The sequence below is a fragment of the Sciurus carolinensis genome, chromosome 4 (genome assembly GCF_902686445.1).
Source record: "Sciurus carolinensis chromosome 4, mSciCar1.2, whole genome shotgun sequence".
Taxonomy (NCBI): Eukaryota; Metazoa; Chordata; class Mammalia; order Rodentia; family Sciuridae; genus Sciurus; species Sciurus carolinensis.
In genome coordinates, this window is record NC_062216.1 from 140,119,196 (window position 1) to 140,191,284 (window position 72,089).

Sequence of the window (72,089 nt, forward strand, 5' to 3'; positions counted from 1 at the left end):
ATAGCAGGGTTCTCAATGTCAGCATTATTGACATTTTTTTAAAATTATTTTATACATATTTTTAGTTGTTGATGAACCTTTATTTTATTCATTTATTTACATGCAGTGCTGAGAATCAAACCCAGTGCCTCACATATGCTAGGCAAATGGTCTACCAATGAGCCACCACCCCTGCCCAGTAATATTGACATCTTGAGCTAAATGATTCTTTGTTGTGTTGTGATTCTCTGTTCATTGTTGCATATTTCACAGAATCCTTGGCCTGTACCCAGTAGATTTCAGTATCATTGCCTCAGTGTGACAACCAAAAATGTCTCCAGATATTGCAAAATTATCACCTCTGGTGGGATATTTGTCCCTTCCCACATGGGGAAACATAGATGTACAGGTTAAATGCAACCAGGATTATGCATGAGTGTCAGATTTCTAGACTGCAAGAACTATAGAATGAGACTTGAAAACTTTTTTTGAGAGGGGGTTTGCTGGGGATTCAACCCAGAGCCTTGCACTTGCTGGGCAAGTGCTCTATACTGAGCTTCCTTCCCAGCCCACCTTTCATTGTTTAAGGGAAGAAACTACACCCAAAGGAGTGATGCAAGACCATGGAATGGTAATTCCCTGCCTCTCATAAAATAATTTTATATTCTATATATGTGTTCCATTTTACTCTGCAAGCACAGTTACCAGTTTTAGATAGTTCATGCACTTTCCAAGTCCCATTCTGGGTCCCAGTGATGATTTATTAGCTTGCATTTGGATTTCTATGCAAACGTGATCACTTAGATAACACCACAGACATGTCCTCAACTGACTTCTCTGCTTCCCTAACTTAATCACAAACCTGACCATCTTTGTCACTATTCCCTAGGCCAGGCCCTGGTGACATCGTTCCCTTTTATCTCCTCTTTCTCATCTGTGTTTAGGTCCATATCTCAATTGTTACCAAGATGATTTCTTTGATGTAGCCTAGATTCTATCTACTGTTTGCCCTTTTCCTCTTTTAGCCTTCTTTTGCCATTCAACAATTCTAGTCCTTTAGGAATCTGCTATCCCAAGGCAACTTCTCCCCAACATAAGAACTCCTTTTCAACTCCAAATAGGCATATCTGTTTTTCATTACTATCTCCCTCCCAAAGCCTATTCAGGTATTCATGAGTCATATTTACATCTTAAAAGACAAATAAGTTGTTTTTACTTAGAAGTTCCCAATGATCAATTCTTTTTTTTTTAATTGTAAACAGATGGGGTACAACTTGTTTCTCTGTTTGTACATGAAGTAGAGTCACACCATTTGTATAATCACACATTTACATAGGGTAATGATGTTTGATTCATTCTGTTATTTTTCCTTCCTCCCACCCCTCCCACCCCTCTTTTCCCTCTATAAAGTCCCTCCTTCCTCCATTCTTGCCTCCCTCCCACCCCACCCCCTTATGTATCATCATCTGCTTATCAGTGAGATCATTCTTCTTTGGTTTTTTGGGATTGGCTTATCTCACTTAGCATGATATTCTCCAACTTCATCCATTTGCCTGCAATGCCATAATTTTATTATTCTTTATGGCTGATTAATATTCCATTGTATATATATGCCACAGTTTCTTTATCCATTCATCAACTGAAGGGCATCTAGGTCGGTTCCACAATCTGGCTATTATGAATTGAGCAGCCATGAACATTGATGTGGCTGTATCACTGTAGTATGATAATTTTAATCCCTTTGGGTATAGGCCAAGGAGTGGAATAGCTGGGTCAAATGGTGAGTCCATTCCAAGTTTTCTAAGGAATCTCCACACTGCTTTCCAGAGTGGCTGTGCTAATCTGCAACCCCACCAGCAATGAATGAGTGTACCTTTTTCACCACATCCTCGCCAACACCTGTTGTTACTTGTATTCTTGATAATCGCCATTCAAATTGGGGTGAGATGGAATCTTAGGGTAGTTTTGATTTGCATTTCTCTTATTACTAGAGATGTTGAACATTTTTTCATATAGCTGTTGTTTGCTTGTGGATCTTCTTCTGTGAAGTGTCTGTTCATTTTCTTAGCCCATTTGTTGATGGTTATTTGTATGCTTGGTATAAAGTTTTTTGAGTTCTTTATATATTCTGGAGATTAGTGCTCTATCTGAAGTATGAGTGGCAAAGATTTTTTCCCACTCTGTAGTCTCTCTCTTCACATTGTTGATAGTTTCCTTTGCTGAGAGAAAGCTTTTTAGTTTGAATCTATCCCAATTATTGATTCTTGCTTTTATTTCTTGTGCTTTGGGGGTTCTGTTAAGGCAGTCTGATCCTAAGCCGACATGATAAAGATTTAGACCTACTTTTTCCTCTATAAGGTGCAGGGTCTCTGGTCTGATTTCAAGGTCCTCGATCCATTGTGAGTTGATTTTTGTGCTGGGTGAGAGAAAGGGGTTTAGTTTCATTCTGTTGCATATGGATTTCCAGTTTTCCCAGCACCATTTGTTGAACAGGCTATCTTTTCTCCATTGCATATTTTTGGCACCTTTGTCTAGTATGAGAATACTGTATTTATTTGAGTTTGTCTGTGTCCTCTATTCTGTACCATTGACCTACCTGTCTATTTTGGTGCCAATACCATGCCATGGATTTCCAGTTTTCCCAGCACCATTTGTTGAACAGGCTATCTTTTCTCCATTGCATATTTTTGGCACCTTTGTCTAGTATGAGAATACTGTATTTATTTGAGTTTGTCTGTGTCCTCTATTCTGTACCATTGACCTACCTGTCTATTTTGGTGCCAATACCATGCCATGGATTTCCAGTTTTCCCAGCACCATTTGTTGAACAGGCTATCTTTTCTCCATTGCATATTTTTGGCACCTTTGTCTAGTATGAGAATACTGTATTTATTTGAGTTTGTCTGTGTCCTCTATTCTGTACCATTGACCTACCTGTCTATTTTGGTGCCAATACCATGCCGTTTTTGTTAATTTTCTTTGTAGTATAGTTGAAGTTCTGGTATTGCAATACCCCCTGCTTCACTCTTCCTGCTAAGAATTGCTTTAGCTATTCTGGGTCTCTTATTCTTCCAGATGAATTTCATGATTGCTTTCTCTGTGAGGTACATTGTCGTGTCCCTCGCCCGCAAGAAAGCACGACACAGGAATCTTCCTTCAGCAATTTAATAAGGACCTTATTATTATAAAACCATGGTTTTTCTTCTTCCTTTTCTTGAGCCGAATTCATACACTTTTATACTCTTGCAATAGCCAATCTACTCCTGCCACTTGGCCTATGTTCATAGGTGCTCCCACTTGCAACAGTTGGCTTAACCAAATATGGGCTTGTTTACCTAGAAAGCACTTCAGGAAACCAGCGCCATCTTATCATGGTGGCGAGGCGGCTCGCCACAGCTCCCCCTTCTTTATTTTATGAACACAGGAAGGTAGAGGCCCTATCCTACTGTGCAAAAATGGCAGATAGTGAACGTCAGTCCCAGAGTGGTGCCTTCTCCGGGCTTTGGGGCACAGGGTTTTTATAGGGTGAAGGGGCAGGTTTCACGCGCGCGGTAAGCAACAGGTTTCTTATTGGCTATTTTGAATCCAGCACATAGGTCACCTAAAGGGTAAGGTTATTTTTCAAATTTTTGCAAATTTTTGCTTGACATCTTCATGGTTCCTGCTTATCAGTGTAACGGCCTCCGGGCAGGGCATGCTGTTGAGAGCAGGGTGGTATCTGTGCTGCTAACTGTCTCAAAGACAAACAGGACTGCTGGGCCCCTGTGCTTACCAAGGTTGTTAAGAGATATTTGTCCGAGGAATGTGGTTGCCTGGAGACCTTATCCATCAAGGACGGGAGAGGGGCCTTTCATTCCCCCCTTTTTCTTTATCATGGATAGAATTCTATATCCATTTGTCCATCCTGCCTCGGTTATGGAGAGTATTCATCAGTTTGCTTAATCATTTGGTACTGTTGAGTAAGGACCATAGTCTGGATTGTTTAAAGGGAATAATACAGACTTCTCCCGGCAGGGAGAAGGGGGCCATGGCTGATATTCTAAAAGTCCCAAGAAGTGAGCGCACCCTACATCTTTTATAGGTTAAAGTCTCTTTTGCTCTTCAGTTCTCTCCCCCCTTACCTCTCTCTCCTTCCTGCCTACGTGACTAGGCCTGGTTTTGCATTAAGTGAGAAACCATGGGCAGGGGGAGGGCTAAGGTGATTCAGGCAGGTAAGGGCCCAGGGGGCATTAATTAGCATCTCCTTGCTTGCAGTCCTTGATAAAGGCAGGTAAATTTGGTAATCAGTGGGCTCCGGAGATCCTTGACATTCCATTCTTCCAGGGGCAGTCTCCAACTTCCAAAGGCAGATGGCTTCATGGCTTCATTTCCTCGAATTGACCCGATTCCCTATTTCTACACTAACTACCTGTCCTTAATTCTGGCTTCATTCCCCCCTTTAGCTATAGGAACTCCCAACTGCTTTAAGGAAAAGGGGGCGCCGATCATTCTGGCTGCTTCGAAGCTGAAAGGGGGCAGCGAGGGGCAAGCAGTTTGGAGTTCCTTTTTTTAAAAATTGGGTCAATCGAGGGGTCCAAGGTAGAAGCCTGGTTGGGGAAGAGCAGGTTGTAAAGTCATCTGGGGATGGGTGTTTCTATGATAGAAGAACAAAAAGACATGAGTACTGAAATGAGATTAGTACAAAGTAAATGTTGCAGCATCTGGAACATGCCACTGAGTATCATGAAAATGACAGAAGTCAATCTCTCACCAGGAGGTGGAAGAACTGAGAAATTGTTCCCATAACTAGGCCTAGCAAAAGGGTGGAGAGGACAAGGCCTTTATTTGGGAACTTTAACATTGTCCAGGTTATCAGGAATGTAAACACAACATTTAACTCTTAATGTCATAGATGTCCCCAGAAAATATAGTTAAGCTACTTAATGTCATCTGATTTTGTAAAATATCCCTTTATTGGTATAACCTGTGTTTAGTAGAGAGCTCTATACTTCTGTTACTTAGGGCTAGGTAATCATACGAGCAAACATAGATTAAGTCTACCTGTGTAGCTTAGGAAGGTCTGCAGGCCTTAAACTGACTAAAAACTTCTGACTCTGGCACAAGTGTACATCTTAAGTTACATTTAACTATTATTTGTTTTAAATGCCCAAGAATGGTTATATTTTGGTTTTAACTGTTTTGCTGGGTGTCTAAGATCAAGTTGGTCAAATTGACCTGGTTCCTGTCTTGTAAAAGAGTCAGCTGAGTTCCCACAGGGGCCACTTGTAGAGAACTTAAGGGCAGCTTTTTAGCTCCACCAGTGCCATTGGTTAGGCAGGGTCTCCTTGATGAGGTGACTTCCTTTGGAAGCATTAAGGGATGTCTCCCTTTTTCCATGACCCTCCTCTGCAGCAGATGCACTGAGCGATTTTTTCATCCTCTAGTCTCAACAATCTCCTTGATCAGGAGGTTGTGTGACCCAGAGTTGCAGCGCTCCTTAGAGAAGTCCTCTTATTCCCTGGGTTCAGGCTGACTGAGGGCAAAAGATCCAAATACTGGCCTATCTTGCCTTCTGTATTTAATTCCAATCTCTAAGTTTGATCTTAATCATCCAGCAAGCCAGTTTCACCAGTCATAAAGTAAGAGTACTGGGCTTTAACTTTAATGTCCATAACTTTACAGTTATTTACCCTATTATCTAACTGGAGTCTGCATTAGTTCTGGAAGTTACCACTATCTGTTCTATAGGTGATAGCTTATTATCACAAGTTACCTAGGTTGCGTGTTCTTGAAGCAGCTACTTCTGCAAAACATTAACAGGTAACAGTTTCACAAAATGAAATTAGCAAGAGTAAAAATATATTCTGCTTGTATAATAGCTATCTTGAATTTTGACTGAGAACCACATTATATTCCCTATTTGAGATCATAGTAATTTTACAACAAAAACCAATCTTTTGATTATAACTTTAAATAAGCTAAAGTCTGACTTATTTTGGAGTCACTCTAACATGCAGTAAGGTGGGAGGCAGAGCCTTATCTCAGGTAAGGCGTGACTCTTTACAGATCTTAAGTGTTCTAATCCTACAACTAATTTTTGCCCCTTTTGCCATGACCAGCATGACCAAATTTTTAAGTTCAGTGAGGGTCAAAGGAGTATTAGAAAATAAAGGTTTATAAACACAGATTTTGAAGATTAAGCTGAGATCAGATGGAGCTCTGTTCTCTGATGGAAATGTAGATCTAAAGAGTTATGTTAGCAACATTTATACATGTCTTATTATTAAGTTAAAGACTATGTAAGCATCATTCTTTGTTTTTAGGAGAGTTACAGAGACTAGACCATCTACATAACTTTTTCTCACAACTGCAAAGTGCAATGTTAGGAACTCTGTGTAGCTCTCAAAGAAGTCCACTGTCCAAAGTTACTGTAAGGTGGGCAGGAACTAGAGAAGGGAACTGATGAAACACTGGTTATCTAGCAAAACAATTTCTTTCGGCCCAAGAGCTGTGTGCTTGATATCAATGTAAGAGCTGATAGGACTCCTGTACAGAGCCTCCCCAGGGAGGTTACTGCCACAGCAGTTAGACATCTTGTGCTCCTACACAGGAACACTTCCAGGCACCAGGCATGCTATAGTCATGAAGTCAGGGACCCCAATCTCAGTCATTGTTGTCCCATTTTTGCTATAATGCATTATACTCTTTCTTAAATGTCATTTTAAGAAGTTTATATATATTGATTTCTGAGTCCATATAAACATTAGTTAACACAGTCTAACATTATATCCAAAACAGGAATCAATCAAAGAAAGGCTGAGAGAGCTTTTAACTTTTCTTTTGTGTAGCAAAATGCTTTTACCTTCTACAATATGAACCTTTAAACAAATCAGGCTGTCACTAACTCTTAGATATATATTTACATTTAAATTTTTATCTCAGTGAAATAAGTAACCAATTTTACATATACCTTACTGATAATATGTCCCATAATAGAACATTAAATGATAGAAATAAATCCCCAATTAAAATTTACTCTTTATAAGTTTAAGATTACCATTACAGACAAGTTTAATCTGGAGAATAGCAGCTTGATAAATTCCCTGCTTTAAAAACTTGTATACCTGAAAAATATGAACACATTTAATATACAACTAGTGACCATTTTACAATTACCTTGACACTTTTATCTTACCAAATTTAGTTTTTAAAGAAAAATTTAGACTCTGTAACATAGTACAATACTCTAACAGTTGTTTAACCATAATTGTATAAACCCCAATTTTTAAGACTAATTGTTCTAAAGAATAAAACTTAATAGACACAAAGTTAAGAGTAAATTAGTGTTTCTAAGAAATCCTTGCCATTTTACCATGTCATTTTACCATGTAGATTAAACTTTGGTTTATATCAGAACATTAGTATTTCACCTTAGGAAAAACCTTAAATAGCTTTGGCTGTTTCACATACATACAACCAACTTAGTTTCACACAAACATGTTGAAACTTGCCCTTTACTTACATAGACTTTCTTAGCACTTACTTAGACCCTCATGTATTTCATCACACAAGCACTTTCTTACCCAGAAACATTTCCTTTTCCCTTTTACTAAATATATTTCCATACCCAGACCCTTTTATTTTCTCTTTCCTATCTGTTGACCCCTTTTTGTTCACATTCTGAAACGACTCTTATGAAATTTCTGAATTTAGATAAATTGCTCTATTTTAATAAGATTAAATATTTTGTTGTTTATAGTACTCTAATTGAAACACAGTTGAAACCTTTAGAACCCTTTGTATATAGAATTGTACTTGTTAAGACATAACTCTTAGTAACCTTGTTTTTAGTTTAGTGATGACACAAAGCAAGTTTAAACCCTTTTTATTTACCAACCTATGAAAACACCAATAATGTTTAAGTATGATACTCCATGGAATTTAAGGAGTTAAGAGTACTTGATGTTATTTAACAATTAGCATTTTAACTTTGCAAATTAATCAGATGTCTCTACAAACACATTTGAGTAATCCCATATATGTTAACTCTAATTCACTTATTTTGTAAAAACCAAGAAAGCAGGCAGGTGTCCTGAACAGTATTTGCTGTCTCTTTCCTGTTGAAGAAAAGTCCTAGAAACAATTGATATTAGACATTGTTTAACATCAACATTCCATTAGTTTGACCACCTAGAGACTTGCAAGTTATTTTTAAAGACATTTTACTTTTATTAGTTTACTCAATTTAAATTGAACCCTTTTAAATCACGTGAATAAAAGTATTTGGATCCATTTTTAAATTTTAATTTTAGGAGCGCTCAGTTTTGATACAGACAAAACATGACACCAGACAGCACGACATACAAATAACACAAAATCAAAGGCCTTGTAACTTTATAGGTGAATCTCCATTGCAATGTAACAGATGTTCAAAAACTTTAGTTGAATAAAAAATAGAACTGATCAAAAAGAAAAAAAAAAAATCATTAACCTAGGTATGCAGGATGAAAATTATGAGCTCAAAAATACAGCATTAAAGAAAAACAAAACAAAACAAGAATCCTGGAAAATGGGTTAGTTCAGTGTAGCAACCCAGAAGTTTAAAACAGACACCCTTTTGTTTTCTTATCTTCAGGTTACCCCCCTTTCCCGCTGAGACTGTTGCAGTTTACATTCCAATGCAGGCTTCAGCAAGGCCAGGCAGGGGGGAGGGAGGATCACCCAGGACCTTTTAACCCTTTTTCTTCCTGGTTGAGAAATCAGGTTAGGTTTGAATGCAGAAAATCACAAAACATTATTTCTTACTACTTTTGAGGAATGGAGCTGCTGAGCTCTCTGCCTAGGGGGAGGACTGCTTCAAGGACACGGGTGTTCCCTCCCTAGGTGGCCATGGAGCTGCATGGAAGGGATCAGGAGGGGGGGCCTTTTTCTGTCTCTTGTGATAGTTTCTCTTGATCCAACAATCCCTTATCTAAAAACCAAGGGGCTTTGTCTTCTACAGTTTTTAAAAACTTCCTAGCTGAGGAAACCTTTAAAGGTGCTCCATTAGCCTTTAATAAAGCCTTTAATAGTCCTTCCATGCGAAGGAAGGCAGCGGCTAAGCCTGCATTTGTTAACGGGCCGCCTATTTCTCTACAAGCTTTCATCCATGCCTCTATGCCTTTGCTTTTAAATGGATTAATAGCATTTCTGCATTCTCTTGTACATTGTTCATATACTAATTGTTTAATTAAAGGCATAGCTACATCAGCATCCCCGAAGATCTTCCCTGCTGCATCTACCATTCTAGCCACGAAATCTGAAAAAAGCTTCTGTGGGGCCTTGGACAATTTTTGTTAAGTTACCTCGCACTTCTCCTTTATTAGGGAGTGCTTTCCAGGCAGCAATGCAGATCTTATTAATTTGTTCATAAACCTCTAATGGAAAGCCTGTTTGTTGATTGGCAAATCTACCCTGCCCCAGAAGCATATCCACATCCCAGGCAGGTTTGCCCATAGCTTGGTTGCGTGCAGCCTGTTCATTGGCCCCCTCTAACACGAAGGCTCTCCAGTCTAAATATTTACCTGGGGAAACACAAGCTTTCACTAAACTGACCCAGTCCGAGGGGGTCATGCAGAATCTATTGAGCCCCTCTATTTGGGCGATAGTAAAAGCAGCATCCACACCATAAGTGCGGACAGATTCTGCTATATTCTTTATCATTTTAAATTCTATGGGTTCCTGATGTCTTCCCCCATCATTATCCTGGAATACAGGACAGGCAAACCCCAACTCTACATGGGCAGCCCTCCAAGCTGCAGAGTTAAAAGTTCTACCCGTGCCTGGAACCCCTCCCACATATGGGGGAGGATCATAGGCTAGAGCTGGCTTCTGTTCTTCCTCATAGTCCTTTTGTCTAAAATCTTTTTGCCTCTTAGTTCCCCCTTCTTTTATCTTCACCTTCCGTAAGTGCTGCGTTAGCTCTTTCACTTCCTCATCACCGTCTGATTCTGACTCCCCTGTATCTTCTGGTGTTCTAAGGGCTTTTAAATCTGGGTATAGTCTCCTCTTTGGAATAGCTCCATAAACCTGCTCTCCTGCACTATGTTTACTGGAAGTACTCATAGAATCCTCGGACTTCTCCTCATGTAGTTGTTCAAGAACTTCCTGTCCTTTATGAATAGCTTCCTGACATCTACCATCAAGAATACATCCTTTTATTAATTTCCATAGTGGTATCACCCCTTTCTCCAATTGTCCCTGCTCCTGAAGGAAATCCAAATCTTTTTCCAACTTATCCCAGCTGGCAGGAGTCAAGCTTTCAGAGACAGCAAACTAAGGGGCTGCTTTATCAATTCTTACAAGGAATGTTTCTAAAGTACTGCGTTTGACCTTGAGCTCTTTGGAGCGCAACAAAAAATCTAAAGGCTGTACTAATGAATTAGATGGAGAATTGCCCATAATGAAAGCAGCATTCAGAGCAAGCAGAATGAAAGCGAAAACAAGATATTTCTCTTTGTTGACCGACCACGCAAAGTCGGTTATATTTATCTTTGTTGACCGACTACGCAAAGTCGGTTATATTTATCTTTGCTGACCGACTATGCAAAGTCGGTTGTATTTATCTTTGCTGACCGACTATGCAAAGTCGGTTGTATTTATCTTTGCTGACCGACTATGCAAAGTCGGTTGTATTTATCTTTGCTGACCGACTATGCAAAGTCGGTTGTATTTATCTTTGCTGACCGACTATGCAAAGTCGGTTGTATTTATCTTTGTTGACCGACTATACAAAGTCGGTTACCGCTCTCTCTTATCTATAGAGGAGCGCCACACTTACCTGTGGTATTCACCGGTGCACCCCCTGACCACTGAAAGTTCTGACTCCCGGGTTTCGGCACCACTTGTCGTGTCCCTCGCCCGCAAGGAAGCACGACACAGGAATCTTCCTTCAGCAATTTAATAAGGACCTTATTATTATAAAACCATGGTTTTTCTTCTTCTTTTTCTTGAGCCGAATTCATACACTTTTATACTCTTGCAATAGCCAATCTACTCCTGCCACTTGGCCTATGTTCATAGGTGCTCCCACTTGCAACAGTTGGCTTAACCAAATATGGGCTTGTTTACCTAGAAAGCACTTCAGGAAACCAGCGCCATCTTATCATGGTGGCGAGGCGGCTCGCCACAGTACATCATTGGGATTTTAATTGGAATTGCATTGAATCTGTATAGCACTTTTGGTAGTATGGCCATTTTGACAATATTAGTTCTGCCTATCCAAGAACATGGGAGATCTTTCCATCTTCTAAGGTTTTCTTTAATTTCTTTCTTTAGTGTTCTGTAGTTCTCATTGTAGAGATCTTTCACCTCTTTTGTTAGATTGATTCCCAAGTATTTTATTTTTTTGGAGGCTATTGTGAATGGGGTAGTTTCCCTAAATTCTCTTTCTGAAGATTCATCACCTATGAATAAAAATGCATTAGATTTATGAGTATTGATCTTATATCCTGTTACTTTTCTGAATTCATTTATGAGTTTTAGAAATTTTCTGGTGGAATTTTCTGGTTCCTCTAAATATATAATCATGTCATCAGTGAATAGGGATAGTTCGGGTTCTTCTTTTCCTATTCGTATCCCTTTAATTTCTTTGGTCTGTCTAATTGCTCTGGCTAGAGTTTCAAGGACAATGTTGAATAGAAGTGTTGAAAGAGTCACTTCTTAGAGGTAAATGAGAACAAAGATACAACATATCAAAATCTCTGGGACACTATGAAAGTAGTACTTAGAGAAAAATTTGTTTCATGGAGCGCATTCAATAAAAGAAGAAAAAATCAACAAATAAATGACCTAACACTACAACTCAAAGCCCTAGAAAAAGAAGAGCAGACCAACACCAAAAGTAGTAGAAGACAGGAAATAGTTAAAAATCAGAGCTGAATCAATGAAATAGAAACAAAATAAACAATCAAAAAAAATTGACAAAATAAAAAGTTGGTTCTTTGAAAAAATAAATAAAATTGATAAACCCTTAGCTACACTAACAAAGAGAAGGAGAGAGAAAAGTCAAATTACTAAAATTCGGAATGAACAAGGAAATATCACGACAGACACGACTGAAATACAAAACATAATTAGAAGCTATTTTGAAAATCTATACTCCAACAAAATAGAAAATCTCGAAGAAGATATCAACAGGTTTCTAGAGACATATGATTCACCCAAACCGAATCAGGAGGACATACACAACTTAAATAAATCAATTTCAAGCAATGAAATAGAAGAGGTCATCAAAAGCCTACCAACAAAGAAAAGTCCGGGACCAGATGGGTTCTCAGCCGAGTTCTACAAAACCTTTAAAGAAGAGCTCATTCCAATACTCCTCAAAGTATTCCATGAAATAGAAGAGGAGGGAACCCTCCCAAACTCATTCTATGAAGCCAATATCACCCTGATACCTAAACCAGACAGAGACACATCGAGGAAAGAAAATTTCAGATCAATATCCTTAATGAACATTGATGAAAAAATTCTCAACAAATTTTAGCAAATCGCATACAAAAATATATTAAAAAGATAGTGCACCATGATCAAGTGGGTTTTATCCCAGGGATGCAAGTTTGGTTCAACATCCAGAAATCAATAAATGTAATTCACCATATCAACAGACTTAAAGTCAAGAATCACATGATTAATGGATAAAGAAACTGTGGCATATATATACAATGGAATATTACTCCGCCATGAAGAATGATAAAATTATGGCATTTGCAGGCAAATGGATGAAATTGGAGAATATCATGTTAAGTGAGATAAGCCAATCTCAAAAAACTAAAGGATGAATGATCTCACTGATAAGTGGATGAGGACATATAATGGGGGGTGGGAGGGGTTAGCGTTAGGGTTAGGGTTAGGGATAAGGAGGGTGGTAAGAATGGAGGAAGGAAGGACTGTATAGAGGAAAAAGAGGGGTGGGAGAGGTGGGGGGAGAAGGGAAAAATAGCAGAATGAATCAAACAACATTTCCCTATGTAAATTTATGATTACACAAATGGTATGCCTTGACTCCATGTACAAATATAAAATACAGCACCCTTCCTGCTCAAAACACTACAAAAATAGGGATAGTAGGAATATTCCTTAACATTGTAAAGGCTATCTATGCTAAGCCCATGGCCAATATCATTCTAAATGGTAAAAAACTGAAAGCATTCCCCCTAAAAACTGGAACAATTCTTAAAATAGATAAATGTATTTCAGCACACCAGCTGTTTAACCACACTCTACCTAGGTGAGCTCCTCAATTCATCACTGTTTGCTAGCCCAGGGTATATTCTGCAGTCACATTTCCTTCTTTGAAATGTATAAATAAACAAAACAAAATAGCTGCCTATCAAAATAAGGATTAATAAATTCAGTCCTTTAGGAATGTTGTTTTATGAAATTGGTAGAAAATAATTACTTGATAAGGGTTCCTAAATACAATGAAAAGTCCTAATTACAAAGCTTGCTATCATAGTATTCAAAGGGAAAAAAATATTATCTTTTGTGTTCAGGAAATTGATTCTACAACCTATCAAGAATGTAATCCACTTTCAAATGATTATGTATTAGCCTATTAAATGTAATTATCATTCTTTAGAGTAAAGAGAGTAAAATAAAAAGAAAAATAGAATTCCAGAGAATGCCAGAAACTATGCTTTTCACTTACTTGAGGAGTGGTTATCCATTTGTTTTAAAAAAGTATTTTGGTTCAGCAGTAGTAAGGCCCTTGCCTAGCAGATACAAGACCCTGTGTTCAATCCCTACACTGAAAAAAAAAATTCACTTTGAATTATTTAAGAAAAGATGGAGAGAGAAAGACAAGGTTTGGGAAGGGAAAAGATTCAAAACCTCCATTGATGTAAATAAAACCAGAAAAGAATTATAAATAAGGATGAAACTTGATTTTGCTATAGATACAGGTGTTAAACAATCTCTATTCTAGAAGATAATCTCTGAAGGAAAGCAAATCCAGGAACTATAACAATGAAGCATAAATATAGAGAGACATTGTATAGTTCTGAATGTCCCATTAACATGCAATATATGCATAAATATCACCTGGAAATTTTATAGCGTTGATTCTCATCCCTGCTTTCAAGTCATTCACTTCATATCCTTACCTAATTTCAGTAAAATAATTTCTAAGTTTAAGAAGATACTTTTGGCTTGTGCATGAGTTAAAAAGGAACCATTTTATACTTAGCATATAGGGAAATTATTTTTAATGAAGGCATCTTATAAAGAATTTGCTTATAGCTGTATGTTTTTAAGATACCTAGTAAATTGTTTTTTAAATGGAAGTAAATAGTATATGAATGAGATTTCTAAATACATTTATTAAAGTTCAATTTCACACATAATGTTAGAATGTACGTACTGAAAGCATGTACTAGATCTGTATATTATTCAAATGCCTATAAAATGCCACAACAAAGTTCTAAGTGTGATAGATTTTTGTTTTTAAAAAAGACCACTGTTATCTGTATAGTACTGTTTTACAGCTGCCAAATGTAATCCAGTAAGAGTGTGGGGTGCCTGGTCATTTACCAAGTTAGAATTCAGACTCTTTTAGAAAATATCCCTGTCCCCTTTGATTTAGAGAGGGAAAACAATCTTCCCTGACATGCTACCAGATTTTATTTTTACTGATTTTATTCTCTTGCTTGGAAAGCCTGATAGCATCGTGCGATTACAGTTGCTTGTTAGTGCAGCCTTTTACAAAGAACTAAAGTGTGCCACTGAGTGTCATTTAGACTCAGTCAAGCTGATTTATATAAAGTAGAATGAGTTGGAGATAAGAATGGAGTAATAATTTTAGATCTTTTTAAATTTAAAAAGCTTTATGCTACCATTAGCATGTTCATTAAAGTAGTATTCAATTATGAGATGGGGTTTTATGCATATATAATATATCAAGTTAGGCAGAAAAAAATAACTTTAAGCCTTCTTATTTTAACTGTTTTTGACTTTCATAGTTATTGGAAAAGTAATTCTTAATTTTTTAATTAATTTTTTATTACAGTCTCCCAATGGGAATGTCAGTTCACTGAATACTTTGAGAAAGAAAGAGATTAGTCTAAAGTAGTATTGTCACCTCTAGGGATGGTCGTTTCCTTATTCTACATTGAAACAAGCCTAGACACTCTTCTTTGTCCCCATTATCTATTGTGTTGCATTTGGGTATCAGAAACTTAAATGCTGGGAGAAACCAGACAGGAAAATAGAGGGGCATGTGCTGGGGTAAGGTAATAGAGATATAGGAACAGTGGACAACTGGAGCCAGTATGACTCATGTCAATACAGAAGGACTATTGAGTTCCAGCTAACTATGGAACTGTAGTCCGATTTTTGACAAATAGTCATATTTAAGGAAATTCTTTAAATTCCTAGATGTTGGAAAGTAATTCACATTCAAGGGGAAGATGTGTTGTGAAAAATCTAATCTCGTATGAGCCAAAAAGGAAGCAGCTAAGAGCCAGAATCAGCCCAGAGCCTGTCCAGGTACAACATCTGATCAAGAATGAAGTACAATTAGAAGACAGAACTGTCAGAAAGATCAAAAGATAATATACAGAAAAGATAGGTCAGGAGTCCTTTGGTTGCCAAGGATAGAAATTCAACTACTGTTTAAAAATGGGGAGAGAGAGCATGGCGAGCTCCGGCCCACAAGCAGCTTCAGGGACCAGGACAGGGCAGCCCAAGGACTTCCCCAAGCAGCCCGGCCCCATCTGACGGGAGGCGCCTTTCAAGGCTAGCTTCTCGGAGCAGACCGCCCAGTGAGAGCCTTTCTACACAGAGCCAGCCACAAGTCCCTGAGCCAACGGAGAGCTCTGACCCGCAAGCAGCCTCTGGGATCAGGGCAGGGCAGCCAGAGACTTCTCCAGGCAGCCCTGCCCCCTCCGGCCGCAGGCTCTTTCCACGGGGCGATCCAAGATGGAGGACTAGAGGGTGACTGCATCTCCAGTCGCTCCAGAACCCAGGACTCAAGAAGGGGAGGCATTGAGAGACTTGGACTAAAATAGAACCACGGGGTGAGTCTCCCCCCAACGGGTGAAGCTCAGCCTGGGCGGCAGGCACGGATAGGGGCGGCTTATCGGAGCAGGGCAGGGCAGGTAGAGTCTTCCCCAGGTAGCCCTGCACACTCCGGTGATGGGCTCCTCCCACACGGCCAGCTTCTCAGAGCAGGCCCCCCAGTGAGAGCCTTTCCGCACAGAGCCAGCTCCAAGTCCTAGAACCAGTAGCAGGCTAGGGGCAGCTTTCTTTGGAAGCACTGCATTAAGTTCCTCCAAGACTTCAGGCTACTGAAGGCTGGGAGGTGATACACTGGAAATCTACAGGGACAATATAAGCCAATAGAGGAAATCTGCAATATCTCAGAGTCCCAATGATATCTGACCAATATGAGAAAACAAGGGAAGAAAATGTCCCAAACAAACCTAGATACTATATCAATAAAACCCAATGACAACACAGCAGAAGAAATATCAGAAAGGGAGTTCAGAATGTACATAATTAAAACAATCAGGGAAGCAAACAAGGAGATGAAAGAGCAAATGCAGGCATTGAAGGAGGAGATGAAAGAGCAAATGCAGGCATTAAATGATCGCACCAATCAACAGTTAAAAGAGCAAATACGGGAAGCAAGAGATCATTTCAATAAAGAGTTAGAGATACTGAAAAAAAAACAAACAGAAATTCTTGAAATGAAGGAAACAATAAACCAAGTTAAAAACTCCATAGAAAGCATAACCAATAGGATAGAAAACCTGGAAGACAGAACCTCAGACATTGAAGACAAATTATTTAATCTTGAAAACAAAGTTGGACAAACAGAGAAGATGGTAAGAAATCATGAACAGAATCTACAAGAATTATGCAATATCATGAAAAGGCCAAATTTAAGAATTATTGGCTTAGAGAAACAAAACAAAGGAATGAACAATCTATTCAATGAAATAATATCAGAAAATTTCCCAAATCTGAAGAATGAAATGGAAAACCAAGTACAAGAGGCTTATAGGACTCCAAATATACAAAATTACAACAGACCCACACCAAGGCACATTATTATGAAAATACCTAACATACAAAATAAAGAGAATTTTAAAGGCCACGAGAGAAAAGAATCAAATTACATTCAGAGGGAAACCAATAAGAATATCAGCAGATTTTTCAATCTAGACCCTAAAAGCTAGAAGGGCCTGGAACAACATTTACCAAGCCCTGAAAGAAAACGGATGCCAACCAAGAATCTTATACCCAGCAAAACTTACTTTCAGATTTGACGATGAAATAAGATCCTTCCATGATAAACAAAAGCTAAAGGAATTTACAAAAAGAAAGCCGGCATTACAGAACATTCTCAGCAAAATATTCCATGAGGAAGAGATGAAAAACAACGATGCAAATCAGCAACGGGAGGAACTAGCCTAAAGGAATAGCCAAATAAAGGAGAAACCAAATCATGTCAAAAAACAAAAATGAGTCAAATGACTGGGAATACAAATCATATCACAATAATAGCCCTGAATGTTAATGGCCTGAACTCATCAATCAAAAGACATAGACTGGCAGATTGGATTAAAAAGAAAAATCCAACAATATGCTGCCTGCAAGAGACTCATCTCATAGAAAGAGATACCCATAGACTAAAGGTGAAAGGATGGGAAAAAACATACCATGCACATGGACACAGCAAAAAAGCTGGAGTATCCATCCTCATTTCAGATAATGTGGACTTCAAGCCAAAACTAGTCAGAAGGGATAAAGATGGACATTACATACTGCCTAAGGGAAGCATAAATCACCAAGACATAACAATCATAAATATCTATGCCCCGAACATTGGCTCATCCATGTACATCAAACAAATCCTTCTCAATTCCAGAAATCAAATAGACTACAACACAATAATACTAGGCGATTTTAACACACCTCTCTCACCACTGGATAGATCGTCCAAACAAAAATTGAATAAAGAAACCATAGATCTCAACAACACAATCAACAATTTAGACTTAACCAACATATATAGAACATACCATCCAACAAAGAATGAATACACTTTCTTCTCAGCAGCACATCGATCCTTCTCTAAAATAGACCATATTTTATGCCACAAAGCTACTCTTAACAAATACAAGAAGATAGAGATAGTACCTTGTACTTTATCAGAAAATAATGGATTGAAATTAGACATAAATGACAGAATAAAAAACAGAAACTTCTCCAATACCTGGAGACTAAATAATACACTATTATATGATGAATGGATAACAGAAAACATCAGGAGGGAATTAAAAAAATTCTTAGAAGTAAACGAGAACAAAGACACATCATATCAAAATCTCTGGGACACTATGAAAGTAGTACTTAGAGGAAGATTTATTTCATGGGGCGCATTCAAAAAAAGAAGTAGAAATCAACAAATAAACGACTTAACACTACAGCTCAAAGCCCTAGAAAAAGAAGAGCAGACCAACACCAAAAGTAGTAGAAGACAGGAAATAGTTAAAATCAGAGCCGAAATCAATGAAATTGAAACAAAAGAAACAATTGGAAAAATTAACAAAATAAACAGTTGGTTCTTTGAAAAAATAAACAAAATTGATAAACCCTTAGCCACACTAACAGAGAAAGAGGGAGAAAACTCAAATTACTAAAATTCGGAATGAACAAGGAAACATCACAACAGACACGACTGAAATACAAAACATAATTAGAAGCTATTTTGAAAATCTATACTCCAACAAAATAGAAAATCTCGAAGAAGATATCAACAGGTTTCTAGAGACATATGATTCACCCAAACCGAATCAGGAGGACATACACAACTTAAATAAATCAATTTCAAGCAATGAAATAGAAGAGGTCATCAAAAGCCTACCAACAAAGAAAAGTCCAGGACCAGATGGGTTCTCAGCCGAGTTCTACAAAACCTTTAAAGAAGAGCTCATTCCAATACTCCTCAAAGTATTCCATGAAATAGAAGAGGAGGGAACCCTCCCAAACTCATTCTATGAAGCCAATATCACCCTGATACCTAAACCAGACAGAGACACATCGAGGAAAGAAAATTTCAGACCAATATCCTTAATGAACATCGACGCAAAAATCCTCAACAAAATTTTAGCAAATCGCATACAAAAATATATTAAAAAGATAGTGCACCATGATCAAGTGGGTTTTATCCCAGGGATGCAAGATTGGTTCAACATCCGGAAATCAATAAATGTAATTCACCATATCAACAGACTTAAAGTTAAGAATCACATGATTATTTCAATAGATGCAGAAAAAGCATTCGATAAAATACAGCATCCCTTCATGCTCAAAACACTAGAAAAAATTGGGGTAGTGGGAACATTCCTTAACATTATAAAGGCCATCTACGTTAAGCCCATGGCCAATATCATTCTAAATGGTGAAAAACTGAAAGCATTTCCCCTAAAAACTGGAACAAGGCAGGGATGCCCTCTTTCACCACTTCTATTCAACATCGTCCTTGAGACTCGAGCCAGAGCAATTAGACAAACCAAAGAAATTAAAGGATACGCATTGGAAAAGAAGAACTCAAACTATCCCTGTTCGCTGATGACATAATTATATATTTAGAGGAACCTGGAAATTCCACCAGAAAACTTTTAGAACTCATAAGTGAATTCAGTAAAGTAGCAGGTTACAAGATCAATGCTCATAAATCCAATGCATTTTTATACATATGTGATGAATCTTCAGAAAGAGAAATTAGGAAAACTACCCCATTCACAATAGCATCGAAAAAAATAAAATACTTGGGAATCAATCTCACAAAAGAGGTGAAAGACCTCTACAATGAGAACTACAGAACACTAAAGAAAGAAATTCAAGAAAACCTTAGAAGATGGAAAGATCTCCCATGTTCCTGGATAGGCAGAATTAATATTGTCAAAATGGCCATACTACCTAAAGTGCTATACAGATTCAATGCAATTCCAATTAAAATCCCAATGATGTACCTTACAGAAATAGAGCAAGTAATTATGAAATTCATCTGGAAGAATAAAAAACCCAGAATAGCTAAAGCAATCCTCAGTAGAAAGAGCGAAGCAGGGAGTATCGCAATACTAGATCTTCAACTCTACTACAAAGCCATAGTAACAAAAACAGCATGATATTGGTACCAAAATAGACAGGTAGATCAATGGTACAGAATAGAGGACATGGACACAAACCCAAATAAATACAATTTTCTCATACTAGACAAAGGTACCAAAAATATGCATTGGAGAAAAGATAGCCTCTTCAACAAATGGTGCTGGGAAAACTGGAAAACCATATGCAACAGAATGAAATTAAACCCCTATCTCTCACCCTGCACAAAACTCAACTCAGAATGGATCAAGGACCTCAGAATCAGACCAGAGAACCTGCATCTTATAGAAGAAAAAGTAGGTCCAAACCTTCAACTTGTTGGCTTAGGATCAGACTTCCTTAACAAGACTCCTATAGCACAAGAAATAAAAGCAAGAATCAACAACTGGGATAGATTCAAACTAAAAAGCTTTCTCTCAGCAAAGGAAACTATCAGTAATGTGAAGAGAGCCTATAGAGTTGGAGAATATCTTTGCCACTCATACTTCAGATAGAGCGCTAATTTCCAGAATCTATAAAGAACTCAAAAAACTCTACACCAAGAATACAAATAATCCAATCAACAAATGGGCTAAGGAAATGAACAGACACTTCACAGAAGAAAATATACAAGCAATCAACAGATATATGAAAAAATGTTCAACATCTCTAGTAATAAGAGAAATGCAAATCAAAACTACCCTAAGATTCCATCTCACCCCAATAGAATGGTGATTATCAAGAACACAAGCAACAATAGGTGTTGGAGAGGATGTGGGGAAAAAGGTACACTCATACATTGCTGGTGGGGTTGCAAATTAGTGCAGCCACTCTGGAAAGCAGTATGGAGATTCCTCAGAAAGCTTGGAATGGAACCACCATTTGACCCGGCTATCCCACTCTTGGCCTATACCCAAAGGACTTAAAATCAGCATACTACAGAGATAGAGGCACATCAATGTTCCTTGTTGCTCAATTCACCATAGCCAGATTGTGGAACCAACCTTGATGCCCTTCAGTTGATGAATGGATAAAGAAACTGTGGCATATATATACAATGGAATATTACTCTGCCATGAAGAATGATAAAATTATGGCATTTGCAGGCAAATGGATGAAATTGGAGAATATCATGCTAAGTGAGATAAGCCAATCTCAAAAAACTAAAGGACATATGATCTCCCTGATAAGCGGATGAGGACATATAATGGGGGATGGGAGGGGTTAGCGTTAGGGTTAGGGTTAGGTTTAGGGTTAGGGATAAGGAGGGTGGTAAGAATGGAGGAAGGAAGGACTGTATAGAGGGAAAAGAGGGGTTGGAGGGGTGGGAGGGGTGGGAGGGGTGGGGGGGAAGGGAAAAAATATAACAGAATTTTTTTTAAAAATGGGGAGAGATTTACCATTTCTACCATCTCAATTAAGTGAAAAATTAAGATAGGTTTAGATTTAGGAAGGGCTGAATCTAGCAATTCAAATGATGTCAGAATCATTTCTCTCTGTTCCTTCCCTCAACCTTTAAGATAGCTATTTAGTTCTCAGGTTCCATATACTAACACTCAGTAGATTCAGGCTTTTTCATAACACTCGAAAAGTAGCCATTATGACTTCATGAGTTCACCCTACACCTACTAAGAGAAGGATGATGTTTAAGTCCCTTAGAATAGAGATAAGTTTTCTCTTTCCAAAAAGGGCAAGAAATTGTTTCCTTGAAAATAACTAATTCTTATGAATTTATATATACTACCCTGCACTGCTATGACCAGGGGATGAAATTATCATTTAATTTAAGTCATTATCAGGGGATCCCCTGGAACAATACCACTCAATAATATACCATGAGAGAGAGTAAGTTCACAATATTATTAGGGATTACCATTGTTGAGAAAGGAAAATGGACTCAGCTACAACAATAGTTGTGTATCAGATTGGTGGAAAACAACTAAGAAAACTAAAAAGAGAATAATGAATTAGAAGGAAAAGTTAAAGAAAAATAGTGCCAATAAATGTGAAAATTTTAATGAGGAAGGCAGTCATTTCAAGTAAATAACATACATGAACAGAAAATATCCACTGTAAAAGGACTGGAAGAAAACGTAAGAGATTTTTAACTCTTATGATTTTAAAGTGATTGAATCTTTCTGGTTAAAACATAAAACTTGGAAGCCATAAAGGAGAAGCTAGATAAATTTGGAAACATAAGACTTAAAAATTCCAGATGTCTACAATAACTTAATTTTGTTAAAAATATATGTGGTAATATATTTGCAAGATACATGACACACAAAAATAATTTCCTTAATATTTAAAGAGCTCTTTACTAATCATTTTCATGCATCGCTAATGGAATTTGACATCAAGGACTGTGTCTGTCAAAGGGTACCAGGAACACATCTATAGTGAACTAACTGAATTTAATATTTGTTGTAGCAAGGGAGAATGAATAATACAGAATTGTGGTATGTCTCAGTAAGAGGGTATGGTTCCTAACTTCCTGATATGGAATTTTTATTTTGATTGGATTATTTGGGAGAGAGTTAAAGGAAGGGGACTTTGCTCCGAATTGGATGTGATCCTGTTGTGGGGTGCAGCTTAAGAACAGATCGATCCCCACTGAGAAATCCAAATTTGAGAGTCTTTATTAGTCAGCCAGTTGACTATCTCACAAAATACCCCAAAAATGGCTATTGGGAGAACAGCCCAGATCATAGGGTTACAGGGGTTTTTATACCATTAAGTCAGTACATCGGTCATAAGTGTCTGTTGCTATGATTCAAAACTACAGACTAACATCATGAGATCTAAAATCATAAGCAGAAGGGGTAGTGGGTCAAAATGACCTTAGTTGGGTATAAGTTAAAGAATAGTCACTAACATCTAGACAATCACTGTTGACAGGGTACATTGTCTAAGAAAAATAAGAATCGAAAAGAGAACAATTTTACATTATATAAGAATTGCCATTTTGTGTTGCCAAACATGCTATACTAAGCAACTATTGATGGGTGCAGAGGTGGGGTGTTCCCACGGAAGAAGCCTTTCCTACATAACATGGAGTCTCAGGGTAAAATGGAGTCTGTTTAGTCATTGCCCAAATAACCTGGCCTATAACATTTCCACAGAGTCAAATATGTCAACCTGTCACAATTCCATTTGGGAATCTCAATCTTATCTAGGGGGAGGACTGAATACAAGGAGGCTAAAATTGCAATGAGTAAGGAAACAGCAACGTACTATGTGGGAAAAGAAGATGTTTGGTATTTTGTGGTATATGTACAGTGTTCTTGTTTTTGTTTGTGCTCAGACAAAATTATGAGGTGGTCTGTTTTGACTAATTTTCTCATAATCTCAGAATGACCATGTGTGATGTTGGTGTTCTATTAGATTATTTATGTCCATTCTTTTCTTTCTCATATCTTAAAGATACATTCCTACTTATGCAAACAGATTGATGCATGAAGATGTTTAATATAGTAATATTTAGGGTAAATTCTTTCTAAATATTCACCAGTGGAAGACTGGCTAAAGAATTTATAATGGAACCTATACAGTGGATTACTCTATGACGATGAAAAATGCTGTAAACTTGTGCTGATAGGAAGAATTCTAAAATATTATTAGGTGATAAAAGCAAGATATAAAAGAGCATTTGTTCCTATTTGAATTGAAAGTCATTAGTGCCTTTTGATAAATACTTCTGTTCCATCCCCTCTCCAAGCCCATAATAGCAAAACATTTCTTCACCCTTTCTTTTTAGGCCACTTTGCTAGTTACTATGAATGAGTTATTGTGAGTTACTTCCGAATTGTAACACTTCATTGTTGGTCTGAGGCCTTCTGGAACTTTCCCTTTGTCAACCCTATTGGCAATGATCCAGATGGAAGTCTGGGTCTTCAAACAAGAACATTTCGAATCACAGCCTCCAACTAACCTTCAGTAGAGACACAGCATGAGAAAAAAGCCTCCTTCTTTAACAAGCTGAGATTATGGGATTTTAGTAAACTCAGTGTAACTAGTCTATCCTGACTAGTAGTCTTATTACCATGCAGTAAGGAATATGTGGCATTGACTTAGAAGTAGGTGATAGTCCTTGAACAAACCTTTATCTGAGACTCTAAGGATACAAATTCACAGGAAACATAATGTCACCAGAAAGAAATTGGAAGGCAGTTCATATACACATTAGAACTGAAGCCTTTTGGAGATGAGTTGAAAGACAAAATGTTAGTAACTGCATTTGACAAGTTTTTATGAGAAAGAGAGAGACAACTCAAAATAGAATTAACTATTTCATAAGCAGGAATACAGCATGCCCTTTCAACATGTGGTTTCCAGCCATTTTTTGTTTCAGTAAAGTCCCTTGATGTATATGCTCCAGTATTTTTCTCCTCTGTTACATTAGTCTTTGTTCTCTACATCTCCTTTTACCTGTATGTTGGATCTTCTTGGTATGTCGGATCTTCTTTGTATGTCATCTGGAATTGACGCTGTCTCTCAAATATCTTTTAACTTGTTATTTCTTTTTGTTTTTTACTTTATATTCCTGTTTCTCTTAGGACAGTCATTATTTGTTTATTGACTCCCTCTTTTGTTCTTCCTTGTTTGTTTTCAGTTCTGAAATTTCTTTTTATATGAACAACTTTATAATTTTGTGAGCTCAAATTTTGAATGTTCCTACTATTTTCTCTCTTCTCCAATTATCTCGTGAGTTTTTGCAATTATGATTTATGTTGTTTCATACCTATTGATGTTGCCTTAAATTGTTCTGCCTCTGAGATTTTTGGTTATAGTTTTCATCTTTATTGTGTATAGATTATCCTGTCATGCCTTTATTGTTGACAGAAATGTTGTTTTATTTTTTATTATAAAAACTTTAGTGGGATCTGGTCAAAATTCTTTCCTGCTGTAATTTTCATTTTACTCATTTTTCTGCATTGAAAGGGTTGGTAAAATCAGGATATTCTTCCTAGCTTCATGGCTCTAGATCCCCTTTTAGTTATTTTCAAATGTGTTCAAAAACAAAAAATGAACGTCTTCCTGACATCTGGTGACAGTTTCCTTTTCCCCTTTATTTTCTAAAACTTTTATTTTCTCTGCTCATATTAAGGTTCTACTCTTAGTATTTTCTGCACAGTACAGGATTTGATACTGAAAGGGACTTTTAGTTTGTTACTAACAAGAGATTTGAATACCAGACCTTTCCAGCACAGTCATGCTTTCCATGATCCCTATTTCCATGACTCCTAGTACACATGCTCTCATACTCTTTCACTCTCTTACAGACGCCAACTTGAAAACGTGCTCCTGAGTGTCACAATGAGTACCTGCTTCTCGTGTAGTGTTCTTTAGCTCTCAGGCACATTAGAACCTTCTTTGCTCTCCTCCCCTTTCTCTCACGTCATTGTAGATACCATGTGGTCTTTTTTGGTGGAGATGCTTGGTTCTCATCTGCTCATATTTGAGAGATTATAATTGAGTACTTGCCTAGCATGCACAAGGCCCTGGATTCAATCCCCTGTACTAAAAAAAGAAAAAATTAAAATTAAAACTCTGCCACCAATGTCCTTGATGTTCTCTCTCCTCTATGTCTGAATGTTTAAAAATCTACCATTTTATTTTATTGTTAGATATATATTATTCTTTATATGGTTATTTATAAGGTCGTATAGATTCATATGGAATGTGTGTGTGTATGGGTACAAGCATATGTCACAGTTAGTGAAAAAACAAAGTAAATGCATGACATTCATCCTATATTTATAACAATCATAAGTGATCAAATCTCATAATCAACTAGCATCCATGTTTTGGTGTCCAGTCTTCACACACAGATGCACACATACCCATGCACACACAATGAGTGCCCCGTGAGAGGCAAATGAGTGTAAATTTTAGGGCAGAAAAAAAAAATCACTGTGGGTGAGAAACATCTACTTGTTGCTCCTTATTTTATAAATGAAGAAGTTGAATTCCAAAAGTGACTGTTGTTAAATGCAAGAATGCTTTTGTCTTTTTTTTAGGATGTCAGCGAAAGTGCTAAAATAAAACAAATTACTAAGGCCTTTATTAAACAAATGTATACAATTTGAGCATTAAATAAATGATGATGGAACTGGGATTATAACTTAGTGGTAGAATGTAGCTTAGCGTGTGCAAAGCTATAAGATTGATCCCCAGTAGTACCTAAATAAGTAAATAAATAAAGATTGGCATAATATTTATAATGTTTAGCTAAATAAGTTGTATCTAAGAAAGTCTATAACTTTCTAATAATTCTCAAACAGGAAAAGTTTATATAAGTTTAGAAAAACTATTATAATCCATGATAAGAATAAATATAACATTTTGCTTAATATTTTATTTGAATACCTGTCTATGAAGTTTAAGTATGTCCTTTCTTTAATCACCACAGAGTCCATAAAGAAGCCATCTTATCCCAGCAAAAGTAAATTCAGTAACAAGAAAAGGAAGATTTAATTAGCACATCTAATTAATCAGATTCCAAGGGTATCCATAGCTAATCAGCTTCAGTGATCACACACAATAACCAAGTAAAAGGAGGGTTCAGAGAGTGTTCTAAAATGACAAATTAACCAAATTGCACCAAAGAGGAGAGCTGACTCACAGACACAATCACTCATCTCCTAGGAGTTGACAATTCTTGATGTTCCAACTAATTATAATAAAATACTAATAAGAAATATATTAGATTTTAATAGTACTAACAGACCACACTAATACATCAAAATGATGAGCCTATGAATAGGTAAAACTTAAAAGATTCCTTCATTTCTTGGAATGCTTCCAAATCTCAAAATATTAAAATCTTTATAAAAGAAAAAAAATAAAAGTTCCATTATGAAATGATTAGACTCTTATTATAAGAAGTAATTTAGCAGCTTAGAAATCACCTTAGGTTCCTTAGCCAAGGCCATCTCCAAGCAAAGACTTTAATCTTTGTAACCCATCTAGTTAGCCTGAAATGATGCAATTTTCTTTTTTTCTTTTTAATTTTTAAAATTCTTCTTTTTAATTATACATGACAGTAGAATGTATTTTGACATATCATATATATATATGGAGTATAACTTCCCATGCAATTTTCTTAAAGATGGCAGATTATCAAAGCCCCAGGTAGGGGTTTAAATGAAAATCTAGGAAGACAAACTGAAAAATAATAAAAATAAGAATAAGAATAGTACAGGGCATATTTATCCCTAGTTTTAGAGTAAATGCATTCAATAATTTTATAATTCTTATAACAATGTATTCACTTTTCTTGAAGATATTTAAAACATTGGAAGTAACCTAAAATATAAAATGTTTATAAGATTTTTTAATAAGTAATATTCAAATGTTTGGGAAAATTTACTTTGCTACATTCATAAATTTATAAAATCCTACCACATAATTGAAAGTTATTAATAAAATTGTAGGGAAAGTATACATTATAAAGGAAACAGATAAGCAAGGGAATTTTCAGTATTCGGAGAGACACAAAGTAGATTGGTAAGATAGGGCTGAAGAGAGTCTTAGACCTAGATAACAGGAAAGCATCAGTTGTATAAAGATCTGGTCAAATGGTGCTGACCAATAGGCAAGATGGATAGGAGAAAAGACCAGTCAAGTTCAGCCTTGTGAGTAACAAAACAGATGGGAATTTTATTCCAAATACAGAGTTATCAGAGAATTGGACACAAAGAAGTCAGAAACCTAATAACTTAGCCATTGTTCCTGTTGGAGGTATAGATTGGTGGCAAGCGAAAGCATAAGACAGGAGACCACTTAAACCTGTTTAAATGTTTCTTGTTTCATGAAGCCTTCTCTGTTCACATAAATGGACCATTTCTCTTATCTTTATCTTTGGCAACACTGTGCTGCTATTGTCTTATGATATTCATTATATTCAGCCTTATATTTTAGAACCTGTTATGTTTTATCTATCCTCACAAATCCTGGGGCATAAGATCCTACCGGCTAGAAATTACACTTTACATATGTTTGAATTTTTAACGGAGTTTAATCCAGTGTCTAATACAAAATGACTATTATATGAATATAAGGAAATAAGAACTTACTTTTTGGGTGACAATATATAGAATTGATTCAGGTTCAGCTCAGATGAGTATTGAATGAATTAAGAAATAAATGACTGTTGGTCTCTACGTTAATGGAATGTGGACAAGATGGGAGAAGAGGATGTTCCCACTTTTTACTTAGGACCAATCCATTGTCTCTTCTGCATGGATAGAGAACTTAGAACTGTTAAATTTTTTAAGGGATTAATTAATCTGAGTGGGAAAACAAGGTTGAAAATGTTACGGCAGTTGGACAAAGTTCCCTAGCAAAAAAAGAAGAAAGAAGCTTATAGTTTATTGTTTATTGGTAAGAAAGCAAGAAAACACCTCATGGACAGATCACTATCAGAAGAGAATAAACAAAGGCCGTCCAGGAATAGCGAGATGTATTGAAGTTATCGTAGAAAGGAGAGCAGTAATGAGAGGGAATAATGCTGTAGGGGTGTCCAACACTAAGTCTGTTAATCCATTTAATCCATTAACAGTGTTTCTAAAAAGAAGCAGGAAATGAATAAGGTCTATAAAGCCATTAAGGAATATACAGGTTGACATGGACTTATTTACCTAGGGAAAATTCTGTGAAGTTAGAACAACCCCATTTGGGGAGGTGAAAAAAGTACACAAGAGGTGTATTAGTTATCCTCTACTGAACTCTTTCTTAAGTAGATGAGGAAGTTGATATAGAAATATGAAATTGCATTGCTGCGTTCCCACCATTAAATAATGGAAGAAGTGAGATTTGAGCCCTGGTTTCTCAATTTTAGTTCATCACTCTTGCCAATATTCTCTGCAAATTGGAGGATTACAATACATTTCCCCTCATTTTTGACATAGCATTCCACATCCTTTTAGAGGAATTCATTCCTGCCAGTTGTCCTCAGTCCTGGGGGACTGGTGGTCAGGGTCTTCCCCAGTGAGAGATGAAGTACATGACAAATCAGATTCAAATGCCAGACAAATCAGATTCACTCTCTGGGACATTGAATCCCCAGCACATTGATTCTAGGACAGGAAAACTGATGGGATGGAATCATTGCAGCAGCAGCATGTTGACAAGCCTGTCAGTTAAATTCAACTACTTGGATCCCTGGAGCCACCTCATTTTGGCTCCTAGTGAACCTAGTTCTTTTGCTTTTCCTTCTGTTCTGGAATTATCCCACATTATTCACATTCACTTACTTTGTTATATTTTTTATCTTTTTTCTTAGCACAGCAGAGTCTATTTCTTTTACTTACAACAAAAAAACCCTAATTGTTGCTATGCTTCTAAGAATGCAAACACATCAGAACATGAGATGAGAAATTAAAGAAACAGTAAAAGGGAAAGGAAATGACAGATCTGAAGTTTTATAAGCAAGACTGAAGGAGAACTCTAGATTAGGAGTATCCTAATCATTAGAACCACTCATGACTGAGCCAGACAGTTAATTTCCTTGGGTCTCAATTTCTCTTCTGTACAATGAAGAAACACTACCACTCTGTTTACCTCTTGAGTCTCAGGAAACATGAGAAAATGATTGCAATAGCTTGGTAAATTGAGAAAAAGGATCAAGACGAAAATGTTACTTTCCCTTTAGCATCATTTTCAGTCTTTGTTATGAACAGGCATTTCTCAACCATGGCAGAGAGAGGAGTTAAAAAAAAAATAGTGAACTAAAGAAAAGGAGATTGTGACAATGTAGCCGGCTTTGAGTTATGAAGCCCCTAGAAATAAGAACAGAACATAAGCTATGGGAAGAATTTTGACAGAAATTAAAGCACAAAAGTATACTGCAACTGAGAAATTACCAGAGTATTTATTAAAAAATACAGTTATTTCCATTAAAAATGGTTTCTTTGGGGATGAGAATGTATCTTTTACTTCTGAATTCCTTGTATCTAGCATAGATATATTACTATGAATAAATGAATGAATGAAAATTACTCTTGTCTTGGTCCAAATACATATACTTGTTTTAATCCTTGTGCAGTGTGATACTCATGTCTTCTAAAGTTGTGCCTTGACATGATGTTCAGGACGGCAAAGTAGTTACAGAGGTTTGTCTATGATCCCTCTGGACTCCTATAATTTTACATCACTGAGATAACATTATAGAAATGTAAAACAATTTTTCAGTTCTTGGCTTCAGGGAGATCTTCAGAGAGGTCATATGAACTACTATGTCCCAGAACAACCCATTTTGGGGAAGAAAGATTGTTCTTCTAGTTTCTTTCTAGTCCGTATCTCCCACTGTTGAAATACATTCCATATCTCAGATTGTGTTACCCTTTACCTACCTTTCTGGGTAGTTCTAGAAAACCTGCAAATCCAGTAAAGTCATGGCACAGGCCCTTGGTCAGGTCCTTCTTGATGCTGGCACCATGGTTGGGCCACCTCGAATGTAGTGTGGTAGCAAACTGGTATGGCTGTAGGAATGGTATTAGCCACTGCTGAGGTTACTATGAGCAAGAAGTAAGAAGAGTAGGGGCTGGGCTGTAGCTCAGTGACAGAGCATTTGCCTAGCATGTGTGAGGCACTGGGTTTGATCCATAGCATCACATAAAAATAAATAAAGTAAAGGCATTGTGTCCATATACAACTAAAAAATATATTGAAAAAAAAAAAAAAGAAGTAAAGAGAGTAATTGAAGCACACAGGATCTGGAGTACCACTTAAATTGCATCTAGTAAACATCCTTTTTCAGGAATTTCCTTTAGCCCAGCAAAAAGGAGAGAATAAATGTGAGTTCCAAGAAGTAGAAAAACAAAGCTGAGGATGAACGAAGGAAAGAATAACAGCTATGGTTAAGACTGAAGAGCAACCAATGAATAATAGAGAAGAAAAATGGAAGCTTCTGTGTGAAGAGTTGAGCCAAGTATGGTAGTGCAGACCTCTAATTCCATCAACTTGGAAGGCCAAAGTACAAGGATCACATTAGAAGCAATCCTGGAAAACTTAGCTAGACAATGTCTCAAAATTTGAAAAAATAGGTTTGGGGATGTAGCTCAGCAGTAGAATGCCCCTGGGTTCCATCCCCAATACCACCAAATTAAAAGAAAAGAAAAGAAAAGAAAAAGAAAAAAGAAAAATAAAAGAAAGAAAGAAAGAAAAAGGGATACAATGATATGCTTAAAAACAGTTTAAGATATGATAAAGTCATTGTTCAAGAAAAAAAGAAAGGCAATTAGAAACTCCAGGAAACAAAACCACCCAAACAAAAAAATGCTATGGGAAAGTTATGACAAAACATAAAGTAAATTAATTGTGAAATGATCTTAAGTGATACATAGGTAGTATAAGAAAATAAATTCAACTTTCATTCTGGAAACATTATATTTTGATCAACCCAGAAAAGTAATGATAAGAGTGCAAATTTGGACCAGATTCAAATAATATTTACATTGCTATCATAACATAAATGCTGCTTGGTGATTTCCAATATTTATAGTCAACCTATGAACAAAGCAAAAATGGTTAGTGGTTGTAGAGCCAATTATACATGATAATAACTTGAAAATCTCAATGTGAAAGTGTAGTGGTTAGAAATTAGACTAAGATAAAGACTTGAATACATAAAATAAAAGCTGGAGACATTCATATATTCAACTTACATAATGCAGAACTGAGATATTGATCAAAAATAAATATGAATTATTTCAAATGTCTTTAAAACATAGTTATTAGTACATTCCTAGCAAGATTTATCCTAAGAATGAAAGCATTAAAAAAAATTAAACAATATTTACTAATATTTTTATAACATTGTTATATTGAAAATTATACATTAGAGAATATAGCAAATTAACAACTGTGCTAATGTCTTATTGTTTTATAATAAGAAAAAGAAATAAGATAAAAGAAATTTAATAAAAGTCATGTAAGTTCTTTGTGAAATATCAGGCAACTTACTTATTTTATCCTGCTAAAATAACTAAAACAAAAACAATTTCCTTCCTGACAATATTGCAAAGATCTAGAATCAATGATAATCTGTCAGTGAGTAATCCCAGTGGTCATATTTTAGTCTCTAAATCTAATTTTCAACTAAAAAGATATAGGGGTTCTTCTAAAACTAACTTCAGATCTGTAATAGGAAATACACAATGTATACTGAGGTATCCTGTTGAGTTAAAAGCTACTACTAGTGTCATGGCAAAATGTCCCAGGAACCAAAGCGAAGAAGTTTTAACTTCCTTAAAAAAAAAAAAAAAAAAAAAAATTGAGAGTCAAAGAATAATGACTTCACTGTATAAAAATATGTAGAAATCCATAATGCTGGGGAGTAGGAAGATAACTTCATTAGTTTGGCAGGACAATAACCCTTTATTCTAAAAATTTATAAATAAGGAAAATGCCAAGCATTTACCATGTCTCTCTTATGCAAATTGTATTTCAAGGTAACAGTTAATCTGAAACACTTCCTTATAGTAGAATATATCATTCCAAGACATAGTAAAATTGGAAAGTAAATATTTTGCAATCCTTAGTGAAATAAGAAGTCTGGTCAAAGACCATCAGTGAATTCTCTAAAAACATTAGGTAAATTGTTGGTGGAAAACTTTATGATAAATGTATTGAACTGACCATTTTTGTACCCACTGATTAATTTTCATGACTAAAAGTAGTGCAACCAGACCTGTGTCCTCTTCCAAGTGACACAATAGGATGTATACAGCACCATCCTTGAAATATTTCTGCAAACAGAATATTTAATTTTATCAGCATGAATTTACTTAACACTAGAGGCCTAAAGAATCACTCATTAAACAACAACATAACATGCCAAATCAAATTCAGCTATCGGTAGTTCCATTTTCTCTTTCTTCATGTGAAGAAAATCTGAGTTTGAACCACCATGAAAAAAATTATGTCATTGAAGTCTAAAGGCAGGAGGATCACAAGTTCAAGGGCAAGTCTGGCAACTTAGTGAGCCCCTGTCTCAAAAAATTAAAAATAAAAAGGGCTGGGGATGTAGCTCAGTAGTAAAGCACCCCTGGGTTCAATCCTCAGTACCAAAAATAATTGACCAATTAATTTAAATGATCTCAAAAAGATGGTTTGACATTTATTCGGTGACTTATTCCACCACGTTTTTGTTTTGTTTGGCCATTTGTTGTAGCTCTGGCACTGTGTTAAGTACTGTGGATTCCTAAATGCACATTAGAGAGTCTTCTGGATTTGATTAAAGTTCTCTCAAAAACTGGACTCCATTCTGTTAGATAAATTAACTGTTTAGAGATCTTCGAAAGGGAATAAGGGAAGAGAGCTCTGGCCTAGTTATCTAAATACTTTGTAGCTGATAAAGTAGATATGATCCAGGGCTGTATTAATGTAAATGGCAGTTTTAATTTTAGAAATTAAAATGTAAATTTTTGTACTGATCACATGTTCAATCATAAATGTTCATGGTTTCTCTGATTTGAAACCAAGAGAATTCAGGAATTTTGTGCTCTGGTTATAAAACACAGCTATTATTAAAAATGAAATTATATAAACTTACAATTAAGTGAATCATGTTATTTAGGTTATAAATATTCAAGTCTCATCATTTCCTAATTATTTTCCTGTTATCTATTTTAATATTATCTTATATTTTACTACAATCTATTCTCTGGAAACTAATTACTTTTAATGTGTTTGTATGTTAGTAATAATATATAATGATATGTTACTGGGAATCTATTCTCAATTCTGCAAACAGAAAAATTACTTCATGGATGGTGCTGTGTACTTTCTGTTACATCACTTTGGAGATGACACAGTTCTGGTTGCTCCTCTTTTTGTCATTTTTAGATTAAATCAGGGGTTCAAACCATGTCAGTCCAATCCATTTATCATATTTATCCCACCATCAAAAGCATATCATTATATAGTATAGTCCACATACAAATGTAACAAATGTAATTGTTTAAAGAGCATAGATAATAGTAAAATATAAAGTAGATAATATTAAAATAGATAAAAGGAAAATTGAGAAATGAAAAGGCTTGATTATTTAATACCTAAGTAATATGATTTACTTAATTGTATTATTTTTGTTGGAATAAGAAGAAAAATCAGAAAATTCTTCACATTTGAAGATGAAGTTTTATGAGTTAGTCAGCAGATTTTTCCATTACAGATTATGTTTTTTAAAAATGCAGAAAAATACTTTTAGGATAAAAATCAACCAGTGGTGCTATATACATTTTGTGTCATCAGTAAACAATGGATTTCTAGGAGAGTTAGCTGATTTTAAAATTTACAAAAAAAGAATAATGGAAGCTGTGGAATTTTATTCTCATGGCAGAATCCAACAAGGAATCCCTGCAGTGGTGACTTTATCCCTGTCAAGCAGATAGTGTATCCAGCTTTGTCGTGTAATTGGAATAATACATCACTTGTGTAGTGGGACTAGTTGCATCGTTCTGTACTGTAAGCATTTTTCTATCATCTTGCCTGGGAAGAAAGCTCAGGAGAGCCTCTAGTCTTCATATTAATTTTGAAAAAGAACCCTTCATATTTTATAAAATCCATTTTTCAACAAATTATCCAGAGTTATGAGAGTTTGGAAAAATAGTTCTTCTTGAACTTCCTGAGGTTAGTGAGAGTTTAACTTTCTTTCTGTTTCCAGAAAGAATCTCTCTGTTTTACCTGCTCTCTCAGGGCAACCTGAAAGACTGCTTCTGCACTTAAGTTTATGCCAATGTCCCATTTCGGAGGGAGAGACCAAGCTTGCTACTCATGTTTGGTAAAAACAAAACAACAACAAAACTGCTTAAGAACAGTGGCCAGAAGCAAGGATGAAGAGAGAATTATGATACCAAGAGAGGAACTGATTGGGACACTCCAAGCATCTTCATGGGAGAAAGCTTCAGGAGAAAGCTCTGAATAGGGGATGTGACTTTGGTAATATAGTGGGTAATTTGGGTTTTATCTATGCAACATCCTTGTTCTGGAAACTTCCTTGTCTCTCAGTTCATCAACAAAGCTGTCTTGATAGTTGAGTCTTTGAATGCCTTTGTGAAATCTATGAATCTTAAAACCTCAGTCTGTGTTTCTTGCCAGATACAACTGGCTGATAGGAGGGAATGTAATGTATAAAGCTGCTCCCCCGCCCTTTCCATTGCAGCCATTTTCCCGCCTCCCAACCACTTGTCAGTCTGTGAACATCCTAGCTAGCTATTGGTTCATCAGTCAGTTTGCAAGTATCCTTCTCCGTTATTGGTCCCCTGTTAGCCCCACGGAATTCAACCGCCATCTTTTCTCTTTTGCTTTTCTCTCCCCCGACTTGCTTTCTTTCTCCTCCTTGCTTTCCACTCTCTCTAGCATGCGCCCTTTCTCTTTCCCTTTCTTTTCCTCTCATTTTCTCTCTTACCCTGCAGGGAGACACTCTGTTTGCTTAATAAACCTCTTATGTGATTTCCTGTGTCCGGCGTGGTTTCCGTGGGATCCCTTACAGGAACAATGAAACAGACAGAAAAGGACAGGAAAATAGACCATTCTTTTGGGTAATAGTAAGAGTCCTGAATGGTGGAATGCTTGAAATTATTTAGCAAGCAGTTCTCTTGTTTGTTCATTTAAAAAAGAGAAAAAGTCCTGATTGTAGCATTTACCAGTTTCTGTAGTGTAAATGCACTGAACCATGGCTGTTTTCAAACTACTAATATTATGTAATTGAATATGAGTTGAAAATAAATTCCCAATAGCATATTATTATATATTATTACCACCATACAACTACAGAAAATGTAATTCATTTAGGAGTAAAATATAAAATAGATAACAGAAAAATAATTAAGAAATGATGAGACTTGATTATTGAGTACCTAAATAATATGATTTACTTAATTGTAAGTGTGTGTAACTTAATTTCTAATAATAGCTATGTTTTACAACCAGCTCACAAAATACCTGAATTTAATCATTGACTCTGATGAACTGGTAGGGCTGGTCCTGGTGATACCACTGTGACGAAAATCAATCAGAGTCAAGTTCCGTGTCCCTAGATATGAAGATTGAACACCTGAGAAATGCCAAGGCAAGCGTAGAAAGCAAGTTTTGTTTAAAGGATATGAACAGAGATAGACTTCTCTGCAGAGAAGGGGCCCAGAGCTGGATATCCAAAGAAGTGAGGGTGTCCTGCCCCTTTTATGCATTTTAAATTTCCTTTGTTCTCATGTTTTCCTTCTCCCCTTATCTTGCCTCTCTCCTCTCCCCATCCTGAGCACAGTGACCACTGTCCAAGAAATAAGCCAAAAGGTAAGAAGGAAGCCCTCCAGGGGTGCTTCTCCATGTCTGCCCAAACCAGCAGAGGAAGGGTTGCCCAGGAAGCGCTTCATTAACAACCTTTTGGGAGGACAGTTCCCTGTACGCAGGAAACCTTGGTAATGGGTGGAGGAGGAGGGGGAAGGGCTCTGAAGGTATTAGCATTTCAATATCCCAGAGGCAGCCTCCATCTTCCCAGATCCAAATCAGCTTCCATCTCCCCAATCTGACCTGACCATCTATCTACACTAATTGCCTGTCCTTTGTTCCTGCTCCACTGGCATACCAATGTCCTGATGGCACATACCTGCTAGTCTCAGTTGCCTCTGAAGTCCAGCAACTCTATTCTTGTCCTTGGATTACCCAAGATAGCTCAGTGTCTTTATAAGTCCCCCTCCCTTTCTCTTCCTCCTCCCTCTCTCTCTCTCTCATAAATAAGCTAATTCATGTTGGATTTCAGTCATGTGTAGTGCTTTTTTAAATTTTTTTTTTTAAATTAGGGCTTGACTCTTCTTTAGACATATGAAGAATATATAAAAGAAGTCATTGATAGAACTTACTTTTTTTGAGGGGCAGTACAGGGGATAAGAACTCAAGGACATTCCCAGCCCTATTTTGTATTTTATTTAGAGACAGGATCTCACCGAGTTACTCAGCCCATTACTGAGGCTGGCTTTGAACTCAGGATCCTCCTGCCTCAGCCTCCCAAGCTGCTGGGATTACAGGTGTGAGCCACTGTGCCTGACTTAGAACATTTTTTTTTTTTTTTTTTTACTGATACCTCTTATAAATATTGTGTTTATTATTTGATATAAGCTAACTTCAGTTTATTTTCCTCATGATTGCCTGTACTGATGATCCTTATCCTACCATCTAGGCAGCCAAAATAGCTATGCATATGAATGCCCTCAGGGATAGAGAGAATATGACAGAGAATAATACTTAGCTTATCTTCTAGATTCAAATTAAACTTTTTCTTAAGTTCATGGCCTAAGAATAGTCTTAAAAACAAGACTCTCTATTATAGAATCCGGGCTTTTATGAATGATAAAATGGTTTTGTTGTTGTTTATTTGTTTTTGTTGTTGTCACAGTGTTGGGATATGAACTCAGTTTGACTTAGGCTAAGCAAGCACTTTGCCACTGATCTACATCCTCAGCTCTTGAATGATAAAATGTTCTGATGATCTCCAAACCTTGAGTTCTCAGACTGATACCGCCGTTTACTGGTGACGAGTTCTGCTCCTTCTAATGTTGAAGATTGAACACTAGAGAAGCACGCCAAGGCAAGCATATTAAGCAGGTTCATTTAAAGGGAATAATACAGACTTCTCCCGGCAGGAAGAAAGGGGCCATGGCTGATGTCCTAAAGTCCCAAGAAGTGAGCGCACCCTACATCTTTTATAGGTTAAAGTCTCTTTTGTTCTCCAGTTTTCTCCCCCCTTATCTCTCCTTCCTTCCTGCCTACATGACTAGGCCTGGTTTTGCATTAAGTGAGAAACCATGGGCAGGGGGAGGGCCAAGGTGATTCAGGCAGGCAAGGGCCCAGGAGGCATTAATTAGCAGCTCCTTGCTTGCAGTCCTTGATAAAGGCAGGTAAATTTGGTAATCAATGGGCTCAGGAGATCCTTGACATTCCATTCTTCCAGGGGCAGTCTCCAACTTCCAGTGGCAGATGGCTTCATGGCTTCATTTCCTCGAATTGACCCAATTTCCTGTTTCTACACTAACTACCTGTCCTTAATTCTGGCTTCAAGACCACAATGTTTATTCGTAAATTAAAGAGTAGGAAAGAATATAAGATGATGTAAGGGCAATTTTCCATCTCTAAAAGATGGGAAAGTTCAACAGTGATAATAAGGAAAAATTGTTACAGACATGACTAGAACTTAGATTGGGAACACTGAGGGATGCTGAAGGGTTCTTCTACATTTCAGGAGTGAGGGTTAAGTGGGTAGCAGCATAATAAAAACTGTGATAGAAACTCAACACATATTTGGCAGTCTCCCAGAATATAAAAGACCATAAAATTCTGCAGGATATTACTGCAAGCATCCAACACAATCCTGAGTCATAAAGCAGAATGACCAAGGAGAGTACACCAGTGGCTGGTTCTGAGAGCAGTCTCATAGATTTCTGAGCTGCAAGGAGAAATGCCAATGCTAACAGACTAGAAGAAGCCTAGTAATAGGGAAAATATGCATGATCTACATTCATATTAACCAGAGACTGTCGCAGTGCTGGCAGTGTGGCGGTGAATTCAGTAAAGACCCACTGCCCATTTCCCGACTCATTGACTTACAACAAGCAGAGCCCAGAAAGAACAGAAGAGGGACATGGACCAGAGACACCACATTGGAGTATGGGAGTATGGGCATTGCTCTTATAAATATGCTCCCAGAAATTCAACTGTCTCCTCACAGATCAAGAGAAAGACAATGCAGTTGAGAAACAAAGTCTGAATTGACTGAGTAATATAGAGGTAGCTACACTTCTCAACGGAAGTGACAGAGTTCATCTAAATTGATTTTATTTTCTACCTTTAAAAGATGCAGGAACTGAAATATTGTGGTTAATATTTTGATGTAAACTAGCTTCAAATCATTTTCCTCATGATTGCCTATATTGATTCTGAGCAAAGATGTATTGTGTTATATGTTAGGGGCAGTTATGGTTCGTCGATAACTCCCAGAAAAACGCTCCGCAGATACAGGTCTCATGCGAGGAACTTTTATTTTATGCGGACAATTCACATCCGCTCAGGGAAAAGGGAAGAAGAAGAGAAGAAGAAAGATGGCGCAGGGTTTTCTCCTCAGATATTGGAATTTCGCGGACTGGGAGGAACCAATCATGGAGGAGAATTATTACAGACTGACTGATGGACCAATGACATATTAGAACATAATGTGGGAGACAGGAAGATTACGGCAACGTAAGCCGGAAATTCCTGTAACGGGAGAGGCGGGCGGAATGCAGATTGACAGGTGGTTGGGAGGCCAGATTCCTTACATTATATGTATATGCAGAAATTTTAAGTTTCTTTATCCCGCCTGATTTTTTTTCCAAAATAATTTTACAGGTACTTTGCATTGGAAATTTTTGGTTCATTTTAGCATCAGAAACAGATCATAGAGTTTGAGATTTATGGCCAAAGTATTCCTAACTCCTACTTTCTTGACTGAAATCTACTTAAAAGTAAAGGTGGACTCCGAGGACCACCAGAGTGCCTATGGAATTTGTTGATTGCTCTGAGGTGTATTCTTTTCATAATAAACATATAAACCCATGAATACATGTCCTGATGATAGTTTTCTCCCTCCAGTTTTGACATTTCCATCAGCATTTGAATATTGGAGTAAGAGTCCAAAGTGAATATTAGGCTTTTTCCATTTTGAGCATTTTAGTCTGAATCCACAGTAAATGTTGTTTGATAATAAATACAGAAATTATCAGTTATTTTCAAAAGAAATAAAGGAGAAAAGAATCACCAGTGGAGTTTATAAAGATGCAGGTTTCTGGGACTCATCTTCAAAGATTCTGATTAGATGAGTTTAGGATGACCCTCTGGAATGCTCACGTAAAAAGTAGCAGTCTCAGGAAGTAATTTTGCAAAGAATCAATTCTACTGATCTAAGCACAAAAATAGTCTCAGACAGTTTTGAGGTAGTTCTTTTTTTGTTTTAAACTGAAAAACCAACTGGGTGTGATGGTGCATTCCAGCAACTTGGGAGCCTAAGGCAGGAGGATCACAAGTTTGAGTAAGAGAGGCCCTAAGAAATTTAGCAAGACCTTGTCTCAAAATAAAGTAAAATAAATAGTTGGGATGTGTCTGAGTGGTTTAGTGCCCCTGGGTTCAACCTGTTGTACTAAAACAAACAAACAAACAAAACCTGGAAAACCAAAGTAACAGAAATTAGTACAAAAAGTTCTCTACAGTATTCCTCTCCAAAACAATGAATTATACTCTTGTTCATTCATTCTCTGCTTCAGTTATGAAGTCAAGCTTCAGAAAGAGAGCATATCATAGGCTAAGTTATGTTCTTCATTTGACCGGGGGAAGCCAAGACAAGATCACTAGCAGTCCCATCAAAGGGGAAAGTAGGTCCCCAAACTATAAGGCATATTACTAGGAAACTAAAAGTTTGGTGATGGGACAACAAAACCACTGTTATCCAGGTAACTCAGAGGCTGTAATGAAAACTACACATAGGAAGATTTACAGTGAAGATTTGATGACCATGTCTATATTGATTTCTAAGGGCTGCACTAACAAATAATCACAAAGTGGATGACTAGAATTCTGGAGGCTAGGATTCCAAAATCAAGATGTTGATAGGGCTGAGTTTACTCTAAAAGCTTTGGAAAAGAATCCTTCTTGCCTCTTCCAACACCTAGTAGCTACAGACGTTGCTTAGGGCTGTATAATGTGAATCTTTGACTCTGCTTTTACATGGCCATGTCCTCTGTTTCTCTGTGTCTCTTGTCTCAAGTTTCCCTGTTTTTCTTCTACAAGGACCCTTTTTATTGGACTTGAGTGAAACACAATCCAAGTTCATCTCATCTCAAAATCCTTAATTACATCAGAAAGGCCCTTTTGTCCAAATGTTACATTGGCACTTTCTAGAGACTAAGACATTGATTCATCTTTTGGGGTCCACCATTCAATATATTACGATGTCCTGAAAACTTTAAAAATTATATAATAGATTGCAAGGATGAAATAACATAACTTTTAACTATAAATCAAGGTACATCATGGGAAGTACCAAGCAATATTAAAAAGTTAAAAAAAAAAGAAAAGAAAATGGAGCTGAGAAATGATTGCAAAGGAAGTTCACTTTTTGAGAAAAATGAGAGAAGATGTTATGGAGAATGGCATTTGTAAGAGGTAGATTTGATAAAGAGTGCATTCTAGGCAAGGAAGGAAGGGAAAGAGGAAAGGAAAGGAAGAAGGAATTTTGGAACCTGGAAAGTGAAAAATGTATTCCACCAATTAGGTTAGTATAGTCTTTTTAATTGAAAGCAATACAAACACTGTATAATTTAATCCAAAAAACATCTGTTAAAGGTATTGAGTAAATCATAAAATCACCAGTAGGACTAAAGAACTATCTTTGAAAGCCAGGACCAACATCATAACACTGATCTTGTGAGGAAACCATGCTTCGCACCTCCATCCTACAACTGGGCCACACCTTCTCCTGTTATTTTCCAGTGATACCACAGCTGCTAGACCTGGTGCTGTTGCTGGAAATTCTGCTACAGCTGACTCTGAAAGTGAGATGGAGTTTATACATTTTTGCCACTATGACAGTCAATTCTATGCAATCCCAGAGATTTAAAAACATATCTAGCATTGGTACATCTAGATACTAACCTAGGTACTAACCACAAGGAAAGCTGAGAAATTAAGTTATCTGTCAATTCCAGTTCTAAGGATGGTCGTGGTTTCCATCTTCCATCAAAATTCAAAAGCTGGGAGTCTCTCCAGATAAAGGCAGGACAACAGGAAGAAGAGCAATTCTCTGCTTCAGCTAGAGTGTGTGTATACATATGGGTACAATAAGAAAAGTAGTTGGAAAGATAAACTAGATTCAAATTATAAAGTAACTTTTTTTTTTCTTCTTCTTCCAATTCTCCTCTTGAATTATTGTCAAGGACTGGCCCATTTTGTAGGTAGAAATCTGTGACAGTACTCATGATGTTCTACTCTGATTTCCAGAATTGTGAATATGATGAGATATCGTGACTGTGATTCTGTTAAAATAACAGCCAAATAACCTGGCCAAAAAAAAAAAAAAAAAAAAAAAAGGATCTATAGATGTATTTAAGGTTACTGATCCATTGATGCTGGGCAGATTATCTGACTGGGCTAATCTAATCTATCTATTTTAAACATATTTTTCTAATTTAATGACAAAAGGGAAAATCAGAGAAGTAAAGCATAGGAAGGATTTGATACGCTATGGAGGCTATGTATGAAGAGAGTGGTCTCTAGGAGCTAGGGTTGACCTCTAGCTAGCTGCTAGCAAGGGCAAGGAGCTGAATTCTGCCAATACTCTAAATGAGACGGGAAGCATAGTCTTTCTTCCCCAGAGCCTCCAGATAAGAACTCACCTAGATTCACACCTTGGTTTTGACCGTTAGCTACCCTGAGCAAAGAACCAGATAATCCCACCCTGACTTCTGCTCTGTAGCGTGGGATCTGTCTCCTGTAAGGAGGCCTATGTGACATTCTGTCGGGAGACAGACACGCCAAACAGGTCACTGGGGACTAGGGCTCTGCCCTGCCCCCTGGAAGGAGGCCAACATAGTGTGTGCCTTTCAGGCCACTTGGGAACTAGGGTTCCATACCCCTTTTCCTGTGCTTTGTGAACAAGATGTTCTTCTGCGATCGGTAAAACAGTTCTGCTGTGGTCTGTGAATCTGTCACCTGTGTTCACAGAATTGCTTGTTACTTTCTGTTACCAACAGAAGTAGACTGGTAACTGCTTATGCAAGGCTTAACCTTTGAGATATATGGCTAGCTTCATTGTAAGCATATAAAAGATGGTGTTATATGCAATAAAGACAGAAGCAATTTTCTTTGTGACAAGTGCTCCATCTCCCCTGAATAAAGCTCTTCTTGGATTTTGGTGTGTGGTCTGAGTTCCTACCTCCCTGAAAGGTTGCTCCGGTGTTGCAGCCCCATGCGATACTACAGAACTGTGAGCTAATATGTGGGCATCGTTGTAAGCCTATATGTTTGTGGTAATTTATTACAGCAGCAATCAGAAACATAGCCAGCTTCAAGAACACTTTATTAGATCGCAGAGCCAAGATCAGAATCTTTCAACACTCCATTTTGTTGGAGTCTTACAGACTGTGCAGTAAGGTTATCCCTGCTACAAGAAGAGCAGGTCTCTTTTCTACTCCACTTTGGATCTCTTGCTTCAGCTCTCTCTGACTGTGTCTCTCCCATGTGCCTAACCAAATTTAAATAGGAAGATAGAAAACTCCATCCTAAGAGATCCTGGAATGACCTGCACAGACCTTGGTGGTGTTAGGCATTTGGGTGTACTAGCTTGCCCTTCTCTTCCAGATGGCTAGAAGGTACAGAGGTATGTGTGCTCACTTTTCAACTCAGATTTTAAACCTCTTAAGAAATGAGAAAAATAATTGACAGAGAAATGTAAATGTCCACTTTCTTCAGCCTGGGCAACATAATGAGACTCTGTCTCCAAACAAAAGATACATTTTTTTCCCCTTAAACAACAGCAATAAAATTGGAAGTGTTGTTTTAGCTGTTGCTATTTCTAGATTTACAAGTGCAACTAAAGCCTTAAACTATGTTTTAAATCATAAACATCAGGTTTTATGTAAATTATTAAAACATTGCTTATGTGAAACTGTTGAAATTTCATTGATAATTTCAAATTTTTGAAACTTAATTGCCCTAACATAAAGTTTTTGAAAAGTATAGAATAATATTTTGCACCCAGAGGGACCAGAATCCAGATTGCAATCTTATGTTCATTTTGCAATTATCCTTTTCTTGAAATTCACTTAAGTAGAAAATGGTTACTTTTATTTTAACTCTCTAGTACATAATGATAAAAATTGTTATAGCACTTTCTAAGATTTTTCATTTACTTTTTTCACATTCTGTGATTCAGAGTCTTGGTTTTCAGTTTGTAAATGTTTTATTGTGTGAAACTGATGTACTTTTCAATTTTGTCATTATTGGTAATTTTAAGTTCTCATTACTTGAATCATGAGCTTTAACCAAACATGAGAAAGATTCTGAAGGAATGTAGTATGGAATGCTTTTAGCTGGAATGCTGGAATAATGCAAACTTGGGCACTATTTCCATCAAAATTTTTATTACTAACTGTAAAATTTTTTTTTTAAATTTCATTCACATTATTTAATTTTTATGGCTTCTCACTTATTATTGAAGACATTCTTGGGTGTTCTGATTTTTGTGATTTCAGATTGTGGTTTGATATTAATATCATTTCTTTTCAATTATCCTAAATATTTGGAGTAATTATGTTTACAAAATGTGAAATGTGCATTAAGAAGTTTAAACATTATCTGGGCATGGTGACACACATCTGCAGTTCCAGCTATTTGAGAGGTCAAGGCAGGGGGTGGGTCACAGATTCAAGGATAGCCTCAGAAATAGAGAAATCAGTTTCAAAAAAAAAAAGTATAGAAATTTAGAAGGTTAAAGGATAGAATCTCTTAAATTTAGATATTAAAGTATTTTATTATAAACTCTTGAATTTCAATACAGCTGCTCCTCAATTTATGGTGGGATTATGTCCCAATAAATTGAAAATATCATATTTTTAAAATTCATTTAATACATTTAACCTAACAATCATAATAGCTCAACCATACAGTATACTTCAAAATATTAGTTGTTTATCCCCCAAACCATGTGACTATCTGGGAGTTGCCACTGATGACCATTGAGAGAGAGAGAGAGGGAGAGAGAGAGAGAGAGAAAAAGAGAGAGAGAGAGAGAGAGAGAGAGAGAATTAGATTGCATATCACTAGTTCAGGAAATTATCAAAATTGAAATATGGTTCCTATTCAATGTATATCACTTTCCCACCCTCTTAAAGTTGAAAAATTATGTCTAAAAATTGTAAGTCAGAGACATCTGTATAACAAATTGCAACCCAGTAACAATAAAACCAGTCAAAATTAGACTACTTTGAGGCAGTATCAACTAATGTGAAGAGAGTGAAAACTGACAAGGAACATTTGGTTAAGATTTTGCAACATACCTGCAATACCTATTCTGATTTGGGCTGAACAGCCTGCAATGGATTTTCAGATAGCCCCATGAAAACAACATGACTTAATAGCTTTAATTATTTAGTTTATAATTATACTATTAATATCCCAACTTATTTTAATTATAACCATGCCTCTTATAAAACACATAGAGAAGGATTTTGTTATTTTAACAACTCTGACAGTCATACCGGTGTGTAGGGGGTTTTCCATGTCTCGAGTGGGTAAGGGGAAGAGCTTCAGTCAGAGGACGATGGTGCCAATGATCAATTAAATATTAATAAACTTATCTAATCGATAAACACAAGAGCCAATACTCTTTTCAAATCCAAGGGGGTATGGTGGATCGGGCCATACCAGATCTGGCCTCCAACAAGATGGAGAAGCCCCACCTTCACCTTTCTTTATAGTCTCATGGATAAAGGGGCCCAGACTGGGAGGGGCTTCTTCTGTGAGGAACAGGATGGGGTGAAGTTAGGGAAGCCATTTGCTTAGAGTTAGTGTTCCTTCAGGCAGTAAGCCACCTGCACGGGGTCATCTACCCCAGGCTGTCTGAAATAGTCTCTCATGACTGCCAGTTTCTGGGAGTCAAACCTCTGTATCCCATGGCTCAGCCAAGCCTGACTCTGCTAAACATGGATGGCTCCCCACACCAGTGTATTCCTGCTGAATACCTACCCATATTTTCTTTTTTGTTTCTCTTTTTGGTCCATGTCATTCTTTATTATGTTTTAAAACATATGTTCTTCTTTTCATATTTTGTTTATTTGTATTATAATGCCATTTTATCTAGGAGGCAGAGAATATTTAATAGTACACCCATATTTTCTGATAAAGGTGACATTGGAAAATATGGCATAGGTGTGTTACAACAATGGACTTTTGTTTTGTCTGCAGTAAGAAGGATTGAACCCAGGGTCTTGCACAGGGAATGCAAGCACTCTACCTTTGAGTTACAACCTCAGCCCTTTATAAATTTTTATTTTGAGACAGTCTTGCTAATACCCAGGCTGGACTTGAACTTTCAATCCTCCTTCCTTGGCCTCCTGATTAGCTGGGATTATAGGCATGTACTACTATAGCCAGTCAATGATGGTGTCTTTTTCCCCATTTTTAAAATTGATTCATTATAGTTGTATATATTGGCAGGATGTATTGTTACATATTTATACATGCACACAATATGACAATTTGATTTGGCCAATATCATTCCCAGTATTTCCCCTCACATTCCTCTTCCTGGTTCCTTTCCTCTATTCTACTGATTTTCCTTCAACTTTCATGAGATGCCCCCACCAAACTTTCTTTTCCTTTTTCCTCTCTAGCTTTCACATATGAAAAAAAAAATATAATGCCCCTGACTTTCAAAGTTTGTCTTACTTTGTTTAATATAATATTCTCAACATTCATTGATTTTCCTGCAAATGACATAATTTCATTCTTCCTCATGGCTGAATAAAATTATATTTGTGTGTGTGTGTGTGTGTGTGTGTGTGTGTGTGTGTGTATAAATTTTCTGTATTCATTTATCCATTGAAGGATAACTAGGTTGGCTCCATATTTGGGCTATTGTGATTTGTGTTGCTATATACATGGGTGTGCATGTATCTCTGAAGTATAATGACTAAATTCTTCAGGATAAATACTGAGGAGTGGAATAGCTGGGTCATGTGATGGTTCCATGCCTACTCTTTTGAGGAAACTCCATAATGATTTCTCTAGTGGTGTACTAATTTACAATCCCACCAAAAGTGTAAAAGTGTGCATTTTTTGCCACAGCTTCTCCAGCATTTGTTATTATATGAATTCTTAATGACTGCCATTTTGACTGGTGTGAGATGAAATCTTCAGTATAATTTTGATGTATTTCTCTAATTGCTAATGATGTTGAACATTTTTTCACATATTTGTTGGTTCTTTTTTGAGTCTGTTTATTTCATTTGTCTGTTATTAATTGAATTGTTTTTTTTGGTCTTAAGTTTTTTGAGTTTTTTAAAATATTCTGGATATTAATCCTCTGTCAGGAGAGTAGATAGCAAAGATTTTCTCCCATTCTGTATCTGCTCTTTCCACATTCCTAATTGTTTCCTTTGCTGTGCAGAAGCTTTTTTAATTTGATGCTATTCCATTCATTAACTCTTGGCATTTTTTCCTGAGTTTTAGGGGTACCATTGAGAAAGTCCTTGCCTGTGCCTATCTGTTGGAGTGTTGACCCTACATTTTCTTGTAGGAGTTTCATAGTTTGTGGTCTAATTCTCAGATCTTTGGTCCATTTCGAGTTGATTTTTGTGCACAGTGAGAAATAAGGGTCTAGTCTCATTCTTCCACAAATGGATAGTGGTTTTCCCATCATCACTTTTAAAAAGACTCTCTTTTCTCCAATGTATGGTTTGGCACCTTTGTCAAGGATCAGATGACTGTATCTGTGTAGGTTTGTCTCTGTGTCTTCTATTCTCTACCATCTAACCATGGTCTTTCTTATATCAAACAACATACTTAGACAAATTTGGCCACCCTACTCCCTGGCAGTATTGGAACACTACAAGCCACCTGTGGGAACACTGTGGAAGTTGCAGTGGTTTTGTAGTGGGTAACTGACCCCAGGCCTGGATATAAAGTAAACTGAGGACCCTGCCCAGGGAAGAGTGAGAGTTCCCCTCCCTCTGTTCCCGCCAGCTGGGTTTCAGGAAAACTAATTAGCACCATTTACTCCTTCCTTTTAGAATGTAAAGGACTTTCCCTGAGACCTAACCATACCCTTTGAAGTGTAAACACTCCTGTGTGTGAAAACTCTGGGCTCAACCTAGAGATACAGAAGGCCTTGCAAGCCAGCTTCCCTAATCACAGTCTGCTTTTGTAAACAGTTCCCACTTGAAGACCCTAATATACAATCATGTTGTTTTGTAAAAACTTGTGTCCAATTATGTACTGTTTTAGACTAGAAAATTTATGACACTAGATAGCCTATAAATGTTATGAAAAATTGGTCAGAGGCGCTCAGAATTTTGAAGTGCTAATCTCCTCTCGGTCCGCTGGTGTAAAATAAAGTTTGGTTTCTCCCACCCTTTGAGTGCTGCTTGCTATTTCCCACATTTTGAGATACCTAATATGTGTTGGAGCAAGTCTAAAAGCATTTAGATCCTGTGAGGAAGAGACTCGGGAAAAGGGTGCGCTACAAAAATGATCCAAATTACCAAGTCATTCTAAATCCATTGTGGAAAAGTTAGCAACAGAGTGGAGATCCACTGCGTGTGTTACATTAGCGGATGTCTCTCCTCATAGATGGATTCATGGGTAAAGGAACAGAAGTGTTTCCCTTGGAATATTGCTATTTGGTTTGAGCTAAAGTGTGGCTATTTCTTTCAAAGGAGGAATTTGTCCAGAAAGTCCTGTTATCAACTCAAATGACAATTTTCTCAAGTGCACTTCTGCCTTATTGAGTGACCACCAGCAATGCTGGTATCCAGTATGTGTTTGACCCTTCCGTGTTCCAAAATTTTTCAGAATAAATTAATTCAACAACTCAAGAACATTCTCCCATCAGGGAAGAAAATTTGGTTTCAAATTATGTTAAACTGTGTTTTTCAATCAACTAATCAAAGATTCAACAATGAAAGAAGAAGATGGCATAAAATAGAATTGCTAACAACAAAAAAGATAACCTAAATTTTAGTATAAACCTCTCCTACTATGAACTTCCTGGGGAAAATTAAATTTCAAAGATTAAATCTTGCTAAAATCTTTAGACATAAATTCAGAAATCTAATTGTCTATTCTCATTAGCTAAATTTCCAAAGAATTGAAGTTACAAAGTCTGCAAGATAAAGTCCAAAGAAACTAAAATTTAAAATCAAATACATCTGTCCCTATGAATTGTAATTCAAACGAAAGTCCAGAATTCATCACACACATGCACGCGCGCGCACATACACACACACACACACACATACACACATCCCAGTTTCTTTTCATGCTCACTTTTGGTCAGAAAATTTGTTAAGGTGACTACAATGTGAATACATTTTCTCACTGTAGCTGATAAAGTTACTTAGGGTTCATTAGAAGGGAGAATTCAAACAATTAGTGAGACAAAGAAAATTTCAACAACAGCTCTGGACTCACAAAATTTAGAAAATGAACCTATTATTCTAGGTTTCACGTAGTTTCCCCAAATTTCAATCTTCAGTATTATCAAAAACCATAGCACAAACTCAGTCACATATGAGGTAAGGGGAAGACAGAGAATGACTGGATTCCTGCCTCACTGGGCTACCTAAGTTATGGTTAGCTGTCCAAGATCAATGATCCAGCTTTTTTATTTTCAATAATCACTTTATCATTTTATTCACAGCATCTCCTTCCTATTGAGACTTTTCTCTCCCAATGATTTTATGTGGAGGGTTTTTTATATATCAATTATAAAAGATGTTGAGATGAAAATATTTTTAAAATTTACCAATACAGACCTGTACTTTATACAAAGTTTGTTAATCAATGTAAAAAGTATTTTGTTTGAACTGAATATAAGGCATGTTCAGTTTATATTACTCTATAGAATCATTTTTGACTCATTGGAGATATTTCTCTTCGCCAGTCCTATTTTTCTTTGATTCTCAGGAATGTTCAGAGTATCTGCCAAATGTTTCCCATCATCTCTCAGCACCATTCTGATACCTATCCTCATCAGTTTTAGAGTCCGAATGTTTTCTATTCTTTTATGACCCAGCTTTTAAAAATTTATTTGGAAAGAAAATTCATGGAAAGGTTAATTCTGGTACTGATTGTAGTACAAGTGATGGGCAGATTTATCCGTACATATGGTTTTCTCTTTCAGAGAGTGACATTTTTGACATCACTGCCTTTTGTAAAGTTTTGAAATTTCCAGTGATGAAAACTCAGTTGTCAGATTTTAAATTAGGGTGTCATTTCTGTATATGAAATACATCATAATTTACATTTCCTCCCTGATCTTGTGCTTCTGACCTACCAATGTTGAATTGAGTGTAAGCTGTACCAAGTGACATAGTCTCGATTATATGTTATGTCCCCATACTTTGTTTTGCTACAGAAACCTTTGACAATCCCTCTTGCTGTGGAATTACTTCATTCAAAGAAACCTTCCTCCTAGGAACTCCTTCGTTTTCACATTTGTTTCAGCTAAAAAGTTTCCCTCAACAGATGGAAAACCTGATACTTCTCTTTAGTCCTCTGTAGTTTATACTTGTGGAGGGGGCAGTTTATGGTAGACACATAACTTTGCTATGTGTCCCAAAGATATGGAACTTTCTCACATTTTTAATGTCCTGCTACAAACAATCCTCTAATTCTGCCTCAGCCATCTCTTAGTTCTTTTCAGGAAGCTGAATCTGCCTCTTAAATGGATACTGTCCCTCTTTAACCAATAAAAAAATTTTTGCCCCCAGTTATAAGATTTCAAGATTTTATTTTATTTTTACTTTTCTTTCTGAACAGACATTTATTTTCTAACAATTCTTCACACATTTGGTGCAGGTGGGATCTTTCATAATGAGAAATAGGAAAAGAATGATATCTAGACCTGGTAACACAACTAGTTTTCTAATAAATCTTGTCTATCTCCATTTCTAGGAACTGGATATTTTCATCCTGGAAGAATTCTCCCAGAAGACCAACATCAGTCTAAGGTTTGGCCTTCATCTGTTATTCTCCTGCCCAGCTTCCTTTTAGTTCATTTGTTGCAACTTCTCTTGGAACCTGAATTCCATAAATCTCTTAATCAGTTTCCCCCAGGACAAAAGCAATAGTGATTGCTTCCCCTACACAGTTTAGAGTTTCATTTCACTTTGATCCTCAGTAATTCTTTGAATATTTTATGATGATCCTCTGGCTTTCCTCTTGAAGACCAGTCCAATTTGTTTTATCACTTGGAACAGTTGTCATAATCATTAAGGGGTGATTCCCAGAAAAGTCTTATATGCACAACTGTTATTACCATAACAGGGTTTCCTGCAATGCTGAATTTTCCTGGGATATATCTATTCCTTCCAGGGACATTTATTCTAGAAAACTTTTTGAGTCTATCTCTTTTTATCTGCTAGTTTCCACTAAAAACCTGCACAACTTTCATTTTGACAATAAGTAAAATATCAGCCCCATCTCAAAAACACATTTTAATGTTTTTATTCATGCATTATAATTACACATAATAGTGGAGTTTATTTTGACATAATCATACATGCATGGGATGTAATCTACTTCTTTTCAGTTCCTAGTACTTTCTCTTTCCCTCCTCTCCTCCCTTTCTCTGTTCCACTTCCTCTATACTCTAACTGGTCTTTCTTCTCTTCTTTTTATTTATTGTTTTTTCATGGGCAAAAGAACTGAATAGACACTTCTCAAAAGAAGAAATACAAATGGTAAATGAATGAATAAAAAATGTTCAACATCCCTAGCAATCAGAAAAATGCAAACCAAAACTACATTGAGATTTCAGCTCACTCCAGTTAGAATGGCAGTGATCAAGAATACAAATAAATGCTGGTGAGTATGTAGAAGAAAAGGTATACTCATACATTGTTGGTGGGACTGCAAATTAGTACAGTCACTTTGGAAAACTACAGAGAGATTCCGCAAAAGGTTTGGAATGGAGCCACCACATGACCCAGCTATCCCACTCTTTGGTATTTTTCCAAAAGACTAAAATCAGCATACTATAGTGTTACAGGCTCATCAGTGTTTACAAGAGTGCAATTCAAAATATCCAAGTTATGGAACCAGCTCATGTGTCTGAATAGATGAATGGATAAATAAATTATGATTTTTATACAACATAGAGTTTCACTCAACCATAAGGAAAAATGAAATTATGGCATTTGCTGATAAATGGATGGAACTGGAGAATATCTTGCTAAGTGAAATTATCCTGACTTAGAAAGCCAAGGGTTGAATGTTTTCTTTCCTATGTGGAAGCTAGAGCAAAATAAGAGATAAAAAGGGAATATCACATAAAAATTGAAGGGAGATCAGTGGAGTAGAGGAAGGGAAATGAGGGAGAGGGAGGAAGGATGGAAAAAGGAATTGCTGAATGAAAATGACCAAATTATGCTATGCACATACATGAATATACCACAGTGAAATCCACCTTTGTGTGTATCTATAAAGCATCAATTCAAAAATCAAAAACACATTTTTTTAACTTTTTTTTCTTTTTTTTATTGTAAACAAATGGGATACATGTTGTTTCTCTGTTTGTACATAGAGTAAAGGCATTCCATTTGTGTAATCATAAATTTACATAGGGTGATGTTGGTTGATTCATTCTGTTATTTTTCCCCTTCCCCCCACCCCTCCCATCCCTCTTTTCCCTCTATACAGTCCTTCCTTCCCCCATTCTTGCCCCCTCCCTAACCCTCACTCTAACCCTAAAACACATTTTAAGAACAGTTCGAACTAAGAACTTTGTCCTTTGTACTTACTCTATCTCTATCTGTTCCTTCATGGTTTCCTTTTTCCATCCATCCCTCTCTAGTCTCCTCCATGTTGATTTTTTATCTTCTTCTGATAGTAAAACTGGACAATATTTTCAAACTACTCTACTTTCTCCTTGATTTCTGAGCAAAACAAACTCTTACAACCAGAAAATGCTAGAACCAAGACCCTTAGTAATATTAGTCATTTCTTTGAGCTGTTTCTCTCCTTTACCATGAGAAGATGACATATGTCTTTTTAAGAGAAATCTTTTTTCCCTTTTATTTTATCAGTCAACTTGGGGCATAAATAAGTTTTTATGGTTTGGATATATGATAGCTCATGTGTAAGACAATGTAAGAATGTTCAGAGGTGAAATAATTGGGTTATGAGACCATTAACCTAATTAGTGGAATAACCCACTGATATGGATTAACTGGGAGGTAACTGTAGGCAGGTCGCGTCTGTCTGGCCTCTGGGAGCATAATTTTGAGGTTTATATTTTGTCCCTGGTAAAGAGAACTCTCTGACTTCTGATTGTCATGTCCTGAACTTCTTTCCTCTACATACCCTTCTGCCAGGGTGTTCTGCCTCACCTTGGGCCCAGAACAATGGAATTGGCCATCTATGGACTGAGGTTTTTGAAATGTGAGCCCAAATAAACTTTTCCTCCTTTACGTAGTTCTTGTCAGGTCTTTGGGTCACAGCATCACAAAAGTTGGCCAAAACAAAGCTTGTATGGTTTTATGAATCCCTTTAAAAAAAAAAAAAATTCAAGGAGGCTGGGACTATAACTCGGGAAGAGCACTTGACTAACATGTTCTCATACCTGATCCAGCTAGGATTTTTAGGACCAACTGCAAGTTAAAGCATTTCCCTACCAAATTCAGTATGTAAAATCAGGAAGAAGTGACAGCATTTTCAAATGCTTAAAGGGCAATGAAAGACCTACAAGGAACATGAAATATTAAGGAAAATTCATGCTACCAAAGGAACATCATAAATTTCTAGCAAACAATTCTAAAGTAGTTATCTATGAATTCCCAGGCAAAGAATTAAAAGTAGTTGCTTTACAAAGTCTCAATGAAGACCATCATTGGAATTTTGATGGTAATTGCATTGAATCTGTATAGTGCTTTTGGTACTATGACCATTTTGACAATATTAATTCTGCCTATTCAAGAACATGAGGTCTTTCCATCTTCTAAGATTTTCCTCAATTTTTCATTAGTGTTCTGTAGTTTTCACTGTAAAGGTCCTTTACCTCTTTTGTTGCTTTGATTTCCTTCACCTCTTTTGTTCATTGATTCCCAAGGTTTTTTGGTTGTTATTTTGGTGGTTGTTTGTTTTTGTTGTTTGGAGGTTATTCTGAATGGGATTGTTTTCCTAATGTCACCTTCAGCTTATTTGTGGATGGGGAGGGATGGAGGAGAATAGAAGTTCAATAGAGTAGACAAAGGGGAATGAAGGGAAGGGGGAGAGATAGGAAAAGGAAAGACAGTAGAATGAAGCTGACATAATTTTTCTCTTTTTTTTTTTTGCGGTGCTGGGGATTGAACCCAGGGCCTTGTGCATGTAAGGCAGGCACTCTACCAACTGAGCTATATCCCCAGCCCTAATTTTTCTATGTTCAAATATGAATATAGTGAATCTCACCATCATGTACATCCACAAGAATGGGATCCTAGTTAGAGTAAGATATATTCTGTGCTTGTGTAATTGTATCAAAGTAGATTCTACTGGCATGTATAACTAAAAAGAACAATTTTTAAAAAACTGTGTTACAGTTTTTAAAAAAATGTACCAATGGACTACAAGAGAATACAGATAAACCACTCAGTGAAATTGGAAACAAGAAAGGAACAAAATCAGAAGTTCAACAATGTTAAGGCAAGATTGCAATAAATCAGTCAATCTCAAAGTAGGAGATGGAATTTTATTCACCAGCTGGTGGGCCAAAGGGCAGGATGCAAGTCTGGACTCTTCAACCCCCTCCAGGGGTTAGAGCACATCTTTTATAGTTCAAAACCACAAGTAAAGCATGTTAGTACATTAATCATAAGTGGCTGTTGCTATGATTCAAAACCCACAAACAAAAATCTTGAGATCTAAAATCATAAGCAGAAAAGGAAGTGGGCCAAAATAACCCTAGTTGAGTACAATTTAAAGAATTGTTACTAATGTCTAGACAAACATTGATATTCTATGCATTTAAGGCACATTGCACAAGTACAGTGTATAAGAATAAAAGGAACAACTTTGCCATTTTGCATTGCCAAATATGCTATGCTAAGCAACTGTTGGTGGGTACGGAGGTGTGGTTTTCCCATGGGAGAAGCATTTCTTACATGACATGGAGTCTCAGGATGAAATGGAGTCTGTTTGTTCAATTGCCCAAATCGCTTGGCCCATAATAGCAAAATGATAGAAATAAGAAAAATAATCAAATCAATTTGTAGGTGAATAATGCAATGAAAAAAAATAAAGACCTTCTAAAGCAGATTCAATCAAGCAGAGAATCAGTAAACTTGAGAATTAGTTATTTGAAATTTTTCAGTCAGAGGAGAAAAAAAGACAAATAAATAAAAAGGGTGAAGAAAATCTATGAGGCACCATCAAGTGAATCAATAATAGAATATTCAGAAAAAGAATCAAAGAAAGGAGAACATAGCTTATTTATATATACTATGACTAAAATATCCCAAATTTGGGGGAAGAATCCCAAAGAGCCTCAAATAAGTTGAAGATAAAGAGATCTACACAAAGATACATTATAACTAGTAAAAGTCAAAGACCAAGAGAAGATTTTTGAAAGAATTAAGAGAAAAACAACTTGTTATTACATAAAGGAACACTCATAATACTATCAATATATTTCTTTCCAGAAAACTTAACAGGATAGGAGAAGATAGAATGACACATTCAAAGCACTAAAAGGAAGAAGAAAAGGAATAGGAGAATGAAAAGAGGAAGGAAAAGGAGGAGAAGGAAGGAAGCTTTCAAATAAGAATACCATACTCAGAAAAATTGTCCTTTAAAAAGTAAATAGGAAAATTGTAAACACTGAGGAATTCATCATTACTAGACCTGCCTTACAAAATATGCTTAATGCAGATTGAACCAAAAGTACACAAAAAAGCACTGTGAAAACATATGAGCATAAATCTTACCATGAAAAGTAAATATATGACAAATATACATTATGTGTTATGTATATTATTTTTAACCCAAATATAGTTCAGAGATAAACATTTGCTAATGGATATAAGATATAAAAAGGAGCCAATAGTCTACAAGAATACATAGCATGTTCTGGGAAAAGTAAAAATATAGACTTCTTATATGTGTGTGATTGAAATAAGTTGAAATCAATTAAAAACAGATGGTTAATCTCCAGGATATTTTAAGCAATCCTCAAGGTATCTACAAAGAAAAATCATAGTTGATTCACAAAAGATAAGGAAAAATCAAAACAAATCATTCTAAAAATAATCATCAAATAATAAAGATGATAAGAAAGAAGAAAGGAACAAAATAACTCCAAAACTGTCATAAAATAACCAACAAAATGGCATAAGTAGCTCCTCATCTATGAATAATTTAAATAATGTAAATGAGTTAAATTCTGAATCAAAAGACATAGAGTGGTTGAGTGAAAAAGAAAGAATAACATCCGTCAATATGCTGTATATAAAAGACTCACATTATATTTAAGGACACACATAGGATGAAAATGAAGGAATAGAAAAAAAATTTTCCAAGCAAACGACATCCAAAAAAAAAAAAAAAAAAAAAAAAAAATACCATAAAAAATACCAGGAGTGACCATAACTTAAACTATAGACTTTAAGTAAAAAATTCCCTCTAGGGAAAAAGAAGGTCATAATATAATGGTAAATGAGTCAATTCAACTGGAAGATAAAACAATTATAAATGCATCCAACATCAGAGTACTAAGTATACAAAGAAAATGTTTATAGACCTGGAGGGAGAAATCAATAATAATAATAAAAGGATAATTTAATGCCTCAACGATTGATAGGACATCCAGGCAGAAAATGATAAACAGCTGACTTGAATAATGTTATAGACCTAACAGTCATATACAAAACTTCTCCCTTGGTATCAGAAGAATGCACATTATTCCCAGGTGTGCATGAAACATTCTCCAAGATAGACCACATGTTATTTCACAAAACAAGCTTTAATAAACTTAAGATGATCAAAATCATTCCGAGTATTTTTTCTGAACAGTGAGATGAAACTAGAAATCAATAGCAGAAAAAGAGAAAATTCACAAGCACCCAGAAACTAAATAGCACATTTCTGAACGATCAAAGAAGAAACCAAAAGAGAATTTTTAAAATATATTAACCAAAAGAAAAATGAAAACACAACATATCCAAACTTATATGAAGCTGAAAAAAAAGCAGTAGTAAGAAAAAAAAATCATAGCAATAAATGCCTACACTGAAAAAGAAAGATATTTTTTAAACCTAAATTCACACCTGAAAGAATTAGGAAAAGAGGAAGAGAGCTAAATCCAAAGTTAGAAGAAAGAAGAAAATCATAAAGATTAAAGAGAAGTAAATTAAATGGAATAGAAGTCCTTATCTAAACCAAGAAAATAAATCAAATGGAAGAGGAGATATTGCAACAGATATTTCAGAAAAAAGAGGAATTATACAGGACTGTTAAGAACAACAAATTGGATTACCTAGGAGAAAATGGATAAATTCCTAGAAACAGACAATCTACCAAAATTGAATCAAGAAGGAACAAAAAAACCTGTAGAGATCATTATTGAATAAGAAGATTGAATTAGAATAGGAAACTTCCCAACAAAGAAAAGCCCAGGAGTGAGGACTTCACAGGAGAATTCTACCAGAATTCAAAGAAGAATTAAAGCCAAACCTTATTAAAATCTTCCAAAAAAATAGAAAAGGGAATGCTTCCTTTCTCATTTCATGAAATTAGCATAACCACAACAACGAAGCCAGACAAAGACACAAGAAAACTACAAGCCAATATCTCTGATGAACACAAATGCAAAAATACTCAGCATACTAACAATAGGACATTAAAATAATCATACTCTGTGAGCAACTGGGATTTATCCCTAGGATGAAAGTATTGTTTAATAAACGCGAATCAGTCAACGTGATACACCACATTAACAGAATGAAAAATAAAAACTCACTTCAATAGATAGAGAAGAAACATAACAGATGCTAGGCAAGTCCTCTACCACTGAGCCACAACCCAGTCCTCACTATTCTTCTTAACACAGTACTGAATGAAACTCCTGACTGGAACAATAAAAAAAAAAGAAATCAAAAGCATTCTAATTGGAAAAGAATAAGTGAAATTATGTCTGTTACATACGACGTAAACATATATGTAGAAAATCCTAAAGATTCTAGGGACAAAATCTGCTAAAACTAATACAGAAGTCCATTAAGTTAGCAGGATAGGAAACTACATGCAAAAACCAGATGTGATTTAAAATACTAATGATAAATAATCCAAGAAGTAAATTAAGGAAATAAGCCCATTTACAATAATAAAAACAAGAATAAATTTGGAATAAACTCAACCAAAGAAAAGAAAGACTTGTACACTGTTAATTCCAAAACACTAAAGAAATTTTAAAAAGACAAATGGAAAGTCATCTCATGTTCATGGACCAAAATAATGAATATTGTTAAAATATTTATACTGCCCAAAAGAATATAGAGATTCAGTGCAATCCCTATCAAAATCCCAATGGCATTCTTTACATAAATAGAAAAAGCACTATCCTAAAATTAATATGGGACCACAAAAGACACCCAGAGCAACTTTGAGCCTTCCACTGGAAACTGCCCCTACAAATCTCATGGCATGGAGAAACAGAGGAGAATATATGTTTCCTGCATGTAGTTGGTCCCCAAAAGGAAGAGTGGGAGACAGGAATTGAATGATCTATCCATGCTCAGTTATTTGTCCCAAAGACCCCAGGAGGAAAAAGGAGTTTAAGGCATTGCAAGGAGCAGGAGGGTTCTGCTAATAGAACTTTCTTCAGGAGTCAGAAAGCATTTCCTTTCAGTAGAATAATATACTTGTTTAGAACTTTTCCCATAATGTGGTTAGTACCAAAGGAAAGACAAGATTCACATAGATGTTAGGAGGGAAAAAAAAGCAAAGGAAGCATTAAGTTTGCCTGTGGAATATGAAAAGAACCTATGTATTTCAATTATGTTCACCATGAGATTGCTGCGTTATGGCTTAGGGTTAGTTTCAGGGTGGTAAAACATATGCATTAGCATGGTCTTGTCTTCTTTTGACTTAGTGGGATGACTTGTGGAAAGGGAGGAAGCGATGTTCTGGGTCTTGCATTCATCTCATCTCCTTCTCTGTCACCATCTCTAAAATAAATTACATTTGACAGTCATGAGTGGGTGAAACTTCTGGATTAAGGGAATAAATGTAGAATCATACTTTAGAGAGAAAACATTTATACACCCTATTCTAATATGTTTCAAGAATAATACTACTTCAAAATATTTATCCTTTAATTTTTATAATAAAACTGTGAAGGGAGAATTGTCAACTTAATTTTACAAATGGGGAAACATACTTAGAGATATTTGGAAATAATAAGAGATAGGACCAAAAATGGAACTAAAATTAATATTGTTCAACTCTAAAACTTCCATTTTCAAAACATTTTATATCTTATGTAAGATTGAACAAGTATTGTATGAACTTTCTGTTAAAATTTTTTTTCCAAAATGGATTAATTACAAAGGAAAATATCTTTTCCTTTCTCTATGGTCAAATTCAATATCTAATGAGTTTTTTCAAAGCTGGGATTCCCATTTCAGGGGGATATTTTCATATTCAAGAGTCTGTCTAGACTTAACATTCTTATGTTTACAGTCAGGCCTAGAAGTAAAATCTCCTTTCAGTTAATCATATTGAAAAGTTTTTGGTCTTTAGCATAAGCTAAAGAGCCTGTGTATATAAATGACATCTTTTAATATTTACAGACAACTAAAATGTTAGTTTATACAGTTTCTAACTGTCAAGATTTCATATTGCTATTAAAAAGAGGCACTAAATACAAGCTACTTTTATGAAAATACTTTCATATGTTAAGAATTACTCAAGATTTAATGTCACAGAGTAACCTTATGCCTTTCCTGAAACAGAAGGAGAAAACAAAATTGAATTTTTACAGTAATTTAGCTATCTTTAGGTAAATTATAAGCTCATTTACCCTGAAATATTTTCATTCTACGTGACATTTTTCCAATTCATTTTGCTGAATTGTTCAAATAAAATCAAGAATATTTGAGATAAAACATTTAATTTTATTAATATTATTTTTCTTTCCACTTTTTTATTGGTGCTTTGTAGTTGTACATAATGATGTGATTTTTGTTCCATTTTCATACATAAATGCAATATAAAAATATAATTTGGCCACTATCACTCTGGGAGGTCTTACACTTCTTGGTCCCACTCTACATTATATCTAACACTAAAATATATTACATTCTGAAAATATGACACAATTAATACTAGCTAAATTTTTGTATCACTTACTGACAGGCATGATCAAAACATTTTATACATATGTAACTGTCACAACCATGTTAGTGGTGTTATCCACATTGGACCAACAGGAAAAATGACTAAATTACATACCCAAGGACACATAACTAGTATAAGAGGACCAGTAATTAAACTTGGAACAGAATTATTCACAACACCACAAACTTGTATCAATTAGTGGTATTGACAGTGGAATGTTACCTAAATATTTATTTAAAAGTGATTTTTCATATGTTGGAGATAATGCATTTTTTCGAGCTTCCAAGTATTTCATATTCCCTTCTAAAAAGTATATGGTCCCTTTGTTCTGTTCCCAGAGTGCCTAGTCAGTAAAACAACTTTACCTCCCCTCTCACATCATGCTATTCTTACATACCTGTGTCCCTTTATAGATTATCAGCTCCATATTTCTGGAATTAATTAAATGCCATACATAAACACTCCACAAGTGTTTAACAGAGTCAATTTGAAGAATGTCTATGCAGAGAGAACTTCAACTGAGTTGTTTGCTAAGACAATGGTACAGTTTTTCTGAGGATGACCATATTAGGGTCTATTATTTGAAGGAGGGAAGTACACTAGGGAAATGGTCAATTAGTTAATCATGCAATAATTGGGCAGGAGTGGGTATGTTATAGAAGGATAACAAGGACATCATGCTCCAAAATCATACTTGCAAATCCAATGGAAGGTTTTATTTAACATTTTCATAAAGAATTTTTAAAAAGGAACATATAATATCAAATATTACCAACAAGCAGATGATTATCTGACATCTTTCAAGGGGTCATATATCTCTAACATTTTATTTTTATATACCTTGAAATTTATATTATGTATAAAATTTTACTCTATAATTTTATTATATCCATTATTGAATATTTCACTAAACCTATATTTTATAATAATTATAGCACATCATTATCAAATAAATGTATTTGAAGTCAATCCTTTAACTTTCTGAATTCAAGATAATATTGGACATGCACAACCACAAAAACATAAAGTTATACTCCATGTATGTGTGATATGTCAAAATACATTCTACTGTCATGTATAACTAAAAAGAACAAATTAAAATATTTTTAAAAGGAGTTGGTCACCAGGCAGGGTGGCACATGCCCCCGGTACCAACAAATAAAAAATAATACAATTTTAAAAAAGATAATATTGGAAATAATTTGCTTACTTCCATAAGGGAGCCCATGAAATTAAATCATTAAGTTTTGACTACATGCTTATCATTGGCAAAGAGGCAGGGAAATTTGCCTCTTATTATCTAAGTGACTGAAAATACATGTGCATGCCACTTAGTGAAATAACAATGTTAAGCAACATACCAACACTACTTGTATGAATAATAAGGAAAATAAGTGCCACAAATGAATGAATATCAATGTAGGTTGAAATCATCGAGGATGATTTTCCTGGGCAGGGCAACATTAGAGAGTTTTTACACATGGGAGTATGAGTTTTAAAGTCAAAGTTACCTGAATTCTTATCAATATTTATTTTCTTTATCATTTAGGACAGTTATTTATTATCTCATGTCTCACCTAAGAAACAGAAATAATAGTCACTCATTGAATTGTGGTGAAGATTCCAATGAGACAATCATTGTAAAGTGCTCAATACAGGGTCAGGCACATCCTAACCCACCTCACTATTGAATAGTGTAGAGATAAGAGTAAAAGATGGAGATGTTGGCTGATCATAATCTTAGTGGTGTCAATGGTATGTCTAACAGCAACTGCCTGAGTTGAGGGATGTGTATCAGCCAAGAGTAGAGAGAATATTCCAATGGTGGCAACAGGGTGAACAGAGAAGGAAATGATGATGAGTGCTTTGTTTTTAGATCAATGAGATTATCTCTTTAAAATATTTAAAGGGGGAGAAATAGAAAATAAAACTGCATAAATAAATTAAAGATGAATTGCAAATTATCAAGGCCAGTAACTTTTTTTCTTTATCAAAGGTGAGAGTGGGTGAGACATCACCAAATAGCTCTAACAATTTTTAGTTGTCACTGAGATGCATATACCTGGCTGAATAGAATGGAAAGTAAGCTATTATCTTAAACTAAAGAAAAAGAATATTTGGGTACATTTTTATTCTCTGTCATTTAGCAATCAAAAGAATAAGAAAAAGCCTAAAGTAATTTAGGCTTAGGATGCAAGGACACTATCAACTATTTGAAAAGGCCACTGGCAGGTATTCCTATTATTTGTGTAATATCTGCCAATCCATTTTAATCATAAAAGTTTCTGAGGGGAAAAAGTAAGAAAACAAGGTTTCCAGGGAGCTAGAAGTTTCTAGCCCAGTTAACAAGTAATCTCATGCAAAATAACTTTCAAACTAAAAAGGAGTTTCAAAAGCAGCCAGCACTGGTTGCCATGACACCAAGAGTAAGCTCTATGCCTGCCTTCAGATACGACTGCTTGAGGGGATATTTTGTGCCATTTGTGCCCCAAGGAAGAACCAGGCAGTTAATCTGGGCTGGGATGTTTGGTCCCCTGGGAAAAGAAGAAAAGACTGATCATGGCTCAAGGGAATAGGGCTCATTCAGAGACAACGCTGGCAGGTGTTTTCTCTCTGAATTGACTAGTAGCTAGAGAAAAACTTAGCTGTGGTGGATTTCCAATACATAAAAGCTAGTAGTGCAAGGAAAAGGAGAAGTAGACAGAAGGGATCCACCAATAGTGATCAGCCATCCCTTTTTGTTTACAACCAGTTTCTTTGGATGTAGGTTTTTCAGTTTTAAAACTGGAACAGTCCTGGAAAAATTGGAATGGTTGGTCACAGCTTTATCTGTGCACGCTGTACACTTCTGTACTGAACACAGAAGGATAAGCAGAACACAGGTATAGAGCACCAATCGGTGGTTAAACCATGAGCCAACATGTGCAAAACCATAAATAGTTCATCCAAAGTCCCCATCAGCAAATGAATAGGGAGACATAATATTTTAAAACTACAATATTGATCAATAATAATTAATCTAAGACAGTATTCAAAAACATTTTTAAAAAATCTTTTTTTCTTGGTCTTGACAAAATTTTCAATCACTGCCTCCCAAGTTACTGTGAGTGACTAAGTTTTCTTTTTTTAAATTTTTCAATAGGAAAGCTGTCTTCACTTCCGTAGAACTATGAAGGCAGCATGTTATCTGCTAATTGGGGAACCTGCCCTACAGATGTTGGACCCAGAACCAGCCACCTCTGCCTTGATCAATGCTTTCAAAATAGCTACCTCACAACCTGCTTCTCTTCTCTTAGAATAGAGTTTCATCCAGAGCTTGCATGAGAGCATCCAGTTGGTAAGCATCAGGAACTCTGGCTATAATATAATCTGAGAAATGTGTGAGCTTCTGCCTGTTCTTTGGGGTCAAAAGAATTTCAGTTTAGCCATCTGTAGCCCCCACCAGGGCTTCTATGTCAGTTGTCCTGTTTTATTTACACAAATGGACAAAAATACCTATAATATTGCATTGAAATTTTAGCAGACTCATTTCTTGATAATGCAATTGTCTGGTCACTTAGTTTAAATAAGAGGTTCTTACTCTAAGACTACGCAAAAATAAATCTTTGGCACTGTGCTAGTGTGTACTCAGGACATGTGAGGAAAACACTCCCTCTGTGATATGAGCTAGGTGTTTTCATTGATGGTCTACTTTCTCTGTATTTGGTTGATCTTTGGCTAAATCTAATTCAAATGTAGATAGAGGACAGGTCCTCTTGTGACAATCATACATGGCCAATAACCAAAAACATTGCTAATGGTAAACAAAAACTCAGGAGCATGTAATTATCAGTGGTTAAGTAAAAAGGCTCTACATTGTCCAAAGAACTTTGCAACTCTTTGACCAGATAGGTAACTGCCTAGATCTGAAGAGACAACAGAGGAATCTCCTTTTCTGAGATAGCTATCATCATGGAGAAAAGTAAATATTGATTGAGTTTTTATTCTGAGCAGAAGCAAACATTTGAGTGACATCCTAAATCATGGTTTGATGGGAAAATGATGATGATTAATTAAGCATGGCCAAAGAACATAGAAACTTAAAAAAGTATTTTTAAATTATGCATATCTTTTAGTGAATAAATTTAAATGTAGTGTGTTATCTAATGATGTGCCAAGCATTTCCCCTCTTTAAAATCAAAGGACTATAGCATTTAGAATAATGATTCTTCAATGCAGTGGCTCTTGACAACATGTAAATGATATGTGATTGCTCCATAAAACCCTCATACCAGGTGCAAATGACAGACATAACAGGGATGATGACAGAGAGGTCTTGTAAATAGCAAAAGGAGGGTTAATTTATTAAGAGTTTCAGCATCCACAGCTGTTTCCCTTCAACTAATGTGACTGAGCTTTGTTAATAGACCTTTTAATACACTCTCTGATTACGTTACTTTGTTTCTCTGCTACATTTTTGAGTATCAGGTTGATATGGCACTGAAAAAGGACTTAAAAAGATTCTGATGAAACCCAGAAAGATGTCAAATCCAATGGCATTTGCTAGGTGCTGTGCTTTTCACTTATGGTTGCTTTAATCTAAATGGCTTTGCCCGGTAGGCATAAAAGTCCCTCAAGTGTTATTTTTTACTGTGAAGTGAAAGCATTTTTATTTGAGACCTACAAAGCGTATGCTTCAATGGAATTTATCAGTGGTTCAGTCTTTGTTCAGGAATTTGAGTCAAATCATTTTCATCAGACTGATTGTAGTTATGACTAAGATTATTTGAGTCTGTTCACATTTCATTATTTGGTACTATGCAGGCTGTTGTGTTCTCTAGGAGGGTTGTTCTATAGCCATAGAAACCAGGTCAACACTAACAATACAGACCCTTCTGAGTACATGGCTGATGGTACTGATTCACCACCACGGCTGGTGGAGGCTCTTCACAAACCTAGGACAGCACTCAGTTATTCAAATGACACAAAACAATCAACTTCAACATTTAAAGGAGCATTTATTGCCAGTCTTTTAATAATACAAAAAGCCTAATATATAAAAAGTGGACTAAAGTAAATTACAATAAGACCTGCCAGATTCTGATGATTCAGTGACATTTCACACTGACCAAGGAGAAGCTATTTCTTCACTAGTCCTGACAAGGTAATGTAATGAAGGCAATCGATCCTATGGGGATTAGGGCCCTGTGAAAGCACGCAAAATTTTAAAACTTAGCTTCTGAAACATTGTGAGCATGTGAAATTATTATTTCCTGATAAATTATAGGTTTCAGGTAATGAAACCTAAAAAGTTTTCTTCTGGGTGTAGGATAGAATAGAATTTGTTCCAGTTATCTACCCTCCTATGAAAATTAAAATTTGAACTCAAGAATTCAGAAAGATTGAGAATATTTCTACAGTGTTATCTGCTATTGTTAGAAATTTGATCTTGGTCTTTTCTGTTGTGTGAGCCTGGGAAACAGCTGATATATTGAAGACATATGGGGATATCTGTTTTCAATTGTATAATCTTAGTGGCTGGAATTATGCCAATGGAAACTAAGTTTAAGTAGTTACTAAGTATCATATCAAAGTATGCATTTATGTTTTAAGGGTTATAAGGAAATTTTGAACTAGCTTACACTAAACTCAAAAAGAATCATCTATGATCATAATTTAAGTTTAAAAAACTTTTGGACACATAGTACACATATATTCCATATAGTTATTTTCTTTAAGGTTTTTGTAAATCTTGTAAAAACCAGCAGAGCCTAAATCTACTCTAAGATGTTCTATCTGCTTTCATGGACTCAACCTGTCAAAAACAGAATTCATCATCTTTCTCTCAAAAAAACACTTATGCTCTGAGTTATTTGGCTTGGTAGAAGATGTCCAAGTTAGAAACCTGAATGTTATCTCTGATTCCTTCCTCAAATTCCTTCCTACCTACAATCTAACAAAAATGTTCATCATTTCTGCCTCTTAAAAATATTTTTGCAGTTTATTCATTCTCTTAATGGATGCCTCAAGTCTAGGTCAGAGCCTTGAGTTGCTGGATTGAGTCTACACCCCCTTATTATATCTCTTTGTTTCTAGTATTTATTTGATCTATTTGATTTTCTATACTGCAATTGTTTAAGTTAACTGTTTTACTGCTGTGACCAAAATACCCAACAAGAACACTTAGAAGGGGAAGAGTTTATTTTGGGGGCAATGGTTTCAGAGGTTCAGCCCATAGTTGCCAGCACCATTACTTTTTCCCTGAGATAAGGCAGAACATCATGGTGGAAGGATATGGTGGAGGAAAGTAGCTCAGGGCATGACAGTCAGGAAGCAGAGTCTTGCTCCATTTACAGGGACAAAATATATATCTCAAAGGCATGCCCCCAATGACCCACCTCCTCTAGCCACACCCTATCTACCACCTAGTTGATACATTTAACTGGAATAATATACTGATTAGATTAAGGCTCTCATAACCCAAACATTTCAAATCTAAATTTTTTTGCACTGTCTCCTGCATGAACTTTTGGGGGACACCTCATATCTAAACCATAACAGCAACCAAAAGAACATTTGTAAAATTCAAATCTGCTGCTCTTCTACTTAAATCTCTTCAGCAATTTCCCACTCTTCTCAGAACAGGTTCTAGACTCATTGTGAAACAAAAGACCTCCAGTACATCTTTCTACTCTGTCTTTTCCATCACTATAAAGGTAAGCTTTGACCTCAAATTTTTGCCCACTCAGTTCCACCTACACAGAATAATATTCTCCTTGAGTAAAACTTCCACTGGGCCTTAATGGGAAGCTCTAGTATTTTTCCAAGAATCTTTGTAATTCTCCAGCCTAAAGGCTACATCATGGTGTGTGCTCCCATTGTGTCTCCACAGCACTCTGTGTATTTTTGCCAAGACACTTGTCACTCAGTACAGTAATGACCTGCTTTTTTTGTCTGTATTTGTCTATTTCATGTAAACTCTCTAAACAACCAAAAAAAAAGTCTTATTTCCTTCTCTGCACAACCCCAAAGTCTAGATGTATCTTGTACATAATAGATGCTTAATAAATATTTGTGGAATGAATTAATGGTATGCAAATGTAATTAAAGCACTTCAAGATGTAAAATCATTTAAGTGTTCTTTAAAATGCACTTTTTATACTCACAAAGCAGAATAATATAGATCCTTTGTAGAAAGGACCTAGCAAAGAATAGCGTCTAGCTTCAAAAGTTTACAATCCAAAGCCAGGTTGATTGCTTAATTGCTAGGCATCCCCAAATTTTGTACATAATGACAATGTTATCTATGAAAGACAGATATATAAAAGGGAGTTAAATATCTAATAGATAGCATGAACCTCAAAAAGGATCTAAGAAGAGCAGCAAAGAATTACGAGAGAATAACATTATCAAAGAACCTGAGTACATGACTGAGGCTCTGTAATTTACTAGGCATGTGACGTTAAACAAATTACTTACTATTTCTATACATAAGGATATAATGGCTCCTGTCCATAGGTTATAGTTAGGAGTAACCTCAATATGTGTGTACTATTCCTAATACCTATGTATTAGTCAGAGTTCTCTAGAGGTACAGAATCAACTGGAAGAATGATTATAAAAGGGGATTTATTAGATTGGCTTACACAACCAGAAGCTAGATAGTCCACAATGACTGTTTGCAGTGGGAGAGCTGGAAGAACCAGCAGCTGCGCAGTTCGAGACACAGAAGCCCCAGAACAAGAAAGATCAACAGTGCTGCCCTAGTCTGAGACCAGGCTTCTGGAAACTACCTGGAGAATCGCTGGCAGAGTCTGCTTCGGAAGAAGGAGTGAAAGTCTGATACCCTCAGAGGATCAAAACAATAATCAAGAACCTATTTAAGAAGAGCCGAGCTTGCATCTGCATCTGCTTCTTTGTTCTTCCACTTTTTATTCCATCCTATTGGGCAGTGCTGCCCATGCTTGAGGGGAGCTCCACTTCAGTTCCTATCCCACATTCCAGTCATTCCTAGACACACCCTCACTGACACACCCAGAAGCCTCTTAATCATTTGCATCTCTTAATCCAATCAAGTTGACAATCAAATTAACCATTACAACCTATTACATAAGTTCCCAATAAATGGTGTTTACATTATAACTTAACATCTACCATGTAATAGGTGTCCATTAAATCTTTGAATGAATATTAAGTCATGACAATGAAATCAAAATGTTGACATACACAGAACCCTAAAGTTGGTATAAGATGACAAGATAGGGAGTCACTTAACAGGCCCTTTACAAACAGGGACAAGTTACTAGTCTAGGCAATGTTTTCTGACCACTGGAGTGAAGCATTTTATCAGAGACCCACAGAAAATTTCCCAGCCAAAGTTATTTATAAATATTTTTTGCCATATCCATACAAATATTTGAAATTCTTCTTGTAACGTGGTTTTCTGTACTTTTGCATCATTTTGTGAATCAAAATTTGAAAAGTAGAGGAACTTTCCAATATAGTAGGACTACCCTGATAAATTTGGAGTCGAAGGAAAAGAATTCATCTAAGATGTTATACATTTAAGATAGAAATTTGTTTTAAAATAAATATATTCCTTTTTAAAAAGGTATTCATTAAACATTCTTTGTATTTCCATTTAATCCCAGGCAGTGGCTCAGTATTCCAAACAAAAATGAACATTCTGGCTTGTGATAAGTAACAGGTATGTGGCACTGCTAGACAGATAAACTGGGAATTATATGATGTGATATATTCAGTGGTATGGTTAGACATGGCTAGCACTGTGCTGTGGTCTGAATGCTGATGTCCCCGAAAAATTCCTGTGTTGAAACCTAATTCCCTTTGTGGCTGTAGTAAGGAGTGGACCCCTTGGCATGTGATTAAGTTGAGGACAGAGTCCTTGAGGGAGCTTGTTTACCCTTTCCACTGTGTGAGGACACCAACAGTGCCATCTTCATAGGAACCCTCAGTAGACACTGAATCTACTGGTGCCTTGATCTTGAACTTCGAATCTGTAGAACTATATGAAACATAGTCCCGTTGTTTGTAGACCATAAGGCTTATTTTTTGCTACAGCAGCCTGAGCAGACTAAGATAAGCTGAGATGGTCATAGGAAAGAGTTAGTAAAGATTTTCCTGAAATTACTCCTTGGCAGAGTCTCAATGTTATCCAGTGTCATAAATGGATGTGAGGTAAAGATACTCTAAGCAGAGAAAAGGTGAAAATAGTGGTAGTGTGTTGGGACTAATGACACGTTAACTGACTCAGGCTGACTCCTTACTTCCTGGCGGGTGAGCAAGATCAAGGCCTCAAAGGCAGTTTCAAAAGTTAATGACGATAAATCAGACCACCATCAGGGATTGGTTAACAACAGTTCCCCGAACATGCTTGCCATTTAGTCCTATGGGACTCTCACCTGCGGTGAACCACCCCCCCATGCCTTGCTGACCTTTAAGCTGATTGGTTCCCGCCTAGCCTCCACCCTACATAAAAGCTGTGTGACTTCCTCAATAAACGAGTTCCTGCTGTGACTGGTCTCTCTCTGACGTGTCTGATTGTCCTCCGCCCGGAGGGCTGGGTGCGGGCAGTCAGTCGGCCCTACCTTTCCCTGTCTGGCCTTGTTGGGGAGTGCTCCCTTCCCTTGTCGCAGGTCAAGAAGAGCAAGGGGGCTAAAGACCCCAACAGTAGTGTGTTTGAGTGCTATAAACTGTACAATGTTAATAGAAAGGGGTAAGAGAAGGAGTTGAAGGGCAGGCAGGGGGTCAAGACCTGGAACCCCTCAAATGGCATGCTAGAATTCTTGGAAGCCATCTTGAAGGCAATAGGGAGCAATGCAATATCTTATGCAAGGGAGGGATGCTGAGGATAAATGAGCATTTAAACAAAAAGTGTATTTCTTAGGCTAAATGTAGGAGAGATTAGAAGTTTCCCCCTTTCTGCTCCAATAGGAATTTATTTTTTAAAAAAACCTCATATTCACCTTATCAAAATGCTTTGGCACTCTAGTAGTTTGTCTGCTTTTCCTTCTTAGACCAGTGGTTCTCAAACCTGAGTATAGATCAAACTACCTGGAAAAGTCATCAAAACGCAAATGTTGGATGAAGTTGGAGGCCTGAGATTTTACATTTCTAGCAAGTTGTAGGCTAACGATGCTTGTCCTTGACCATCCTATGAGAACCATGGCTTCACTCTTTGATTTCATTTATCTTTTCTCCCCAGACAACTAATACGACCTCTGGCATTTAACAGGTATTCATTCACTATTTTCAAAAAAAGGAAGGGAGGGGGAAATGCCAAGTACATATATTAAATATATTATAATCATTTCTATTTCTTCATCAGAAATTAGGCAAAATGATAAAAGTATATGTGTTGATATAAATTACACTAGGAAAAATAGAGGTACAATAATAATGGTAGGAATCTGAAGACTACTGTTTGATTTCCAGTGCCTACATGAACAGAGTAGCCTTGAACAAGCCATTTTACTTTCCATGGTGCCCTATCTGTGCCTTAGCTGGATAATAAAGTGGTCATTAGAAATTCTTCATTGAATAGGTCCTTTTGAAAAATGTCTCAGAAAGAATTTATTCATGGAAAGCATATTGAATTTAACTTTAATATAATGAATGCTGCGCATAGAATAAAGAACTCAAATGCACTACAGCAAAAGTTCTCTTGCATTATGTCTTAAATTCTTTTCTACTTGATAAATCATTTTACAAAGCAATTACATTCATTGTGTATTGATTCTGCTGTACTTCATATATGAATGCTTCAGTTACAAACTACACTTCACGTGGGTGGATTCTCTTGATTCAGAAGGTGAAGGACTCATGCTTGGGGTCTTTTTCCAGAATGGTTTACATTTATATCAAAGTTATATCTTAACTTTGTCAATCTGTACATAGTGACTAAATTTTCAAGAAGGTGGACTGCTTATTTGCTGTCATATGTGGTTGGAATTTGTCACTTAGTTAAGAATAAAAATCTTCTTACCTTTTAGTATAGCCCAATTATCTAGAATCAATGCAGAGATACAGTAAAATCTCTAAACTAAAATGGTTTTAGAAAAAATGCAAACATTGATGAGAATTTGCCCACAACACTGTAATTCAGAAAAAAAAAAAAAATCACATCTGAAATTTTATCTGACTCGAGATCTTCCTAAACAGGAAGTGGAAAGTCCAACTCAGTCTTTTTCCAAAAGGTGCTTCCTGTTATCTCAAGATTATGAAAAGAAACTGGGACTTATTAAACCCAGGAGAAGAGGAAAAACTTTGGTCTCATGCTCCCTTCAAAATTCATGTTCAAACTTAATCTCTAATGTAGTAGGATTAAGAAGGAAATGATTAAATCATTAGAGCTCCTTCATGGAGAATGAAATTAAGGCCTTAATTTAAAAAAAAAAAAGACTTCACGTAGCCTTCAGCATTTTGTCCTTCCACCTTTAACCATCTTCTACCATGTGAAGACACAGTATCGTGGCACTATCTTGGAAGCAGAGACCCTGCCTTCATCAGGCACTGAGCCTGATAGTAGACTTTCAAGCCTCCAGAACTGTGAGAAATAAATTTATATTATTAACAAATTACCCTATCTCAGGTACTTTGTTTTAGCACAACAAACAAAACTGACACTCTATAATGATCACCCCTGAGATGCTGCTTCCCCAAACCCCTAAAGAATACTTGAAAACCATCTCCCCTAAGGTTGGATGCCAAGCTCAACCACCGATCCTAAGCAACTGTGGAGTTATTCTCCCCCTCCCCACATACCCTGAAGTTCTAGTACCTTCTTTAATCCCATCAGAGAACTGATCCATGTCCTCAACTATATTCCTAAGTCCCCAGGACATTCCACCTTCTAATGTTGTTCCTTCTTCCCCAGTTTGAGT